Here is a 71,694-nt window from a genome sequence, read left to right on the forward strand (position 1 = left end):
TCCCTTAAAAAAAACAGAAGCAGAACTGAAACAAGGGTTCCCATGCTAAGGAAATGTTCCTTTTCCTCTCCTTGTTCTGTTGTGAGCTGCCAAAACCCCGAAATCAAGACAGTGGTGCTACGGTAAACACCCCTTGAAGGAGAAAACACCTAAAGTAAGGATTTCCTCAGTATATAACTGAATAAGGAAAGGGGAAACCTAGTCAGCTGCACAACTGAATGCATTCAACCGAAATGTGTCTTCCGCATTTTCCCCAACAGCTCTGAATCAGAGAGGTGCAAGGAGCTGCCTTATTCAATGTCATCGGCGCAGTTGTTGTTTAACTGCCTTGCTCAAGGGCAGAAGACCAGATTTTTCCATCTTGCCGACTCGGGATTCAAACCAGTGACAGTTCCGTTACTGGCCCCACACTCTTAACTGCTAGGCTACCTGGGCACCCCAGAATAGCATAGTTAGGGTATGTCATATTTAGGCTATTTTTAGGGTGTAGGCAGTGGTGTAAAGTACTTAAGTACAAATTCTTTAAAGTACTACTTAATTAAGTAGGTTTTTGGGGTATCTGTACTTTACTTAACTATTTATATGTTTGACAACTTTCGCTTTTACTTCACTACATTCCTAAAGAAAGTAATTACTTTTTTCTCCATTCATTTTCCCTGACACCCAAAAGTACTCGTTACATTTTGAACGCTTCGCAGAACAGGAAAATTGTCCAATTCACACACTTATCAAGAGAACACGTGGTCATCTGCCTCTGGCTATCTGTACATTTTCAAAACAAGAAAATGGTGCCACCTGTTTTGCGTAATATCATTCATTTGAAATGATTTATACTTATACTTTGACTTTTGATGTTTAAGTATATTTTAGAAATTACATTTACTTTTGACACTTAAGTATATTCAGAACCATACTTTTAGACTTTTACTCATGTAGTATTTTACTGGGTGACTTTCAAGGAACTTTCTACTTTCTATTAAGGTATCTATACTTTTACTTAAGGCTGACAACTGCTACTTTTTCCACCACTGGGTGTAGGGAACCTAAATCTAAAAGGGCAGTTTATTATTGGTAATTGACAGATTCGTTCCACATTCAAGGAGTGAAGGGGGCTTTTGAGAAATGGAAAAGACCACATGCAGATTAAACGGGTTGAATAGTGAAGCCTTGAAGAAAGAGAACAGTCGGCCTGTTTGAAGATGATGTGTTATTGTTGTTGTCTGTATTATTACCTCTAACCAGTGGTGGAAAAGGTATCCAATTGTCATAATTCTGTAAAAGTACAGATACAGTAATAGAAAATTCCTAATTAAAATTACTGGCCTTCTAGGCAGACTGGCCAATAAAAAGAAAAGATTAAGATAGGCAAAAGAACACAGACACTCTTCACTGTTGACGTTGAGACTGGTGTTTTGCGGGTAGTTGAGGACTTGTGAGGTGTCTGTTTCTCAAACTAGGCACTCTAATATACTTGTTCTCTTGCTCAGTTGTGCACCGGGGCCTCCCACCCAGGGATATCCTTGTCTCATCGCGCACCAGCGACTCCTGTGGCGGGCCGGGCGCAGTGCGCGCTAACCAAGGTTGCCAGGTGCAAGGTGTTTCCTCCGACACATTGGTGCGGCTGGCTTCCGGGTTGGATGCGCGCTGTGTTAAGAAGCAGTGCGGCTTGGTTGGGTTGTGTATCGGAGGACGCATGACTTTCGACCTTCATCTCTCCCGAGCCCGTACGGGAGTTGTAGCGATGAGACAAGATAGTAGCTACTAACAATTGGATACCACGAAATTGGGGAGAAAAAGGGGGTAAAATTTAAAAAAAAACAAAAAAAGTATTCTGTGATGTATATAAAGTGTAATATTGGGAAGCAAAATCAAAATGTAATACATCAACTCTATATCTGACATGGTATGGGTGTCTTTTTTTAAGCCCATAACCATGTGTGTGAGGTATATACTTTGTTTCAATGTAGATTTGTTTAAGACTACCAATAATCATGGTGACCCTGATTTAGCCCACTACAGTATTAAAATGATTTCACACAGTGAGTTCATGCAACCTACTGTTTCTGTGACTTAAGCACATTCTTATTCCTGAACTTATTTAGGCTTACCATAACAAAGGGTTTGAATACCTATTGACTCAAGACATTTCAGCTTTTCATATTTAATTGATTTGTAGAAAAAATACAAATATAATTCCCCTTTGACATTATGGGGTTATTTTGTGTAGGTGCTGTAACCACCACAAAGTATCATGAGATGGCTCAAACAGAAACTGTGCTGTTGATGTGTTCTGTGTCATTCTGTGTTCTGAGTCATTTCCTTAAAGTTCCCCCATGTCTCTGATACCAACATAATGAATGTCAGTGTCACGACTCCCACCGAAGGTGGCTCCCCTGCCTGTTCGGGCGGTGCTCGGTGGTCATCGTCGCCGGTCTACTAGCCGCCACCGATCTCTTTTTCCTTTTCTGTTCGTTTGGTCTTATTAGTTGCACCTGTTCCTTATTGTGTTTCTTGATTTTTGTCTATTTAAATCAGTTAGGCCCGCCTAGGTTTGTGCGGGATTGTTTTACTGTTAATTGTGGATGTTCGATTGTATTTTATTTTTCCGGACATTTTGGGTCCTGTGTATTCGAACCCTCTGCTCTCTGAGCCTGACTCCAAACCCACTGTTCTTAAAGGACTCTGACAGAATCACGCACCGTTTAAATGGAGTCAGCAGGAGCAGCTGCACCTCCTCTCCCATCGATGGAGGAGCAGGTACTCCATCATACGTCCATTCTCCACCGGATCGGGCAGCAATGGACCAGATGATGGAGAGGATGGACCGATGGGAGAAGAGTGACCTCCCTACCTCACTCCCAGCTCCGCTTCCGCCAGCACCACCTACCCCTCCTCCGGCGTCTGGATCCGTGCCCTGCGTCTGGCGCTCCCCAGGGAGTATGATGGAACGGCGGCTGGTGCCAGGGGTTCCTACTACAGCTGGAGCTGTACCTGGCTACCATTCATCCAACTCCCTCGGGGGAGGAGAGTGTGAGCGTCCTCGTCTCCTGTCTGACAGGTCGAGCCCTGGAGTGGGCCAACGCAGTGTGGAATGGCCCAGACTCGGAGAGGGATCACTACCCCGAGTTCACCCGCCGGTTCCGGGCCGTGTTCGACAACCCACCAGAGGGCCGAGCGGCGGGTGAACGGCTGTTTCACCTGCGACAGGAGACGAGGAGCACGCAGGACTTTGCACCAGAGTTCCGAGCCTTGGCCGCCGGGGCGGGGTGGAACGACAGGGCCTTGATGGACCACTATCGCTGTAGTCTCTGGGAGGACGTCCGCAGGGAGCTAGCTTGTCGGGACACCACCCTCTCCCTCGACGAACTGATTGACATGTCCATCCGACAACCTGCTGGCTGCCCGCGGGCGTCCAGAACGGGCCCTGTTGATTCCACCTCCAGGCCCTCCCGCTCCAATCCCCATGTAGTTAGGGGGGCCGCATCGAGGGGGACTGGAGGAGGAGGCTCCTCCTGCACCATGTGTGGTCGGAGAGGACACACTGCCGATCGGTGCTGGAGGAGCTCGTCTGGGAGTAGGGAAGTCAGGCAGTGCACTCCTCGTTTACCCCAGGTGAGTCAGCACCAGACTCACCCAGAGCTACCTGTTGGCCATATGTTCTTACTAATTTATTTTTCAGGTTTTTCTTCCTCTCTACAGCATAAGGCGCTAGTCGATTCAGGCGCAGCTGGGAACTTTATGGATCGTGGGCTAGCGTTAAGGCTAGGGATTCCCCTGGTGTCGTTAGACCAACCTTTCCTGTGCACTCCTTAGATAGCCGACCATTAGGGTCAGGGCTGGTCAGGGAGGCCACGGTTCCACTGGACATGGTAACGTAGGGGAATCATAATGAGCGGCTTAGTCTCTTCCTTATTGATTCACCCTCGTTTCCAGTGATGCTGGGAATTCTCTGGCTGGCTAATCACAATCCGGAGATTTCATGGAGAAAGGGAGCTCTCCAAGGGTGGTCAGAGGAGTGTTCAGACAGGTGCATAGGAGTTTCCATCGGTGCGATGACTGTGGTGAGTCCAGACCAGGTTTCCACTGTGCGCATTCCCTCCCTCTATCGCCTTCTGTTTAATTTAAAAAAAATGTTACCTTTATTTTACTAGGCAAGTCAGTTAAGAACAAATTCTTATTTTCAATGACGGCCTAGGAACAGAGGGTTAACTGCCTGTTCAGGGGCAGAACGACAGATTTGTACCTTGTCAGCTCGGGGATTCGAACTTGCAACCTTTCGGTTACTAGTCCAACGCTCTAACCACCAGGCTACCCTGCCGCCACCCTGCCGCCACACTGTAAGAAGAGGGCGACCCAAATACAAATTCATCGACGAGGGGATTGCGCGATAAACCTCCTGGTAAACGCTGCACTTCCCAAAAGGCACTTGTACCCGTTGTCCCAGGAGGAGACAGTGGCTATGGAGACATGCGTCACTGAATCTCTGGGACAGGGGTATATTCGGCCCTCCACGTCACCCGTCTCCTCGAGCTTCTTTTTTGTGAAGAAGGAGGGAGGTCTATGTCCGTGCATTGATTAATCATTTTACGGGGCGCGTTTCTCCACAAAACTGAACCTTAGGAGTGCGTATAATCTGGTGCGTATCCGGGAGGGAGATGAGTGGAAAACCGCGTCTGGCCATTATGAGTACCTCGTCATGACGTATGGGTTGTAGACGAGATTCTCAGAGACCTGCACGGGCAGGGAGTTGTAGTGTACATTGATGACATACAGATCTATTCCGCCACACCCGCCGCGCACGTGTCTCTGGTGTGCAAGGTACTTGGGCGACTGCTGGAGCATGACCTGTACGTCAAGGCTGAGAAATGTGTGTTCTCCAAACAAGCCGATTCCTTCCTGGGTTATCACATTTCCACCTCTGGGGTGGTGATGGAGTGTGACCGTGTTACAGCCGATCGTAATTGGCCGACTCCGACCACGGTAAAGGAGGTGCAGCGTTTTTTTTAGGGTTTGCCCATTACTACCGGAGGTTTATCCGGGGTTTTGGTCAGGTGGCTGCGCCCATTACCTCACTGCTGAAGGGGGGGCCGGCGCGCTTGCGCTGGTCAGCTGAGGCGGGCAACGCTCCCGTGCTGGCTCATCCGGACCCCTCTTTGGTATTCATAGTGGAGGCGGACTCATCCGAGGCTGGGGTGGGAGCCGTGCTATCATAGCGCTCGGGCACGTCACCAAAGCTCCGCCCCTGCACTTTTTTCCCGAAGAAGCTCGGAGCGGTGGAGAGGAACTATGCGTGGGGGACCAGGAGTTGTTAGCTGTAGTCAAGGCTCTGAAGGTGTGGAGACATTGGCTTCAAGGGGCTAAGCACCCTTTCCTCATCTGGACTGACCATTGAAATGTGGGCAGCGAGGAGATTGAATCCGCGTCAGGTGGGCCATGTTCTTTACCCCGTTTTCGTTTTACGATTTCATATCGGCCAGGCTCCCAAAATACGAAGGCCGACGCACTGTCCCGCCTCTATGACACCGAGGAGCGGTCCATCGAGCCGACTCCCATCCTCCCAGCTTCATGTCTGATGGCACCGGTGGTATGGGAGGTGGACGCGGAGATCGAGCGGGTGTTCAGTACGTGCCGCTTGGTGTCCGTGATAAGTTGATTCGATGTGCCCATACACTACCCTCTTCGGGTCATCCTGGGATCGAGAGGACAGTGCGGAGTCATAGGGGGAGGTACTGGTGAAACACGTTGGCACAGGACGTGAGGTTTTATGTCTCCTCCTGCTCGGTGTGCGCTCAGAGCAAGGCTCCTCGACACCTGCCTAGAGGGAAGTTACAGCCCCTGCCCATTCCACAACGGCCGTGGTCGCACTTGTTGGTGGACTTTCTCACCGACCTTCCCCCGTCCCAGGGAAACACCACGATCCTGGTCATTGTGGATTGGTTTTCTAAGTCCTGCCGTCTCAATGCCCGGTCTCCCTACGGCCCTACAGACTGCGGAGGCTCTGTTTACCCATGTCTTCCGGCACTACGGTGTGCCTGAGGACATCATTTCTGATCGGGGTCCCCAGTTCACGTCCAGAGTTTGGAGGGCGGTCATGGAACAGCGGCGGGTCTCGGTCAGCCTGACCTCGGGTTTCCACCCCAAGAGTAATGGGCAGGCGGAAAGAGTAAACCAGGATGTGGGTAGGTTTCTGCGGTCGTATTGCCGGGACGGGCTGGTGAGTGGGCGAGGTATGTCCCATGGGCAGATCTAGCCCAGAACTCCCTCCGCCACTCCTCTACTAACATGTCTCCGTTCCAGTGCGTGTTGGGCTACCAGCCGGTCCTGGCGCCATGGCATCAGAGCCAGACCGAAGCTTCTGTGGTGGAGGAATGGGTGCAGCGCTCGAGGGACACCTGGAGAGCCGTCCAGGAATCATTAAAACAGGCTAGTGGACGGAAGAAGAGGAGCGCTGACCAGCACCGCAGTGAGGCCCCCGTGTTCACACCGGGGAACTGGGTCTGGCTCTCGACCCGAAACCTGCCCCTCTGCCTGCCCTGCCGGAAGCTGGGGCCACAGTGTGTTGGGATGTTTAAAGTCCTGAGGAGGATAAATGAGGTGTGTTATAGGTTACAACTTCCTACTTACTGTCGTATTAACCCCTAGTTTAATGTGTCTCTCCTCAGGCCGGTGGTTGCTGGTCCCCTGCAGGAAGGTGAGGTGCCGGAGGTCCCTCCGCCCCCTCTGGACATCGAGGGGTCCCCGGCGTACACAGTACGTGCTATTCTGGACTCGAGACGCCAGGTGAGGGGCCTACAGTTGATCGTGGACTGGGAGGGGTACGGTCCGGAGGAGAGGTGCTGGGTACCGGTGGGGGACATTTTGGACCCGTCACTACTGAGGGACTTCCACCGCCTCCACCCGGATCGCCCAGCTCCTCGATCCCCGGGTCGCCCTCGAGGCCAGTAGTGGAGCGCTGCGGGGACTGTGCATCAGGGAGGGGGGGTCCTGTCAGAACTCCCACCGAAGGTGGCTCCCCTGCCTGTTCCGGCGGTGCTCAGTGGTCGTCGTCGCTGGTCTATTAGCCGCCACGATCCCTTTTTCCTTTTCTGTTCGTTGTGTTTCTTCATTTTTGTCTATTTAAACCGGTTAGGCCCACCTAGGTTCGTGCGGGATTGTTTTACTGTTAGTTGTATTGTATTGTATTTTATTTTTTGGGATTTTGGGTCCTGTGTATGGGCCGGTCAGTTGATGTGCCTTGTGGTTTTGGCGTGACTGTTTTTTCCAGTACATGTATTCGAACCCTCTGCTCTCTGCGCCTGACTCCAAACCCACTGTTCTTAAAGGACTCTGACAGTCAGCTAGCTGTCAGCTACTGCAAGAAATATATATTTCACAATTTGTTTACTATTACCAAGGCACCTGACCACTGACTGAGGGCCAAATTCATACGGTCTACAAATACTGCACTGTGCATTTGATTGAATTGACTCCAAAAGTATTACGCCAATAGTTTTAAGCCTTGGCAAATCCAGATCAAATGGAATTGATTTGGTCATTTCATATGTGGTGGCAATGGCATAAAATACTTAAGATTTCCTACTTCAAAACGGTAAGGAAAGTGATTAGATGGAGACATGGCCTAGCTTTTTCCAGTGAAATCTCCCTTCCCAAGGCTGTGCTGTGGAAATGCAACGACCTGTCACCTTATTACTGTACAAAAATACTCTCTAGAGGAAATATACCATCTCATCTGACCTCATGTAGGTTTACTGTATCTATCTCCATCTGTCCATATGAACACAATGGTGTGTGTGTAGGCTACTGTGCTAAACAACAGTCATTCTCAGATCCTCCTGGTATCCAGCCTCGTCCAGAAACGTGTTCACAAAATATGTGGTCAATCAGATTTTTCACAGAAGCACATGTTGTTTTATGGCTACATTTCTCCATGGTTCATAAAACGTTTGTTACGAGTCTTGTGTTCAAATCTAACTCCATATGGATAACTTGCTGTATTTTGGGTGTTCAGAATAATTACACATCAATAGTGGCAACGTAACAAGCCTGAGACTGTATGGCTCGGTTCCAATATCCACACTAACATATCTCTTAGCACGAAGCCATATTCGGCATGCATTCAGGTGGTATGCTAGTGTGGATTTACCCAGAGCCACCTCAACACTGCTGTAGACCCCCCGGCTGGTCAGATGCCCTAACATGATAGGTGTGACACTTAGAAATACTTATTGAACCTTCCAGAATACCGTTCAATGCATATAATAATATACTGTCTCTGTTCATGGGGTTGCTGTTTACACTAAAATACATAGAGCAGGGTATTCTTATTCATAGTTTGTGTGTGTGTGATATCTGTTAGCCCTCGTCATGTATTGTACATGTTCCTGGGTCTAATTATACCTGGTTATCACACAAACTGTATGTACATGTAGTATATACTATTGTTCATTATATGTCACTTTATTCCTAGTTATATGTACACTCTTTTCGACTCTTTTCTCTGTATATATCAATGATGTTGCTCTTGCTGCGGGCGATTCCCTGATCCACCTCTACGCAGACGACACCATTCTGTATACATCCGGCCCGTCCTTGGACACTGTGCTATCTAACCTCCAAACGAGCTTCAATGCCATACAACACTCCTTCCGTGGCCTCCAACTGCTCTTAAACGCTAGTAAAACCAAATGCATGCTTTCAACCGTTCGCTGCCTGCACCCGCACGCCCGACTAGCATCACCACCCTGGATGGTTCCGACCTTGAATATGTGCACATCTATAAGTAGCTAGGTGTCTGGCTAGACTGTAAACTCTCCTTCCAGACTCATATCAAACATCTCCAATTGAAAATCAAATCTAGAGTCGGCTTTCTATTCCGCAACAAAGCCTCCTCACTCACGCCGCCAAACTTACCCTAGTAAAACTGACTATCCTACCGATCCTCGACTTCGGCGATGTTATCTACAAAATAGCTTCCAACACTCTACTCAGCAAACTGGATGCAGTTTATCACAGTGCCATCCGTTTTGTCACTAAAACACCTTATACCACCCACCACTGCGACCTGTATGCTCTAGTCGGCTGGCCCTCGCTACATATTCGTCGCCAGACCCACTGGCTCCAGGTCATCTACAAGTCCATGCTAGGTAACGCTCCGCCTTATCTCAGTTCACTGGTCACGATGGCAATACCCACCCGTAGCACGCGCTCCAGCAGGTGTATCTCAATGATCATCCCTAAAGCCAACACCTCATTTGGCCGACCTTTTGTTCCAGTTCTCTGCTGCCTGTGACTGGAACGAATTGCAAAAATCGCTGAAGTTGGAGACTTTTATCTCCCTCACCAACTTCAAACATCTGCTATCTGAGCAGCTAACCGATCGCTGCAGCTGTACATAGTCTATCGGTAAATAGCCCACCCATTTTTACCTACCTCATCCCCATACTGTTTTTATTTATTTACTTTTCTGCTCTTTTGCACACCAATATCTCTACCTGTACATGACCATCTGATCATTTATCACTCCAGTGTTAATATGCAAAATTGTAATTATTCGCCTACCTCCTCATGCCTTTTGCACACAATGTATATAGACTCTCTTTTTTTCTACTGTGTTATTGACTTGTTAATTGTTTACTCCATGTGTAACTCTGTGTTGTGTCTTCACACTGCTATGCTTTATCTTGGCCAGGTCGCAGTTGCAAATGAGAACTTGTTCTCAACTAGCCTACCTGGTTAAATAAAGGTGAAATAAATAAAAAGATTAATATCTACCTCAATTACCTCGTACCCCTGCACATTGACTCGGCATTAGTACCCCGGGTATATCGTTACTCATTGTGTATTTATTATTTGTTTTATTATTATGTGTTTTACTTTCTATTATTCCTCTATTTTCTTCCTTTCTGCATTGCTGCTAACTGAAGAGCCCGTAAGGAAGCGCTTCACTGGTGGTCTACACCTGTTGTTTACAAAGCGTGTGACAATTAACATTTGTTTTGAGTTTATGGGAAACTATTATTAGACTGCATTCATCTAGACTTCCTTTCATTGGAAAGAATGTGATTAATTGGGACGTATATAGGGCCTATGACGCACTCATCCTGTATTCTCTCTTCCAAAGACAAGCATGATGATAGACATGTAGTAGGATACAGTGCTCTCTTGAGGTCAACTTGAAGAACTGCTTGCAATATGTAATCACAATATTTACCCAGCAGAGGGCAATGTTTACTCGATTACAGGTCACAGACCCACGGCTATGATCATGTTATTTTTCCTGCAACGTGTCCTGACAATATTAACCTGTAATTCGAAACCTCCAATGTAAATTGTGTGCGTGGGGAGGATCTGTGACCTGTAATCAAGTAAACAACATTGCCTTCTGCTGGGTAAATATTGTAATTACCTATTGCAAATATATATATATATATATATATATATATATATATATATATATATATATATATATATATATATATATATATACATACATACATACATATATCATACATACATACATACATACATACATACATACATACATACATACATACATACATACATACATACATATATATATACCGGTCAAAAGTTCAAACACCTACTCATTCAAGGGTTTTCCTTAATTTGACTATTTTCTACACTGTAGAATAATAGTAAAGACATCAAAACGATGAAATAACACACAATGAATCATGTACTAACCATAAAAGTGTAAAACAAATCTAAATATATTTTATATTTGAGATTCTTCAAATAGCCACCCTTTGCCTTGACGACAGATTTGCACACTCTTAGCATTCTCTCAACCAGCTTCATGAGGTAGTCACCTGGAATGCATTTCAATTAACAGGTGTGCCTTCTTAAAATTTAATTTATGGAATTAAGTAAAGAGAAATGACAGTCCATCATTACTTTAAGACATAAAAGTCAGTAAATCCAGAAAATCTCAAGAATTTTGAAAGTTTCTTCAAGTGTAATCGCAAAAACCATCAAGGGCTATGATGCAACTGGCTCTCACGAGGAACTACTGCCGATCCTTGTATCGGCGAACACTAGCCTTTATTATGGGGGACAGGTTCGACTATCTTCGTGATCCCCGCCCAGGTCACATGTTTAGAAAGCTTGTCCAGCTGACTGATAACAACATTGCAGGCCGGTCGCTTAGGTAGCAGTAGGCAGGGTGGAGAAGCACGCCTACAACCAACTGTCAACAACCAGAAGCTACCTTTAACCAGTTGATTTGCTACATCACTTTTCAAGTATTTCAACTTCAGGGTAGTCCGAAATCGTAGTCGTCGAGCTTGGAAAGGGGGAGGCTACCAGCGAGAGGCAGCTTTTAGGCTTGGTGGAGAGGGAAACACTCGCTATATCCTCGGACTGAACATGGCAATCTCCCTCATCCAAGCCTGCCGCAGTCTAGCTCTCTCAACATGGCTGCTATCCTTTTGCTTCGTGCATTTGCTGTGCCTGGACTTTACGGTGGCGGAGAAAGAAGAATGGTACACCGCGTTTGTCAACGTTACTTATGTGGATCCCGTGACTTCAGAAATCAAAACAGAGAAGACTGAGTGTGGAAGATATGGCGAGCACTCCCCCAAGAAAGAAGCAAGAGGGCAAGTGTTGATGCCTTTGCTTTTGCAAGAGAGACAAGCTTGCGACCCGAGCGCTAAGTATCCCCTGCCTTATCAAAACAATGCTTGGATGGCGTTGATAGCTGCGGGGAATTGTACATTCAGAGATAAAATTCGCAACGTCGCTGCACTCCACAACGCATCTGCAGTCATAATTTATAACGTGGGCTCCACTAATGTCAACGATACCATAACAATGCCTCATCAAGGTAAACTACACTTTCGGGGGAGCAATTCATCAAGCTTCCATGACTGTATGCAATGCACTGTATTACTTGTATGAGACACTGTACTGTCAAAACTGTCAAACCCACTATTATATATTGAACTAATCAACAAAGAAGCACATTGTCCATTTGCTGCCAGTTGTGCCTACAAGTGAAAATCAGCACAAGATGTAAGCTCAATGCAGTCCTCAAACCCTAAACCATTTCGATGTGTCATTGTCTCTCAAGACAATTGTTTGGTGAACTGGTAATGTATTGCAGCTGTTTATTTTTCAACAGTAAACCAGCATCCTTCTTCCTTCCTCCTCGCTGTGTGATAATGATCAATGAACAACTTTTCTCCATAAAAATAGATTTTGGGTTGCAGGCCTACCTTTTTAAGGGAATGGGCCCATTGTGTAAAATATAAATTTTGATATTATGCTGCATAGCCCATGCATGAACTTACCATGATCCTCTGGGAGTTGTATCCACCCAGCTCGTATAGACTATTGATGCATGTTTCCGACTGCATTGGGATAGATCATCAGTCAAGCTCTGATATCCTACACATTCCCTATACATTTTAGCCTATATCTAATTGTAATTCATATCTAAATCTTGCTGATTCTGAACTGGGCCAAATGTTGAGTCAGGGATTGGCATGGTACTGGCTCAGACCAGGCTGAGGCTGTTGTGTAAGCTAAAGAGTTCTCCTGTAATTTCTCTCTCTGGCTCATTCTTGACCGCATCAAAATCTGACCTCACTTTGCTCCCTGTCCTTCTTCAGCACTGACAACTGACCAGGTGAAAGCCAGCCTTTGAATGAGCTTCCACCATTATTGTTTTCACTTGTCAGGTATGTTCCAATCAGTGCAGATGAAGAGAGAGATTATTATTATTTTTAATACAATTTAGAGCCTGTCTCTCCTGCTCTCACCCTGAGCCATGTAGGAAAGAATCAAGGACAAAGAGGAGTAGAGGGGACAGGAAGTAGGAGGATTTTAGTTTTGGGTGGACATAAATATTAATGGAAGATGGATTTAGCACAGTTATGATTTCAACCCAAAATGATTTACATTTTTGGGTTGTAAAACTGAGTCCTGCTTTGCAAGAGATCCAAATGGCAATCCATATTGGTACAGCTTCTGTCAACTTAGTGTGTGTGCATGTAGAAGAGTGTGTTTGTTTTTGTAAAACCTACCCAATTCAATGGTGACACTGAAGTAACATAAATACACTTTGTGTATTAATGGGGTCGACAGACTAATTCAAACTTACTAATTGAGTCATCTCTGTTTAGCCTTGGCTTGAACATCTACAGAAAGCGGAGGTTACTATGACAACTTTTCTTAGACATCTGATTTCGTGGCGTGCTTTTAATTGAACTATCACAACGTAGTGATGGGTGAACATGTTTAAGACGAGCCCGCTTGGAGAGTCTGTCCATGGGAATATCTGAGTCAGCCGTTTCCACCCAAGCACATTCAATGGACATTTTAATCAGTTGGGTATGTTATCCCTCAGTCGAAGGTGTTTCCATCTGGTCTGGGTTCAATAGTGGAGCCAGCAGTGAAGGCTTTAACAGAGAGAACTGGTGTTAACTGGCTGCCAAGTTTCCACTGTCGACTGCTCTCTTTCATATCTAGGCTGGGTTGGCCCCCATAGCTCTGCAAGTGACAGTTTGGTGGTGGTGGGCTCTCCATCGCTGCAAAGGAAAAGATCTTAGAAGAAACCTAGGGTTCGGGCATCTTATGAGTCCGTCCGACACAACACCCTCCTCACCTCTCTATCCCTGATCATCCATGATCCATACTTTCTCTCCACATTCCTTATCTTTTCACATGCAGTCTAGTCTTCATATACAGTACCTTGGCAAGTATTCAGACCCCTTGACCTTTTTCCACATTTTATTACATATTATTTAAAAATGTTTTAAATATTTTGTTTTCCTAAGCAATCTACACATAATACCCCATAATGACAAAGCGAAATTTGGGTTTTTAGATTTTTTTTGTGCAAATTTATTACAAATAAAAATCAACTTATTTAGATACGTATTCAGACTCTTTGCTATGAGATTCAATTGAGCACAGGTGCATCCTATTTCCATTGATCATCCTTGAGATGTTTCTACAACTTCATTGGAGTCCACCTGTTGTAAATCCAATTGATTGAACATGATTTAGAAAGGCACACATCTGTCAATATATGGTTCCACAGTTGACAGTGCATGTCAGAGCAAAAACCAAGCCATGAGGTCGAAGGAATTTTCCGTAGAGCTCCAAGACAGGATTGTGTTGAGGCACAGATCTCGGGAAGGGTACCAAAAAATGTCTGCAGCATTGAAGGTCCCCAAGAACACAGTGGCCTCCATAATTCTTAAATGGAAGAAGTTTGGAAACACCAAGACTCTTCCTAGTGCTGACCACCTGGCCAAACAGCAATCGGGGGAGAAGGACCTTGACCGGGCTCTGGAGTTCCTCTGTGGAGATGGGAGAACCTTCCAGAAGGACAACCATCTCTGCAGCACTCCACCAATCAAGCCTTTATGGTAGAGTGACCAGATGGAAGCCACTCCTCAATAAAAGGCAAATGACACGGTTCTCTGGTCTGATGAAACCGAGATTGAACTATTTGGCCTGAATGCCAAGCGTCACATCTGGAGGAAACCTGGCACCATCCCTACGGGGAAGCATGGTGGTGGCGGCATCATGCTGTGGGGATGCTTTTCAGCGGCAGGGACAGGGAGACTTGATTGAGGCAAAGACAAACGAAGTAAAGCACAGAGAGATCCTTGATGAAAACCTGCTAAGCACCTCAGCCTGGGGTGAAGGTTCACCTTCCATCAGGACAATGACCCTAAGCACACAGCCAATACAATGCAGGAGTGACTTCGGGACAAGTCTCTAAATGTCCCTGAGTGGCCCAGCCAGGGCCCGGACTTTAACCTGATGGAACATCTCTGGAGATACCTGAAAATAACAGCGACGCTCCCCATCCAACCTGACAGAGCTTGAGAGGATCTTCAGAGAGGAATGGGGGGAAAACTCCCCAAATACAGGTGTGCCGAACATGTAGTGTCAAACCCAAGAACACTTGAGGCTTTAATCGCTGCCAAAGATGCTTCATAAAGTACTGAATAAAGGGTCTGATTACTTATGTAAATGTGATATTAATGTGTTTTTATAAAATATAAATTTGCAAAAATTCTAAAAACCTGTTTTTGCTTTGTCATTTTGGTGTATTGTGTTTAGATTGATGAGGGGGAAAAATGATTTAATCAATTTTAGAATAAGGCTGTAATGTAACAACATTTTGAAAAAGTCAAGGGGTCTGAATACTTTTCGAAAGCACTGTATGACTGACGTTTGTGTGTGTGTGTATATGGTTGCCCACATGCGTTTTGAGCTTGGCTCCACTCCTTTGTCTTTACTGTAGCTCTGTTTACTGAGACAGATCATGTTAATGGATTGAAACTAAACGAACCATGTCTGTGTCTTAACACAACCTGACTGTGCGACTGGTTTGACGATGTGCTGTAAAATGTAGCACCCTCCTTCACAATGGGCTGACAGGTAGTGCATAACCGATCACCCTATTAGCACGCTGCCAAACTGCATTAGCCTGCTGCAAAAGCACTGACACACCTCCTCCAACCAATACAGAGTGGTGTCTGTCTGTAGGGGCTTCCAAGCTGTGCAGGTGATCAGGTTGCATGAGGGTTGGCATTAATGGAATGGTTACCATTGCTGACGATTTGCCTTCTTTTAACTGAGGATTACGCCATGTGGGCTAAAACAGGTCATTACATTCATATAAACCCCTTTGTTCACATTCACTGGCAGTCTCTGACAGATTCCAAGCCCTATCTGCATCATCTCCTGGACTGGACAGTGGCGTGCCTGCATGCTGGCTCCTAATGGGGAAGTGAGGAGAGATGATGGAAGGCACGACCAGATGCCTCAGACACATGGGGCCAGCCGAGGAGAGGGGTTTCGGGGGTGGGTGGCCACCCCTGGCGAGCTCTCTGAGACCCCCATTGGGTCCCTCCCTACTTGGTTGGCACAGCCCAGGAGATGTGTCTGTTAAGGCGTCAGCTAGCGCCGAGCTCGGCAAGGTGAACCGAACAAGTGTGCTTGTATATTACCTTAAAAGACCCTCGTTTGAAAAATTAGAAAAAAGCGGCAATAGTATTGTTTGTCAATTTTGAGACGCCATAGCCAGTATGCACTTCTTCAAAATTAATTAAATTAATCTAAGATAACTCAAGAAATCTGTTATTCATTTTGAAGATTTTGCTGAGGGGATCTTAGTCCTGCAATTTTACATCTAACTAAGATGTTAGATGTTGCCTCTTTTTTTTTTTTTTTTTTGCATGTAAATGAGTCATCTCTCATTGAATGACAACAAAGACTTTATTGAAGAATCCCTATTATTGACCAATCACCGACAAAGGGGCGTACACTTTGGCTACTGACTTCGGCTTGCCTCCAAAGAAATTGTTGTATGCCTGAACAACTGAAGTGAACAAAAACGTCACAAAAGGTCGACATTATATATGCACTAACTCTTCCAAACTATTTTGTCTGGGAAGCATGTGGATACGAGCCACACCACACACACACACACACACACACACTCACACATAACCTTCCTGCTGAGAGGGTACATCGGGCCGGAAGTCCCTGGGTACCTACGGAAAAGAGGAGACTGTGCTATTTCTGGGGCTGCTAAGACTCATACTCCCAGCCCTGAGACGAACAGACAGAGATGGGGGAGAGAGAGAGAGCAATGATGAGGGAAAGGGGGACTAAAAGAAAGCGAGAGAAAGAACAGTCCTCCTCTCGGTGAGCCAACAGAAGTGGACTGTATCGGCCAGGGTAACCGAGAGCCAAGAATCTCGTTCTCTCTCTCTCATCTTAATTAGGTTGGCCCCACCTGTGACAAAGAACGCATACAAAGCCTTTTTGTATGAGAACACTCAGACCTCTGTATGGACAGGACACATATGAATCCTATCAGGGCTGATCTTTATGAAAGACTAGACATTTGCAGTCTGGCTTTTTATATGGAGGGAGAGCGACGTGGAATACATTTTCTGAGAGCTGGAATTAATCACTAGATTTCTGTATGACGTGGCTCCCTTCCTCTGCCAGATCCTTTCAGTTTTTCTTTCCTGACCATGGTTTTTTAGGCAGTTATTTTGTCGGCCATCTTGGCTATGCAAATTTCGGTGGCTACATGTATTAATTATTTGATATTTTTATGCACATTTTCGCTGGACAGACTAACACCGTTGATATTGAATGAGGATTTGTGCTGTTTAATTACAGCTAACCAAATACTATTATCCACTACACAGCAGGTTATGCTGCCCTCAAGGCTGCTAGCAAAAGCTATTCCTCAGCAGCACTAAACAGGTTAGCGCCCTTCCTCTAAAAATCAACTGCTCACTCGCTCTCTATTCCACCTGGCTTGCCTTATTATGCACCATCGTGGCTTATTATGCACCATCGTGGCTGATTATGCACCATCGTGGCTTATTATGCACCATCGTGGCTGATTATGCACCATCGTGGCTGATTATGCACCATCGTGGCTGATTATGCACCATCGTGGCTTATTATACACCATCGTGGCTTATTATGCACCATCGTGGCTGATTATGCACCATCGTGGCTGATTATGCACCATCGTGGCTGATTATGCACCATTCTTGCTAAAGGGTGTCCGCAAAGAGGAGAGATTTTGGACCAGTTCAGCCTCTGTCGGGCCATCGGTTGATATTACACACTGCTTTGATTTTTAGAAGCAGCTATTTTGGTTTTCTTGTTCTTTCTCTCTCTCTAAATGAAATGGATTCGCCAACTACTTGCAGACAGTGGTGATAACATGTGTATGACATATTGCCCCTTGTGGAATATCTTTGTGTCTGTATTCTTGTCTTCTTCATTTGGGTTGTAATTTCTAGCCTGGTCCCAGATCTGTTTGTTGTGTCTTGCCAACTCCTATGGTTATTGATGTGACTATGACCATAGGAGTTGGCAAGACAGGACAAACAGATCAGGGACCAGTCTATGTAATCCAAAATCCCACCTTGATGGTAAAGATGGCTAAAACCTTGAGTCTACTCTGCACTACCTACTTTAGATCTCATACTTAACAGCTGAAGCATGGCCAGTGTGCAAAAGCAGCTTTGCAGACGTAGAACTTTGTCAATGTGTTCCCTTACCATGGCCATATTTTTCTCCAGGCTCATAGAGGTGAAGAAGTTATCTGTTTACCGTGCACACACAGCCTTGTTTTTCAGTCGGTGATTGTGCCGCTGATTGCATTAAGAGTGGCTACCGTTATGTATGAACAAACCACGGTGCTGCTGCAATGCTCTTTGCTAATTCAGCCAACTTGTGTGAGTGTGTGTGCGCTTGTTTGCCTATATGTGACGTCCTTGGACCTAATACATTGTGCCTTGCTGTGTGTAAACCCTATTTGCAGGATAACACAGTAGCCTCCGGCCTACTACCCATTGTGCACCCATTGCGTTACGTCACAATGTGATTTAGGCCCCGTCTATGCCAGGACATTGGCTCCAGAGCTCTTCGTTCCTGGTGCGCTTATTTCGTTAGACTGCTATGTATTATTAGATTTAGTCTACTCGTTGTTTCCAAAAAACTACAATTAGGCAATCTGAAGCCGAAAAAAAGCACACTGCCAGTAGCCCTTTAAGCCTATGAGAAAAAGCTTCAAAACGGAAGCTTTTGGACCCATACGAAGAGTTGGGCTAATAAAGATTATTATTATGTAGATTATCTGTTGATCTGCTCTCTTTTCTCCCCATAAACCTGTGGCTGTATGTCCCTTACGACGAACTAGTTACATATGGAGATTTATGAGCATAATAATGCATTGTGCTTTTCCCATATGAAATGTGTGCTGTCCATGGGGGATCAGTCCCTGCGTCACACACACATACCTCGGGGTTTATTTCCAGGATCGCGGCATGAAACTGGGCGCCATGGCGACCGACCGAGAGTACAGAGAAACGAGTTGTATTCTGTCTCCTCCATCTCTTCCCTCTGTCTTTTGACCACCCTCTTTCACCCACTCTAATTTGACCTATTCTCACTCCAAAAACTAACTTTCAAGTAGCACATACCAAACCATGAAAGAGTGAATATGCGCACTCACCGGGAATATGACAAACTTTCGGCTGGTGCTAATAAGAAAGGCTATACTGTTCACTCAATTAAATTGAGCATTTTGATAACTAAAAGACAGATGAGTCTTTTCATTGTCTTTTCTTTACAGCAATAGACATTTGCATTCCAAATTATGTTTTCCTTCAATTGGCTTTTGAAATATTGCGATATGCCTGGCTGGGATTCTACTATTCACTGACATTCGCAACTCAACAATCATCTATGTGGCTATTTGCCAGGCGCTGCCCAAATTGCGGCGCCTTCTGACTGTAGGCAATGCGTTTTTTACATTTTATTTCACTTTTATTTAACCAGGCAGGCCAGTTGATGCCAAGTTCTCATTTACAACTGCAACCTGGCCAAGATAAAGCAAAGCAGGGTGACACAAGCAACAACACAGAGTTACACATAAACAAACATGCAGTCAATAACACAATAGAAAAGTCTATACAGTGTGTGCAAATTAGGTGAGGTAAGGCAATAAATAGGGCATAGTGGCGAAATAATTACAATTTAGAAATTAAACACTGGAGTGATAGATGTGCAGAAGATGAATGCGCAAGTAGAGATACTGGGGTGCAAAGGAGCAAAAAATAATCATAATAACAATATGGGGATGAGGTAGTTGGATGGGTTATTTACAGATGGGCTATGTTCAGGTGCAATGACCTGTGAGCTAATTTGACCTCTGGTGTTTAAAGTTAGAGAGGGAGATATGAGTCTTCAGCTTCAGTGATTTTTGCAATTTGTTCCAGTCATTGGCAGCAGAAAACTGGAAGGAAAGGTGGCCAAAGGAGGAATTGGTGCCCAGTGAAATATACCTGCTGGAGTGCATGCTACGGGTGGGTGCTGCTATGGTGACCAGTGAGCTGAGATAAAGCAGGGCTTTACTTAGCAAAGACTTATAGATGACCTGGAGCCAGTGAGTTTGGTGACGAATATGAAGCGAGGGCCAGCCATCGAGAGCATACAGGTCGCAGTGGTGGGTAGTATATGGGGCTTTGGTGACAAAACTGATGGCACTGTGATAGACTGCATCCAATTTGCTGAGTAGAGTGTTGGAGGCTATTTGTAAATGACATCGCCGAAGTCGAGGATCGGTAGGATGGTCAATTTTACGAGGATCCACAGCTTATATGTTTTTAAAGATGCTAATTATCCTCTGTGGCCAAATCAGGCTTTCTGGTGTAGCTTATTTTGAATTGTTTTATGAATTTCTGTATCGACAGGAGTAAGATAATTAGGCTCTATAATTTTGCCAATTTACTTTAGGGGAAGCTTAGCTCTTAGCCTTACGGACGCGCCGACTGTCGTATGCCAATTTTTTGGGCGGTTTTAAATCCGCATTTGTTAGTGAATATATTTCAGTCTCTGGAGTAAAGTCCAATGTTCCTTTTCTAATCCGGAATTCATTAGTGAGTGGGTTGACGGAGTCATCCATTTTTGAATGCCTTGCTGCTTACTTTGTGTCTTTCTTGGGCTAAAAGTTTTGCAGCTACTTTTATTTATTCAGTCACAGCTTTTTCCAACCTGTTTTTGTCTGTTCTGCAGTGATAATATGGTGTTGCTAGGTGCCAACTTTCCTCTCTCTCTTTCTTTCTTTCTTTCTTTCTCTCTCTATCCATCCCCAGGGTATGGTGATATAATGGCCTTGGTCACTTTCAGACCTCCGCCGGGTGCCGAGGGTATCCCACAATGCCCTGTGGCTGGCCGGGCTGCCTGGGCGGCGGTGGTGGCCGAGTGAACGAGCATCTCCTTTAGAAATTACTGATAGATGGAGTGAAGAAGTGAAGCACCCTGGGGCTTCTGTGTTCCTGTGGCTCCGCACAGACGCCACGGTAACAAGGCCGCAGAGTACTAGAGGAAATGATGTCACCGAGTTCCAAAGGCTAATGAGTCACTTAGGCCCTTGACGACACAGACATCATCCCACATCAATGTGTGGCTGCAGATGGAGTGTCCATGAAGTGTAATCTCTTGTCTGGGATTTTAAACCACTCAGACACCTCTGATAGGCTATACTTCCTATCTATCACTCTCACCTCACCTCCCAATGCTTCAGTCAGTGGTTAAAGTGTGTCTGTGTCTGATAGACAGGTAGGCAGTACATACTGTAGCTGCAAGTTAAGGCACTCGGAGTCTTGCCTCGCTGAAGCTTTTTGGCCTGCTCCTTATGAACGTGAATGGCGACCATTTTGAAATCTTGAGGGGTGTCGATTGTGTTTATTTAGTGTGTTAGCTTAGGACTTAGCCTACTTGAAGGATATTTCATCACTGTAATTATAATTTTCTGTGTGAAGAAAGGGTATATTGAAGCTCTAGTATCTTTTGGTGTGACGGTTGAGGATTGTGTGAAGTGTCAGGTCATAGGCCATAGGGAGAGGGGCTAGATGAGAGGTGAGGATGAGAATAATGTCTGGTGGGAGGCCCTGTCAGAACTTGCTAGTTTCAACTCTGAAAGGAGTTAAAACACAACGTGTTAAAGTGGCACTTCTGTTGTCCATGACCTTGATAACATTCAACTCAACAACCTTCAACTCAGTTGTGAAAGTGTTAAAATATCCTACAATTGTTCACTCTGTTGACTATCTGGTGGTGTGAACTAATGGCTTTGCTATGAAATTATGTTCCCTTGTAGAGTGTCTGGGGGGTGTGTGTTGTACTCTGTTTGACCCTAAATGAGCTACCGATCAAACCTTTTTAGTGGCAGCTGGGCCTGACCTAATTGTCAATTGGACTGTGTTATTAAAGCGGTCTGGTATTGTGACACCAGTGACGTGAAATGTTCAAAACGTTGCTGATAGAAATGTCAGCTAATATGATTCCTTACTCTGTGACAGACAAATACAGATTTGTTCTAAATCTGTAACGTTTTCTGAACAGGACCACAGGGCTCTGACCCAGACATGGATAGTCAGGGGTTTGTTTTGTTAACTCTGCGTCCTGTCTCTGCCTGAATGAACTCCCAGTAGGCTAGCCTAATGCTAATTACTCACTGTGTTCTACAGACAGTGTTCTGTGAATACAGGTTATTTATAGTTTAGCTCAACCCTGATACACAATAGGGGTCTGATACCTCCACAGAGAGGTTTCAAATCCCATACAAATGAATGGGATCTAATAAAGCCACAAAGGAGCAATTAAAGAGCCACATGCACTCCCACAGCCACATGTTGCAGTTCTCTGTCCTATACACAAAATATTTTTGCACATGAATATGGATGTGTAGGTTGTCTCAACAGATCCTTTATTAAGTTTATTTCCAATGAACTACAACATATTTACAGTAGTTGGTTGGATACATTGTTTTTTTTTTACTATTATTTGTTAATTTTTTTACCCCTTTTTCTCCCCAATTTCATGGTATCCAATTGGTTTAATAGCTACAATCTTGTCTCATCGCTACAACTCCCGTACGGGCACGGGAGAGACAAAGGTTGAAAGTCATGCGTCCTCCGATACACAACCCAACCAAGCCGCACTGCTTCTTAACACAGCGCACATCCAACCCGGAAGCCAGCCGCACCAATGTGTCGGAGGAAACACTGTGCACCTGGCAACCTTGGTTAGCGCGCACTGCGCCCGGCCCGCCACAGGAGTCGCTGGTGCGTGATGAGACAAGGATATCCCTACTGGCAAAACCCTCACTAACCCGGACGACGCTAGGCCAATTGTGCGTTGCCCCACGGACCTCCCGGTCGCGGATGGTTACGACAGAGCCTGGGCACGAACCCAGAGTCTCTGATCGCTGCAGTACAGCGGATACATTTTGTAGCAGCTGACTTCTTGACTTCCTACCAGCCTGGTGTTCACACAACATTTGGTGTTGTGTGATTTAGAAAATACAGTGCCCATCTTCAAGGGGCCCGTTTAGACATTTTCTCTGTCTCCCGTTTGCAACTTTTAACAAACCGGATAAATATTTGATTGACTTTACCAAAGACTGCTCTTCTTTTTGTTCACCTGGAAATTCCAACAGGGACGGGGGATATCGTGGCGATCATGATTCCGGAACCCAAGGGTCGGGAGATCGCTGCTCTACTAGAACGCAACGTCACGGTGACCATGCACATCACCATAGGAACGAGGAACCTTCAGAAGTATGTGAGCAGAACGTCGGTGGTGTTTGTCTCCATCTCCTTCATCGTCCTGATGATCATCTCCCTGGCATGGCTCATCTTCTACTATATACAGCGGTTCAGATACGCCAACGCTCGCGACCGCAATCAGGTACGGTTCACCAGTTCATCAGGTAAGGTACACCACCCCAAATAACAATAACGAGGCTATATACCGGGGGTACTGGGTTAATGTGAGGAACATAGTGAGTGTAGCATTGTAACCAACCGTCTGAAGGGATTATAACATAAAGACATGGTTGGTAATGTCATCCTACTGTATTTCAGTGTGTCTCTGATAACACACAGGTTGTCTGCTACTATATACAGGGGGTACTGGGTTAATGTGGGGTTAATGTGAGGAACATAGTGAGTGTAGCATTGTAACCAACCGTCTGAAGGGATTATAACATAAAGACATGGTTGGTAATGTCATCCTACTGTATTTCAGTGTGTCTCTGATCACACACAGGTTGTCTGCTACTATATACAGGGGTACTGGGTTAATGTGAGGAACATAGTGAGTGTAGCATTGTAACCAACCGTCTGAAGGGATTATAACATAAAGACATGGTTGGTAATGTCATCCTACTGTATTTCAGTGTGTCTCTGATAACACACAGGTTGTCTGCTACTATATACAGCGGTTCAGATATGCCAACGCTCGTGACCGCAACCAGGTATGGTATGACCGTAATGACAGCGTAAACTAGCAGTTTGACCATAGTATGAACATACTTTTTCTATATCTATATGTAGAGCAGTTGCTTTTCTCTGAGGTGATTCGTCTACTCTAAACCTTTCCCTGCTTTTTCCATCCAGAAATGAAGGCCAAAATTAAAAATAGCGCGACAGCAGGGTTTGCTAGTGGAAACCTGTTGGACCGTCAACCGTGTAGCCCTGTTGGACTGTGTAGATAATGCACACACCGTGGCCCACACTCTCACAAAAAAAGGTGCAATCTAGAACCTTAAAGGGTTCTTTGGCTGTCCCCATAGGAGAACCCTTTGAAGAACCCTTTTTGGTTGCAGGGAGAATTATTTTGGTTCCAGGTAAAACCATTTGGGTTGCATGTGGAACCCTTTCTACAGAGGGTTCTACATGGAACTAAAAAGGGTTCTTCAAAGGGTTTTCCTATGGGGACAGCTGAAGAAACCGTTTTCTAAGATTGTCCGATGTTGACACAAATGTTACAGACAACCACATGGGTTTTCAAGGGGAATGGGCACCATGGTGACAATTTTTTGATTTTTTTTCATACCTGCTGGAGTTGAATTGCGATTCCAAGAACTCGCCAGGCCTGAAACCACAAATCTGTTTTCTGTTGATGTCACAATGACTTTCCTTGATGATTGATTGAGAGCAGCTGTGGGCAGTGGCCTGGTCTGAGGCAGTCCTTTTCCACAGTGAGAGTAGACCTAGATAGCGAAGGTTAACAGCCTACCTTTCTCTCAATGTCTTTTAGTATTTATCAACCACTCAATCTCTCCCTCCCTCATGCATTTAGCTCTCTATCGCTCCCTCCCTCTCTTTTTCTCTCTATTTCCCTTTTTTCGTACCTTGCACAACTCAGTGACCTGACTCGGCCTGTGTTTTCTGCTCCGGTCTGCAACAAGGGGTTAACTGTCAGCTCAGAGCCACTGCTATCTCAACATCACTAAGCGACTGTTCATCCGGCCGTGTTAAAACATTACACAGCCTCTCAGAACGTCTCCTTCAGATCTATTAACCAGTAATATGGTCCACCATGGTTCAGATGGAGACAGGGCCTGAGATGCACTTTCTCTAACCTTGAAAGGTGTCCATTCCTTGCCTTGTCAGCGGTTATTGGATATATATATAGGAATTCCAGACATTCTTTTCTCTCTTTTGGGTTGCCAGGTTGGGTTGCTTATCTTTCCCCCACCTTCTTTGTTGTTCTTTGATCTTCTATGAGCAGAGACGTCTCGGAGACGCAGCCAAGAAGGCCATCAGTAAGCTCCAAGTACGATCCATCAGGAAAGGAGACAAGGTACACCTGGCTGCGTACTTTACGAACCTCTTCTATGATGTTGGATAAATGTGTTACGAAGGTTGTTATGAATGATACTGCCACACTCATAAAGGTTTCATGACTGGTTTCATGGAGGGGTTATGAATGCCTTATGTATAGACCCTCTTCAAGTAAAGTGTTTCCAAAACCACCTATTTAAGTAGCAGTGATATGGTTCTAAACCGAAGCGAACCGTTTCCCTACGCTCCTGCTAAGCGCAGCATTTGGTAATGAACTTCCATCAGCCCAATGATAATGACTGACTCTTTTTTTATTTTCTGTGTGTGTTTAAATTTGAATGAATTATACAGGCTGCATGGCTAGTGTGTGTGTGTGTGTGTTTAAATTTGAATGAATTATACAGGCTGCATGGCTAGTGTGTGTGTGTGTGTGTGTGTGTGTGTGTGTGTGTGTGTGTGTGTGTGTGTGTGTGTGTGTGTGTGTTTAAATTTGAATGAATTATACAGGCTGCATGGCTTTTGATCCGCTCTGCTTTATTCACCTTCCAGGAAATGAAAAGGAGACTAGACAACCAACCAAATGTCTCCTGTGTGTTTGGTGTTCTAGGAAACGGAGTCTGACTTTGACAACTGTGCTGTGTGCATCGAGGGCTATAAAGCGAATGATGTTGTTAGGATATTGCCATGCAGGTACGACAGCCTCTCCCATTTGTCAGTGTAACTATAGAGAGCAGACACCCATTACTATCATTGTCTCCTATAGATCATGTGTTGCAGTAGGTCTATTGGGAATGATTGGTAGTCATTAATATGCCACAATAATTTACTGTTCTGTACCTGAGAGCATATGTAGAGCATGGTGAGTGATGCTATGTTACCAAGGAGACTGTTACTACGGATGACATCCTCAAGGCTGTGCGTGTTCGTGTGTGTGACTCTGTCCTCAGGCACATCTTCCATAAAAGCTGTGTGGACCCCTGGCTTCTGGACCATCGGACCTGTCCCATGTGTAAAATGAACATCCTCAAAGCGCTGGGAATACCAGTAAGGAGGTTCTGTCTTTCAACATCTATCCATTTCTTTCATTCCCAACCCTGATCCTGGAGAGATTTTATTTTTGGAAAGTGTTTTTGTTTATATTTGATTGATTGATTTCAGCCCAACTTTGACTGTGGGGATGACATTCCGCCAGACTATGAGATGTCAGTGGGAGGACCGCCCACCAACGCAATCACAGGGGCCAGAGACGTCACGGTGAACGGGGAGGAGAGCTCGGTGGTGCTGGACACGGTGGACATGGACAGGACGATAGGGCTGCCTCAGGTTTACCACGACGCCCACGAGACACTACCACAGGCTGGGGACAGCCGACACATCGCCAGCAGTGAGTATAGACACACACCTATGCACCTACACACGCACGCACACACACATCTGCACCTTTGCACATCAACACACACATAAACAAACATATGCGAATCAACATATACGCATATACAGTGGAGCAAAAAAGTATTTAGTCAGCCACCAATTGTGCAAGTTCTCCCACTTAAAAAGATGAGAGGCCTGTAATTTCCATCATAGGTACACTTCAACTATGACAGACAAAATGAGAAAAAAAATCCAGAAAATCACATTGAAAGCATGAGCTCTTGAGTTGGGAAAATCTTGTGCAATACACCAACGCATGTCTTGTATTCAAGATCCTTAATGGCCTGGCTCCCCCTCCACTCAATATTTTTGTTAAACAGAAAACCCAGACATATGGCAGCAGATCCACAAGGTCTGCCTTGAGAGGTGACTGTATAGTTCCCCTAAGGAAAAGCACCTTTAGTAAATCTGCATTCTCTGTGAGAGCTTCCCATGTCTGGAATACACTGCCATCAGACACACATAACTGCACCACATATCACACTTTCACAAAATGCTTGAAGACATGGCTAAAGGTCAATCAGATTTGTGAACATGGTCCCTAGCTGTGTGTTGCCGCTTTCCATGTTGTCTGTTGTCTGTAGCTTGTGAGGTGTGGAAACACTTTGTTGCTTTTATGAATTTTGTCTTGCTGCTTTTTGCTCTATGTTGCTCTGTCTGTATGCTACGTCTTGCTTGTCCTATGTTGCTATGTCTTGCTTGTTCTATGTTGCTATTGTCTATATTGTAATTGTTTTTAATAACCTGCCCAGGGACTGCGGTTGAAAATTAGCCGGCTGGATAACCGGCACTTTTACTGAAACGTTGATTAATGTGCACTGTCCCTGTAAAAATAAAAATAAACTCAACTCAAACTCAAACTCAATTGTAGGATTTTTTATGAATTTATTTGCAAATTATGGTGGAAAATAAGTATTTGGTCACCTACAAACAAGCAAGATTTCTGGCTCTCACAGACCTGCAACTTCTTTTTTAAGAGGCTCCTCTGTCCTCCACTCGTTACCTGTATTAATGGCACCTGTTTGAACTTGTTATCAGTGTAAAAGACACCTGTCTACAATCTCAAACAGTCACACTCCAAACTCCACAATGGCCAAGATCAAAGAGCTGTCAAAGGACACCAGAAACAAAATTGTAGACCTGCACCAGGCTGGGAAGACTGAATCTGCAATAGGTAAGCAGCATGGTTTGAAGAAATCAACTGTGGGAGCAATTATTAGGAAATGGAAGACTTACAAGACCACTGATAATCTCCCTGGATCTGGGGCTCCACGCAAGTTCTCACCCCGTGGGTTCAAAATGAACACAAGAACGGTGAGCAAAAATCCCAGAACCACACGGGGGGACCTAGTGAATGACCTGCAGAGAGCTGGGACCAAAGTAACAAAGCCTACCATAAGTAACACACTACGCCGCCAGGGACTCAAATCCTGCAGTGCCAGACGTGTCCCCCTGCTTAAGCCAGTACATGTCCAGGCCCGTCTGAAGTTTGCTAGAGAGCATTTGGATGATCCAGAAGAAGATTGGGAGAATGTCATGGTCAGATGAAACCAAAATATAACTTTTTGGTAAAAACTCAACTCGTCGTGTTTGGAGGACAAAGAATGCTGAGTTGCATCCAAAGAACACCATACCTACTGTGAAGTATGGGGGTGGAAACATCATGCTTTGGGGCTGTTTTCCTGCAAAGGGACCAGGACCACTGATCCGTGTAAAGGAAAGGAATGGGGTCATGTATCGTGAGATTTTGAGTGAAAACCTCCTTCCATCAGCAAGGGCATTGAAGATGAAACGTGGCTGGGTCTTTCAGCATGACAATTATCCCAAACACACCGCCCAGGCAACGAAGTAGTGGCTTCGTAAGAAGCATTTCAAGGTCCTGGAGTGGCCTAGCCAGTCTCCAGATCTCAACCCCATAGAAAATCTTTGGAGGGAGTTGAAAGTCTGTGTTGCCCAGCAACAGCCCCAAAACATCACTGCTCTAGAGGAGATCTGCATGGAGGAATGGGACAAAATACCAGCAACAGTGTGTGAAAACCTTGTGAAAACTTACAGAAAACGTTTGACCTTTGACATTGCCAACAAAGGGTATATAACAAAGTATTGAGAAACTTTTGTTATTGACCAAATACTTATTTTCCACCATAATTTGCAAATAAATTCATTAAAGATCCTACAATGTGATTTTATGGATTTTTTTCTCAATTTTGTCTGTCCCAGTTGAAGTGTACCTATGATGAAAATTACAGGCCTCTCTCATATTTTTAAGTGCGAGAACTTGCACAATTGGTAGCTGTCTAAAATACTTTTTTGCCCCACTGTACATGTAACACACTCTCTCACACACACCTATGCTTTGGTTCCATCCCAGCACTAACAGAACTTCTTCAACAAACCTGTACTTCCTCAACACAAACCTGTGAACTCACACCAGAACACTCCCCCATACCTGTCATGTTCAGAGCTGTGCTATGGTGGGATATAAGAGCAGTACTGTATTCTGAAATAGACCACAGTGTCCTCTCTGTCTCCACCAGAACAGAGAGTAGTTGCTCTCTCTAACAGACCACAATGTCCTGGTTCTTCACATGTGCGTCCACAACAACACCCTATTACCTATATAGTGCACTATTTTTGACCAGGGGTCATAGGGCTCTAGTCAAAAGTAGTGCACTATATAGGTAATACAGTACCATTTCAAATGCAGCCTTGTACTGGCGTGGCTTAGCTAGCCCAGGGCTGCTGTACTGGCGTGGCTTAGCTAGCCCAGGGCTGTTGTACTGGCGTGGCTTAGCTAGCCCAGGGCTGTTGTACTGGCGTGGCTTAGCTAGCCCAGGGCTGTTGTACTGGCGTGGCTTAGCTAGCCCAGGGCTGTTGTACTGGCGTGGCTTAGCTAGCCCAGGGCTGCTGTACTGGCGTGGCTTAGCTAGCCCAGGGCTGCTGTACTGGCGTGGCTTAGCTAGCCCAGGGCTGCTGTACTGGCGTGGCTTAGCTAGCCCAGGGCTGCTGTACTGGCGTGGCTTAGCTAGCCCAGGGCCAGAACTCAGCCATCAGCCACCTGCTTTAGTGTTCCCTGAATCCAGTCCCTGGCCAGAGCAGGAGAGAAGGAATAGTGCTCCCTTTTTTCAAAGTCACAAGCTAACCCAAATGCATTGGCATGGTTTACATACGTAGCATCAGAGTATGTTTTAAGGTTGCCGTGCTTGCTATTAGCAACTTATTAGCATAAGGCACTACAGCACTGAGCCATTGATAGGCACATTGTGTTTTTTGAGTTAGCCTGTTTGTTTAACAGCTGGTTAGCACATGGAAGTTATTAGGCGGTGTGTGTGTGTGTCTGCCTGCAGTCGGCCCGGAGAGTGGGGCAGGAGTGTGTTGACGCTGGCGTGGCCCACTTCCTGTCCTGCCCACCGTGCTGAAATTCCACCTGCAGTTGGCGGTGGGCCTCCGACCAAAACGCTCGCCTCTCATGCCAATGGAACAAGTTAATGCTGCCTTTGTGACAGCGTCTTATTAGCTTCCTGAGGCCTCTACTGTACCTTAAAGACCTCTATACCTCTCTGTACCTTAAAGACCTGGTAAACACTACGGGCAGCGTCAACCTGCTAAGCCCCTTCAAAACATTAGAAAACTATGGAGAACCTTGTACTTTTCTTTATCCCTCCCTCATTCCCATAACACAAGCCGACTTCTTGCGCTCCCATGAATGCCAGTCAATGTTCTACCTTCAAGGTAGTTGAACACTTTTTACACTGTGTTTACATGCCTGTATGTCTTTCAACTGTGCACAGCTTGTCCCCTTTTCGAGCCTTGGCATTGCGTGTCACACCTACCTTTGTGTTAAATATGAGCTTTCTCGGTTCAGTCCCGGAGCGTATTCAAAATCCCCCACCTGCCGTTTATTTTAATCCCCAGGATGGATCTGCGATGTCAGGGAGAGTGATTTGTGGGTTGCGCAAAACGCAGAGCCCAATCGGGCTGAGTCATTGCTTATGGAATGGCACGGCGGTACTGCCACTCTAGGCCTTCAGCCTTATTGTAGTCTGGCTGTCACCAGCACGATAGCTTACTGCAGTATAGGCAGTAAAACAAACTTGGCGCGCACTGAGGGGGATGACATTTGGGGGAAGGAGAAAGAAAGCTCCAGGCCCATATTCACAGTGTCTTCGAAATAGGAAGGCTGTACATATGATGGTATTTACTACGATCTAGTCTGCAAAACTGATCCTAGATCAGTACTACCCTCCAAGAGTAACGCAGTATGTCTTAGGGGTACACTACGAGTTAGCCAGCTGACTTTGATAAACAACCAGAAGTAACAGTGTATTTTCTGGTTCAGTAGGAAAGCTATGTTTAGAGATGTGTTTTTGGTTGTTGGCTCAGTTAGACCATGCCCATTTCAGGTTTATCTTTATAAAAAAAACTATAAAGATATTTTAGAATATTCAGGCAAATTAGCTGGCTAACTCCTTGAACCTGCTTTGCATTATACCTCTCTGATTTGAAGTGACAACCAGCAGAGCTGTTCATGTTGAGTCATACAGGACAAATAAGCCTCCACATAGCTGAGTCGTACCAAGTGCTCCTGGTCTTTCCTATCTAATAAAATTGTTTGATCACACTAGTGATGTTATAATAGATAGGTAGCACTGCTAACAGAGGCTCCTGGCAGCCATAGGTCTGTCAGCCTGGCTTCTAAGCGGATTATGATAAGGTGTGTGTGTGTGTGTGTGTGTGTGTGTGTGTGTGTGTGTGTGTGTGTGTGTGTGTGTGTGTGTGTGTGAATAGATGATGAGATGTGTGTTTGCCTGTCTACTAGAGCCAGTCTGCAGTGCTGAGACAGGGTTCTGGCTCCTCCCAGTGATAGCTTACCCCCACTGGACACACATCAACCCAGCTGGAGGGGTTGTCATGGTTACAGGGGCAGGCACACAGTTTCTTCCTTTCTCCCCTCCCTCCACTTTCTTCCTTTCTCCCAATAACATTCAGACTGTTTCTCTCTTTATCAATCTCCCTCTTTCTTTCTCTCTCCCGCTCTCTCTCTCTCTTCCTTAGACGAGAGCTACTGACTCTCCTAACGCAAGCCTTAACCTCTCCTCCTCTCACATCTCTCTCTCTGTTCCTCACCAGTCTCTCTCTCTCTCTCACTGTTCCTCACCAGTCTCTCTCTCTCTCTCTCTGTTCCTCACCAGTCTCTCTCTCTCTGTTCCTCACCGGTCTCTCTCTCTCTGTTCCTCACCGGTCTCTCTCTCTCTGTTCCTCACCGGTCTCTCTCTCTCTGTTCCTCACCGGTCTCTCTCTCTCTGTTCCTCACCGGTCTCTCTCTCTCTGTTCCTCACCGGTCTCTCTCTCTCTCTGTTCCTCACCGGTCTCTCTCTCTCTCTGTTCCTCACCGGTCTCTCTCTCTGTTCCTCACCGGTCTCTCTCTCTCTCTGTTCCTCACCGGTCTCTCTCTCTCTCTGTTCCTCACCAGTCTCTCTCTCTCTCTGTTCCTCACCAGTCTCTCTCTCTCTCTGTTCCTCACCAGTCTCTCTCTCTCTCTGTTCCTCACCAGTCTCTCTCTCTCTCTGTTCCTCACCAGTCTCTCTCTCTCTGTTCCTCACCAGTCTCTCTCTCTCTGTTGCTCACCAGTCTATATCTCTCTCTGTTCCTCACCAGTCTCTCTCTCTCTGTTCCTCACCAGTCTCTCTCTCTCTGTTCCTCACCAGTCTCTCTCTCTCTGTTCCTCACCAGTCTCTCTCTCTCTGTTCCTCACCAGTCTCTCTCTCTCTGTTCCTCACCAGTCTATATCTCTCTCTGTTCCTCACCAGTCTATATCTCTCTCTGTTCTTCACCAGACTCTCTCTCTCTGTTCTTCACCAGACTCTCTCTCTCTGTTCTTCACCAGACTCTATCTCTCTGTTCTTCACCAGACTCTCTTTCTCTCTCTGTTCCTCACCAGACTCTCTCTCTCTCTCTCTCTCTCTGTTCTTCACCAGACTCTCTCTCTCTCTCTCGCTGTTCTTCACCAGACTCTCTCTCTCTCTCTCGCTGTTCTTCACCAGTCTCTCTCTCTCTCGCTGTTCCACAGTCTCTCTCTCTCTCTCGCTGTTCCACAGTCTCTCTCTCTCTCTCGCTGTTCCACAGTCTCTCTCTCTCTCTCGCTGTTCCACACCAGTCTCTCTCTCTCTCTCTTCCTCACCAGTCTCTCTCTCTCTCTGTTCCTCACCAGTCTCTCTCTCTCTCTGTTCCTCACCAGTCTCTCTCTCTCTCTGTTCCTCACCAGTCTCTCTCTCTCTCTGTTCCTCACCAGTCTCTCTCTCTCTGTTCCTCACCAGTCTCTCTCTCTCTGTTCCTCACCAGTCTCTCTCTCTCTGTTCCTCACCAGTCTATATCTCTCTCTGTTCCTCACCAGTCTCTCTCTCTCTGTTCCTCACCAGTCTCTCTCTCTCTGTTCCTCACCAGTCTCTCTCTCTCTGTTCCTCACCAGTCTCTCTCTCTCTCTGTTCCTCACCAGTCTATATCTCTCTCTGTTCCTCACCAGTCTATATCTCTCTCTGTTCCTCACCAGTCTATATCTCTCTCTGTTCTTCACCAGACTCTCTCTCTCTGTTCTTCACCAGACTCTCTCTCTCTGTTCTTCACCAGACTCTCTTTCTCTCTCTGTTCCTCACCAGACTCTCTCTCTCGCTGTTCTTCACCAGACTCTCTCTCTCTCTCTCGCTGTTCTTCACCAGACTCTCTCTCTCTCTCTCTCTCGCTGTTCTTCACCAGTCTCTCTCTCTCTCTCGCTGTTCCACAGTCTCTCTCCCTCTCTCGCTGTTCCACACCAGTCTCTCTCTCTCGCTGTTCCTCGCCAGTCTCTCTCTCTCTCTCTTTCTCGCTGTTCCTCACCAGTATCTCTCTCTCTCGCTGTTCCTCACCAGTCTCTCTCTCTCTCTCTCGCTGTTCCTCACCAGTCTCTCTCTCTCTCTCTCGCTGTTCCTCACCAGTCTCTCTCTCTCTCTCTCTCGCTGTTCCTCACCAGTCTCTCTCTCTCTCTCTCTCTCGCTGTTCCTCACCAGTCTCTCTCTCTCTCTCTCGCTGTTCCTCACCAGTCTCTCTCTCTCTCTCTCGCTGTTCCTCACCAGTCTCTCTCTCTCTCTCTCGCTGTTCCTCACCAGTCTCTCTCTCTCTCTCTCTGTTCCTCACCAGTCTCTCTCTCTCTCTCTCTCGCTGTTCCTCACCAGTCTCTCTCTCTCTCTCTCTCGCTGTTCCTCACCAGTCTCTCTCTCTCTCTCTCTCGCTGTTCCTCACCAGTCTCTCTCTCTCTCTCTCTCGCTGTTCCTCACCAGTCTCTCTCTCTCTCGCTGTTCCTCACCAGTCTCTCTCTCTCTCGCTGTTCCTCACCAGTCTCTCTCTCTCTCTCTCGCTGTTCCTCACCAGTCTCTCTCTCTCTCTCTCTCTCTCTCTCTCTCTCTGTTCCTCACCAGTCTCTCTCTCTCTCGCTGTTCCTCACCAGTCTCTCTCTCTCTCTCTGTTTGTCACCAGTCTCTCTCTCTCGCTCTCTCTCTCTGTTCCTCACCAGTCTCTCTCTCTCTGTTCCTCACCAGTCTCTCTCTCTCTCGCTGTTCCTCACCAGTCTCTCTCTCTCTCTGTTCCTCACCAGTCTCTCTCTCTCTGTTCCTCACCAGTCTCTCTCTCTCTGTTCCTCACCAGTCTCTCTCTCTCTGTTCCTCACCAGTCTCTCTCTCTCTCTGTTCCTCACAGTCTCTCTCTCTCTGTTCCTCACAGTCTCTCTCTCTCTGTTCCTCACCAGTCTCTCTCTCTCTCTCTCTCTGTTCCTCACCAGTCTCTCTCTCTCTCTCTCTCTCTCTCTGTTCCTCACCAGTCTCTCTCTCTCTCACTGTTCCTCACCAGTCTCTCTCTCTCTCTCTCTCTCTCTGTTCCTCACCAGTCTCTCTCTCTCTCACTGTTCCTCACCAGTCTCTCTCTCTCTCTCTCTCTCTGTTCCTCACCAGTCTCTCTCTCTCTCTTTCTCTCTCTCTGTTCTTCACCAGTCTCTCTCTCTCTGTGTTTTTCACCAGTCTCTCTCTCTCTCTGTTCTTCACCAGTCTCTCTCTCTCTCTCTGTTCTTCACCAGTCTCTCTCTCTCTCTCTGTTCTTCACCAGTCTCTCTCTCTCTCTCTCTGTTCTTCACCAGTCTCTCTCTCTCTCTCTGTTCTTCACCAGTCTCTCTCTCGCTGTTCCTCACCAGTCTCTCTCTCTCTGTTCCTCACCAGTCTCTCTCTCTCTCTCTGTTCCTCACCAGTCTCTCTCTCTCTCTCGCTGTTCCTCACCAGTCTCTCTCTCTCTGTTCCTCACCAGTCTCTCTCTCGCTGTTCCTCACCAGTCTCTCTCTCTCTCTCTCTCTCGCTGTTCCTCACCAGTCTCTCTCTCTCTCTCTCTGTTCCTCACCAGTCTCTCTCTCTCTGTTCCTCACCAGTCTCTCTCTCTCTGTTCCTCACCAGTCTCTCTCTCTCTCTCTGTTCCTCACCAGTCTCTCTCTCTCTGTTCCTCACCAGTCTCTCTCTCTCTGTTTTTCACCAGTCTCTCTCTGTTTTTCACCAGTCTCTCTCTCTCTCTGTTCTTCACCAGTCTCTCTCTCTCTCTGTTCTTCACCAGTCTCTCTCTCTCTGTTCTTCACCAGTCTCTCTCTCTCTCGCTGTTCCTCACCAGTCTCTCTCTCTCTCTCGCTGTTCCTCACCAGTCTCTCTCTCTCGCTGTTCCTCACCAGTCTCTCTCTCTCTCGCTGTTCCTCACCAGTCTCTCTCTCTCTGTTCCTCACCAGTCTCTCTCTCTCTCTGTTCCTCACCAGTCTCTCTCTCTCTGTTCCTCACCAGTCTCTCTCTCTCTGTTCCTCACCAGTCTCTCTCTCTCTGTTCCTCACCAGTCTCTCTCTCTCTCTGTTCCTCACCAGTCTCTCTCTCTCTCTCTCTGTTCCTCACCAGTCTCTCTCTCTCTCTCTGTTCCTCACCAGTCTCTCTCTCTCTCTGTTCTTCACCAGTCTCTCTCTCTCTCTCTCTGTTCCTCACCAGTCTCTCTCTCTCTGTTCTTCACCAGTCTCTCTCTCTCTCTGTTTTTCACCAGTCTCTCTCTCTCTGTTCTTCACCAGTCTCTCTCTCTCTCTCTCTGTTCTTCACCAGTCTCTCTCTCTCTCTCTCTCTCTCTGTTCTTCACCAGTCTCTCTCTCTCTCTCTCTCTCTCTCTGTTCTTCACCAGTCTCTCTCTCTCTCTCTGTTCTTCACCAGTCTCTCTCTCTCTCTCTGTTCTTCACCAGTCTCTCTCTCTCTCTCTGTTCTTCACCAGTCTCTCTCTCTCTCTCACTGTTCCTCACCAGTCTCTCTCTCTCTCTCTCACTGTTCCTCACCAGTCTCTCTCTCTCTCTCTCTCTGTTCCTCACCAGTCTCTCTCTCTCTCTCTGTTCCTCACCAGTCTCTCTCTCTCTCTCTCTCTCTCTCTCTCTCTCTCTGTTCCTCACCAGTCTCTCTCTCTCTCTCTGTTCCTCACCTGTTTCTCTCTCTCTCTCTCTTTCTCTCTCTCTCTGTTCCTCACCAGTCTCTCTCTCTCTGTTCCTCACCAGTCTCTCTCTCTCTGTTCCTCACCAGTCTCTCTCTCTCTGTTCCTCACCAGTCTCTCTCTCTCTCTGTTCTTCACCAGTCTCTCTTTCTCTCTCTGTTCTTCACCAGTCTCTCTCTCTCTCGCTGTTCTTCACCAGTCTCTCTCTCGCTGTTCCTCACCAGTCTCTCTCTCTCGCTGTTCCTCACCAGTCTCTCTCTCTCTCTCGCTGTTCCTCACCAGTCTCTCTCTCTCTCGCTGTTCCTCACCAGTCTCTCTCTCTCTCGCTGTTCCTCACCAGTCTCTCTCTCTCGCTGTTCTTCACCAGTCTCTCTCTCTCTCTGTTCTTCACCAGTCTCTCTCTCTCTCTCTGTTCTTCACCAGTCTCTCTCTCTCTCGCTGTTCCTCACCAGTGTCTCTCTCTCTCTGTTCCTCACCAGTGTCTCTCTCTCTCTCGCGCTGTTCCTCAACAGTCTCTCTCTCTCGCGCGCGCTCTTCCTCAACAGTCTCTGTGAATAGCAGCTGGCATCACTTAGAGCCTGAACTCCTGCTGCTATGCCAGAGCCTTTCAGGGCACGCCTTCAGACTCCCTGCCCTCTCTCTCCCTCCCTCCTTGCTTTTATATAACCATTACAAAATGGAGCCATGGACAGATAGGATTGAACTGTTTTATATTAGTATTAGGTTGGCATTTACCTCCTTGAAGATGCAGCTCATGTTTGGTGCCTGCTTGCAACTTGTATGGTTGTAAAATTGGTTCCACTTTCACTAAGTAATTCAAATAGCTTATGCCAGTGTATTTGGAAATGGATGATGTGTAATTAACACACACACACTGTTTAGTTCTGTTGTGTTGGATGTCAAGCGAGACTCATTATCAGCCCGTCACACAGTCTGTTGTTCCTGCATCAATTAGCTGGAAGTTAATGGGAGTTCTGTTGTTTGTTTGTCGCGGCGCTAACTAGCTCACGGTGCCGCCTGACAACCACTCCGAGATGAAGGATCTGATCTATCAGTGTTCTGCTGAATTGCCGTGTTGCAGTGACAGATCGCAGTGCACGCCATGCCCAGCAGGGTAGACAACGAGTGCTGTCTGTTAACTTATTACAGTTATCCTTCACTTTGGACCGTGCTACAGCATGTTGCCAAAAAAAGGCCTGATTTTCCGCAGGAAAGTGGGACAGGAGTGTTGTTCGTCCATAGAGAGGATATGTGAACTAGATTGATGGTCCCCTGTACTTCTCTAGTTGTTTTCTATTCATCTGACTGTGTAGCACTGCTATCCTCTCAGGCCCGGTGTTGCGCTGCCATCTCCTAAGACCCGGTGTAGTAGCGCTGCCATCTCCTAAGACCCGGTGTAGTAGCGCTGCCATCTCCTAAGGCCCGGTGTAGCGCTGCCATCTCCTAAGACCCGGTGTAGTAGCGCTGCCATCTCCTAAGACCCGGTGTAGTAGCGCTGCCATCTCCTAAGACCCGGTGTAGTAGCGCTGCCATCTCCTAAGACCCGGTGTAGTAGCGCTGCCATCTCCTAAGACCCGGTGTAGTAGCGCTGCCATCTCCTAAGACCCGGTGTAGTAGCGCTGCCATCTCCTAAGACCCGGTGTAGTAGCGCTGCCATCTCCTAAGACCCGGTGTAGTAGCGCTGCCATCTCCTAAGACCCGGTGTAGTAGCGCTGCCATCTCCTAAGACCCGGTGTAGTAGCGCTGCCATCTCCTAAGGCCCGGTGTAGTAGCGCTGCCATCTCCTAAGGCCCGGTGTAGTAGCGCTGCCATCTCCTAAGGCCCGGTGTAGTAGCTCTGCCATCTCCTAAGGCCCGGTGTAGTAGCGCTGCCATCTCCTAAGACCCGGTGTAGCGCTGTCATCTCCTAAGGCCCGGTGTAGTAGCGCTGCCATCTCCTAAGACCCGGAGTAGTAGCGCTGCCATCTCCTAAGACCCGGTGTAGCGCTGCCATCTCCTAAGGCCCGGTGTAGCGCTGCAATCTCCTAAGACCCGGTGTAGTAGCGCTGCCATCTCCTAAGGCTCGGTGTAGTAGCGCTGCCATCTCCTAAGACCCGGTGTAGTAGCGCTGCCATCTCCTAAGACCCGGTGTAGCGCTGCCATCTCCTAAGACCCAGTGTAGTAGCTCTGCCATCTCCTAAGGCCCGGTGTAGTAGCGCTGCCATCTCCTAAGACCCGGTGTAGTAGCTCTGCCATCTCCTAAGGCCCGGTGTAGTAGCTCTGCCATCTCCTAAGGCCCGGTGTAGTAGCGCTGCCATCTCCTAAGGCCCGGTGTAGTAGCGCTGCCATCTCCTAAGACCCGGTGTAGCGCTGTCATCTCCTAAGGCCCGGTGTAGTAGCGCTGCCATCTCCTAAGGCCCGGTGTAGTAGCGCTGCCATCTCCTAAGACCCGGTGTAGTAGCGCTGCCATCTCCTAAGGCCCGGTGTAGCGCTGCCATCTCCTAAGACCCGGTGTAGCGCTGCCATCTCCTAAGACCCGGTGTAGTAGCTCTGCCATCTCCTAAGGCCCGGTGTAGTAGCGCTGCCATCTCCTAAGACCCGGTGTAGCGCTGTCATCTCCTAAGGCCCGGTGTAGTAGCGCTGCCATCTCCTAAGACCCGGAGTAGTAGCGCTGCCATCTCCTAAGACCCGGTGTAGCGCTGCCATCTCCTAAGGCCCGGTGTAGCGCTGCAATCTCCTAAGACCCGGTGTAGTAGCGCTGCCATCTCCTAAGGCTCGGTGTAGTAGCGCTGCCATCTCCTAAGACCCGGTGTAGTAGCGCTGCCATCTCCTAAGACCCGGTGTAGCGCTGCCATCTCCTAAGACCCAGTGTAGTAGCTCTGCCATCTCCTAAGGCCCGGTGTAGTAGCGCTGCCATCTCCTAAGACCCGGTGTAGTAGCTCTGCCATCTCCTAAGGCCCGGTGTAGTAGCGCTGCCATCTCCTAAGGCCCGGTGTAGTAGCGCTGCCATCTCCTAAGACCCGGTGTAGCGCTGTCATCTCCTAAGGCCCGGTGTAGTAGCGCTGCCATCTCCTAAGGCCCGGTGTAGTAGCGCTGCCATCTCCTAAGGCCCGGTGTAGTAGCGCTGCCATCTCCTAAGGCCCGGTGTAGCGCTGCCATCTCCTAAGGCCCGGTGTAGTAGCGCTGCCATCTCCTAAGGCCCGGTGTAGTGCAGTCTGTCTTTAGTCAAGTGGACATCACAGCACTTACAGAGCAGTTTACATCTCGTCAGGTTCCCTACTATGCCTTCATCAGTCGCCTCATCTTGTCTCTTCTACTGCACATTAACCGTCATTTTGGGTCCACTCAGGTTTACTTGTATCACCCACCATGTTGTGTCTGTGCTGACCGGTCTCTCTCTCCCTGCAGGTGAGCACCAGCCCCCGCTGAGCAGCGACTCGGACACCTCCCTTATCTTGGCTGTGGAGGTGAGTCTGTCCGACATGGAGCTCTCCCTCGGGCACGACCGTGACGAGGTCAAGTCCTGAGCCAATCAGAGCCAAGTAGGAAGGAAGCTCACGGGTTCGACATGGAGATGAGAAACGGGACCGAAGGGGCAGAGCCTGGCCCCCTGATGGGAGGTAGTGGCTCCAAATAAATAAGAGACAAGCAAGCAATAGAACCCATAGCAGTGCAACACACCTGTCTGTCCCCACTGCCTCATCTACAGGTTCCTCCTGTCCTGCCTCCCTTTTCTGACTGCTGTCATGTTCAGTCGCCATGGAAACCAGGCAGCCAATCACAGCTCTTGTCATTAGCCTCTGGACTTGGGGTATAGTTTAGCACCTCTGTTAGTTGTCTCCATGTCACCATCACTTTATTGACTCTTTGGACATGTGACATTTTGATTTCTTTCTACGAGATCATCACTGCCAACTTATTCCAGAATGAAACACGGAACTCTTTACACCTCGTTATAGGAATATCTATGTATACCGTGTATGGTCAATATAAGCCTCCTGCAGCATGGGCTTTGAGTGTCAAAAACAGTTAGTGCGTGTTCTGAGTGACCAGCATTTACATGTGGTAAACTTGAAGCTGATGTTTTTTCACCATCTCTGCTTGAAATAATTTCCATAACATTCAACGCTGTTGGTATTGTAGCATTTATACTATGCACATGTTGTCAAGCATTTCTGAATATCCGATTGTTAAATTGCATCCTTATCCTTCATTTAGGGGTCTTTAGGACTATGGTTTATTTCCACTTCTGAAGTACTGTACACCATGTGTTGTGGGGGCCAACTACGAGTTTGTTTTACCACAGCAGTTGACAATCACAGCCCACGGTAATGGAGATTTGTAGTGATGACATCAGCTACAGCCCTGTTTCAAACTGCTAAAGCTTTATTAGCACCGCCAGTAACACCGCACAGGAGGCAATAGTAGTAGCTCTTTGTTCATGAAGAACAGATGGGAATTTAATTAAATTTTAATGTCATGTCATCTCCCAGTCGAGCCACCCAATAGCATGTGGTGAAATCTTCTATTACCTAACATAACGTGTGTCTGCAGGTCTGTGCATTTGCTCTGTGCAAAGTTCTTGCAGTTTTAGTTTTTTGTATTGATGTTGCTTCTGTTTCTAGAAGCCAAAGCAAGATGGCATTGTGGGTTTTGTTAAGTTCACCCATTGGTTGGATAGTGAAAAGCACATCGAAGTTGTCTGTTGATAAAAGTAAATGACATTTGACTATATCTGAACTCTGTGTATTAGATAGCCCCTAGTCTGAGAAATCCCATACCGAGGGCAACCGCACTAGTATGCTGGAACATTGGTGCATTGTGGGAAGCAACTGGTCCATCTAGAGAGACTAGATAGCCCATGGTGAAGGAATACCATGCATTGGTTGTGGCTTTGGTTGACTGTGAATTCATTATGAAAGAGTTGACTAGACCCTGTTGCAGATAGTTTGTACCTCTTAGTCATTTCTTCTGAGGATAAAACTTTTTTTTCTTCCTATGATGAATTTCAAAATGGTAGTTTTTTCTTTTTGTATATTCGTGTAGGGAAACGAAAGTCTGACGAACAGCATTTATTTTAGTATGAAAATAAGTTTATTTTTGTAAGAAAAAGAAAATGGAGGTAAATGTTTACAGTTCAGGAGAAATGGAGTGAGAGAATAGTTGCCTGGTTTCAAGAGCTCACTGGTAATGCTAATGCATTTTGAATTCATGGTTTATGTCCTTCCTCCCCCGATTTTGACTACTGCTCTGTAATTGTATCAAAGGCCATTTTTTTTATTTGAGTTTGATTCCTCTCTCCTTTGGAGTCCCCTCAAGGTTTACAACACATTCATTTATTTACAAATGTGTACTTTCATCCTTAACATATGATAATCTTATATTACTTTAATATGCAACTTTAGATTAGATTTTCGGGCTAAAAATCTTCATGAAATGGCACAAGGCCACTGTTGTCATCGAGCATCTACTATTTGATACTGCGTTTCTCTTCCTTACTATGCGTTCGTTCATTTAATCATTGGTTCCTTTAGGCCGCCAACCAATCAACTCCCAGTTATGTAAGAAGCTCATATTACCCATAACCCCCACATGTCCATGTCAATCAGAGAAGGATTACAGAATCTATGGGAGAATGTTGAAATCTCCCATGCTTATGCATTAGGTACATCTGTATGCCCTCCTAGTGTGTCAGACTCCTTACATTTAGCTTTGTTTTGCAGTATCAGTTTGTGAAATACACTACATTTGTGTGATTAATATTGTATAAGCGTCATAAATGTATATTTGATTAATCGACTGAATGGAGACTGAAGAGTGATGCATTGAACATGCCTCAGTTAAAAGCATATTCTTCTCAGTTATGGTCACTTTTTGCGTTCCGATTCTCCACACTTCACGTAATGGATTTTAAAATGGTGGAAACGCCCTCCAGCCAATGTTTACACCAATCAAGTGCTTTTAAATCAGTGATGGGAACTGCACGGTATGGGAGAAGGGAAGAGAATGGGGATTGAGTCATGGAGGTGTTAAGTGCGCCACCATAACTCATGGTATCCTTGGCCAGAATACTAGAGATCCATTAAAATATGGTAGTCTCATCTTGCCTCTCCACACACAGCTCTACAGTTGATACTATGGTCTGAGGGCCCTAGAAACAACTAACCGTATTTGATTTCCCTCTGGGGGTTGGTTTCACACACACACCACACCACACAGTTTCCATGTGCCCGTTTGTTTGTATTGCACAGGGGGACAAGATAAGAGGAAGCAATTAAGCTCGGGGGGCATTTTGTACCAGAGGGTTTTGATAGATCCTGATTGTACTGTGTGTGTGTGTATGTGTCTGACATCTTCACTTGCGTGAAGCCAGAACATTTAAAAGCCTTTAATTGCTTCCTGTTTCATGTAAGGGGTCGTGTTTAATTGACTTCACTTCCTGAAAGGTCATTCTCTCATTCTCAAACTTCTTACGTCCACTTATTCCAACAACTCTTTTTTTTAATGACCATGATGAAGCAATATGGCCTTGATTTGAACGTAATTTGAATGAATATCTGTGATATTCGTAATGAACACTTATAGAAACCGGGGTGTTCTTCCAAATATAAAGTAATGAATGCACATATTATAATCTTATAGTAGTTTATTGTTTACCCCAATGATGGTATAATTACGTCAGGTATACATAAGATTACATAATAGAAACTCATAATTTAAATATAGCTTTTAGTTCTCTGTCTTTAACTGGTTGTGTACCAGTTGTGTACTACCTAGAATGCACCTTTTCACTTGAAGGAGAGTTCTATATACTACAACGAAATGGCACAAAACATCTTTTGAATGCGGTTGACAGTTGACACAACCATGTTTTTAAGAGAGAGGGCTACAATATTGGAAATGGCACATTACATAATTGTCACTGTATATGTGCTGTTTAAGAGTCTGTGTTATTTTATCTAGACTTGTATATCAGCTGTGGGTTTGGGGAATGTTACGAAAATGTTGAATGCTATAGCTAGCAGAACTCTACAGTATTGCTATTTTGTTATATAGAGGAATATGTAAATATTTTTGGCAGTGTTAATGATATACAGTACAGTTCTATAGTACAATGTTGCACGTGTGTGAGTCTGATTGTGAGGTACAATACATTTTATTGCAAGTTTTTCCAACTGTGGTGAAGCTGTCTGGTTTCTATTTCGTTATTGTCAATAATGTTTATGTCAACCCTCTCTGATACCGTTAGGATGAGCCAATGCTATTGAAATGATTTATTCTGACATGATTCATTGGCCAATATGTAAATGACCATCATATGTTCCAACGATATAAGCTGTTCTCTGCTGTTTCGTTACGATATGCACACTAGCATACTACACTACATGGCCAAAAGTATGTGGACATACCTTCAAATTAGTGGTTTCTGTCACACTCATTGCTGACAGGTGTATAACATCGAGCACCCACCCTTGCAATCTCCATAGTCAAACATTGGCAGGAGAATGGCCCTTACTGAAGAGCTCAGTAACTGTCACCGTCATAGGATGGCACCTTTTCAAATTTCTGCCTTGCTTGAGCTGCCCCGGTCAATTGTAAGCACTGCTATTATGAAGTGGAAACGTCTACGAGCAACAGCGGCTCAGCCACGCGCAAGCCTATGATCACTATGCCAAGCGTCGGCTGGAGTGGTGTAAAGCTTGCCGCTATTGGACTCTGGAGCAGTGGAAATGCGTTCTCTGGAGTAATTTCTCTGGAGAAATGCGTTCTCTGGCAGTTGACGGACAAATCTGTGTTTGGCGGATGCCATCACACCCTCTCACATAGCATTGTAATTTGAGCCACCTAATACGGTTAGTTACACTTTTTTATTTAACTAGGCAAGTCAGTTAAGAACAAATTCTTATTACAGTTACGGCCTACCCCGTCCTAACCCAGACGATGCTAGGCCAATTGGGCACCGCCCTATGGTACTCCAAATCACAGCCAGTTGTGATGCAGCCTGGAATCAAACCAGGGTCTGTGGTGAAGCCTCTAGCACTGAGATGTAGTTCCTTAGACCACTGCGCCACTCAGGAGCCCGACACATAAGAATGGCTTTCTGGAAAGGAGAACCAGCTGGGACATTTTAGGGCACTCATGGGAGGACAGGGATACTTCTAGTGGAAAGAATGAGAGATAATTATGTTTTAGTACTACTTAGCCTACATGGGAACACCGCTAAAACTCATACATGTGTAAGTGATTACTGTTAAGATATTTTATCAAGGTTTAACATGAATGATTAAATAATTATACTCAAACTTAACCAGTAGGGATAAGAGGTTCTGTAGCATGGATAAGGGGTAATTGGAAATGATAACCATTGTGGAAGAAGGAATGAATGTGTGTGTTTCTAAAGTAAGCAAAGAGGTCATTAACCTATGTTTGAACCGACTCAGCTATAACTCTGTGGCGATCAAATAAGACAGCAAGAGCCCCTCCAGGTTTTCCTTATCTGGAACTGTCTGCTAAGTGGTAATAAACTATGGTGAGACTTCAGGAGTTAATCCAGAGACAGTGTGTCAGGTATGGGTGCTAGTGAGTTGGAATTAACTTTTGAACCTGCTTTGTCCTGGTCGAGAGGAGGAGATACATTTTATAACCTATGACGTCATATGTGATATATAAGCTGTTGTACATGGTTCTATGAGCAGCGCTCTCGAGAATAAATGCTATTGGCTCATTTTGGTAGACTGGCCTCTGTCTATTTTATGCAAATAAGGATCTTACAAATTCTTAGAAACAGAGTGATTTTAATTGAATTGGTTAATGAACACATGTAGGAATTGCTAAATTCCTTTGACCATTACACTGAACAAAAATATAAACGCAACATGTAAAATGTTGATTCCATGTTTCATGACTTGAAATAAAATATTCCAAATGCTCCATATGCACAAAAAGCTTATTTTATTGATTAAACAGCATGATCATTACACAGGTGCACCTTGTGCTGCAGTCAATGTTACCCATTGAGCGTGTTTGGGATGCTCTGGGTCGAAGTGTCAGCGTCAGATCAGCTTGTTCCAATATTCAGCATCTTCGCACAGCCATTGAAGAGGAGTGGGACAACATTCCACAGGCCAAAATCAACAGCCTGATCAACTCTATGCGAATGAGATGTGTGGCGCTGCATGAGGCAAATGTTGGTCTCACCTGATATGGACTGGTTTTCTGATCCACACCCTTACCTTTTTTTTAAAGTTATCTGTGACCAACAGATTCATATCTGTATTCCAAGTCATGTGATATCCATAGATTAGGGCCTAATGAATTTATTTCAATTGACTGATTTCCTTATGTGAACTGAAATTCAGTAAAATCGTTGAAATTGTTGCATGTTGCGTCTATATTTTTGTCTAGTATACATTTACAGACATGCAGTAGCCTAGTACTGTAGCCTATTTCCTTTGCTGTGAAGGTGTGTTAGGCCTGTGTTCTGCAGACCAGGTGTAGAACCTTCTTCGGGATTGGTGTCCCTTCCATGGGACGGTTGAGCTAACGTAGGCTAATGCGATTAGCATGAGGTTGTAAGTAACAAGAAAATGTCCAAGGACATAGACATATCTGATATTGGCAGAAAGCTTAAATTCTTGTTAATCTAACTGCACTGTCCAATTTACAGTAGCTATTACAGTAAAATAATACCATGCTAATGTTTGAGGAGAGTGCATCATTTTGAACATGAAAAGTTATTAATAAACATATTTTGGCAGTCTTGATGCATTTTTAACAAAAATACAATGGTTCATTCGATCAGTCTAAAATGCTGCCGATACACTGCTGCCATCTAGTGGACAGAATCTAAATTGCACCTGGGCTGGAATAATACATTATGGCCTTTCTCTTCCATTTCAACGATGATGGTACAAAAAAAATACAAAACAACTTTTTATTTTATTATTATCTTTTACCAGATCTATTCTGTTATAATCTCCTACATTCCTTTCACATTTCCACAAAGTTCAAAGTGTTTCCTTTCAAATGGTACCAAGAATATTAATATCCTTGCTTCAGGACCTGAGCTTCAGGCAGTTAGTTTTGGGTATGTCATTTTAGAAGAATTTTTAAAAAGGGGCGTATCCTTAAGAGGTAGACTTAAGTTCCAAGGGCCTTGCTGACTGACCCATTGTGTGATAATGGTGAGATCTTGTTTTGCGCCACTGCAGTTAGCCTATGTTGTTCTGGATACAGTGAAACATTCCCTCATTCCTGGCTGCAGAACAGAGGTTAGTGCCTCGATCACACATTCCCCTGTATAGTTCTTAAGCAGATACTGTTCCACCATCAGCCATCAATGTTTGTCTGCCCCCCTATCAGATAATATTGAGGTACAAAATGGGGCGGGGGGGTACAGAGAACTACTGGTGTGAAACATAGACATCAGAGGAGACTGGTGTGAGGAGCTATAGGAAGATAGGCTCACTGTAATGGCTGGAATGGAATGAGTCAAACATGTGGTTTCCATATGTGTGATGTGTTTGATACCGTCCATTTTATTCCAGCCATTACAATGAGCCTGCTCTCCTGTAGCTCCTCCCACCAGCCTCCACTGATTGATAAGGCTCAGGAACCTCCAAAACCTCAAGCATGTGTGATGAAAAGAATGGTTTACTGCCATCTCCGTGGGCATTGTGAACCCATTTACTGTAGTTTATGTTACAGAAAGAAACATTGCAAAGGCTTCATTGGTAAAAACCCAATTAATTTTAACAACATTCATGGGTCATGGTGGCAGGAGACTGAAGTGACTTTAGAATATAATATAAATACAATAAGTATGTATTTTTCACTAGCGTTGATAATAACAGCCTTAATTGGCCAAACCATGATGTAATATACAATTCATACTTTAATATAACATTTCATTGAGCGCAAGGGAAATTAATGTAGAATAGAAATATAGGAACTCACATAGGAACGATTATGGCGGATTATAATTCTGGCGAGAAGAATTCTCAGTCGGACTAAATATCCGTTCTGTGACTTCCGTTTTCAACTGAGCCAGCCGTGGATTGCAACATTCCTGGTAAATATCTCTTTACATTTTTGGGTTATAATGTGTTAAAACATGTATAAACAGTACACATCGGTTAAGGCTTTTATCTGTTAATTATAAAATGACATGTTGTTGCTGCATCTGGTATTTCCATGAAGTCAAGCTAGTTAGCGCGTGTTTGAACCGTGTTGTTTAGCACACGTACAGTAACGTTTACGTTAGATACCTAAATAGCTGCTTTTTTTCATTTTTCTTTACGTAGATACCTAGTTAACTAGCCAATACAGTTTTAAAACATTTATATTTTCGTAAGGACCTAGACTAATGATGTGTGTCCAGTCTGTCAATGTGTGATGCCATTGACTGAGCTGGCTTGCTTGGTTCGTTAGTTAGTGGTTTGCTAATCCCCCACATGCCTTAAGGTAAAGCCATCTACAGAAACTGAAAGATGCCGAAAAAGAAGACTGGTGCACGCAAGAAGGCAGAGAACCGCAAGGAACGGGAGAAACAGACTCGAGCCAACAAGGGCTTTGTTGACGTTGCAAAGTCCCCTTGCAATTCAGCAATGGTATGGAATAATATACATGTTCTCATCACAGCACAATAGGAAATGGATAGCCAACAATGACTGTAAATCATGATTATTTCCCTAGTACTTACTGTCGTCCTCATACTTACTGTAGTCCTCATCTTGTGTTGCAGGAATGTGACAAATGCCAGAGGTAAGACATCTTCAATCAATATTTTTTTACATTCATCTTAATGGATAACATTGGGGCTCCCGAGTGGCGCAGTGGCCTAAGGCACTGCATCTCAGTGCTAGAGGCGTCACTACAGACCCTGGTTCAATTCCAGGCTGTATCACAACCAGACGTGATTGGGAGAACCATAAGGCGGTGCACAATTTGCCCAGCGTCGTTAGGGTTTGGCCGGGGTAGGCCGTCATTGTAAATAAGAATTTGTTCTTAACTGAGTTGCCCAGTTAAATAAAGGTTAAATTGTGGGAACACAATTCAACGATTTGAACAAGATGCATTATTTCTTTATTAGCAACTATAATCTACAGGTGATGGAGGCTTTGACACTTTGTTCCCCTGTTTCAATGACACCCAAGACGGCAGAAGAACAGAGCTTTCTGCTACTTCTGTGCAAACGTTCAGAAGCTGCCCCAGTGCGGTCAATGTGGTGAGTCTAAGATAAATTGTGACGCATGGCATGTTTCTGATTTTAAAATCCCTTGAGCTCTTTGAGGCCAACTTAATTCGATACAACTTGATTTATCCCCTCATGTGGCAAAGAAATATATTGCACAATGTTACATGTAAGATGTTTGTATAGGAGGGCAAGAACCATGTATTATGTTGTGGTGTGATACTGTCTTCCTGTATTCCAACTAAAGGCAAAACCAAATGCATGAAGTCATCAGACTGTGTCATCAAGCACCCAGGGATCCACGCTACGGGAATGGGCATGGTGGTAAGCGATGAGAGCCGTTTGAAAAGCTTTATTGAGATGGGAGTAATAAATACTCAGGATTAATCATTAATGCGCACCATAGCAAAACATTTCGCAATGGAAAACAAGTGCTTCTTATTGGTCAAATTCAGGTAGTCCCCGATAGTTTGCCTCCTTTGGTTTCTAGTGAATATGACCACGGGATGTATTCATTATGCCGATTCTGTTGCAAAACGTTCTGCAATTGTAACCATTTACTCCAAATGAAAAATGTTTTGTTTCTATTGCACAAATTGAAGGTAAGTCCCTCCCTGTTTTGTTTTGTTTGCTTCCGTTTGGTTCTTAAATGGCAAATGGTTTCCATTGCCAGACGTAATGAATACATCCCTGGTGAAGACCTACATCTATTTAACATTGTGATATGTGCCCAGATTGATCACAGTCATGAGTTTATCATTGGATGTCTTTATGACATTGATATGTGAAGTGCTGTCTCTTTCCACAAGGGGGCAGTGTGTGACTTCTGTGAGGCCTGGGTGTGCCACGGGAGAAAGTGCCTCAGTACCCACGCTTGCACATGTCCTCTCATGGATGCCGACTGTATCGAGTGTGAACGCTGTGTATGGGACCATGGTAACTTATGCCATTTTATAATATTATCCAACCTGCCTGGTCTGCAAAACTAAACAAGGCTTTTTTTATGTCCGTACATGCACCCAAATGCTGGTTGCCATCCAGCTTGTGTCCCCTTTGTAATCATTCCCCCTTTTTTCCTATCTGACACAGGGGGAAGGGTATACCGTTGCTCCTTCTGCCACAACTTCCTGTGTGAGGATGACCAGTTTGAGCACCAAGCCAGTTGCCAAGTCCTGGAGGCGGAGACTTACAAATGTGAGCAATTAGGGTGTCTTTCTCACCTGTCAAACATCCACATTGTGTTGGCTCATGAGAAATCAAGAGGTTTCAAACTCTAACCTGTTGACGTTTAGCCTTAGGGCAGACATGAGGAAGACCATGTTACGTATAGAAAAGTAGGCATTCTACTAGTTGAAAGTTTAGAGAAAGGTTCATCCCTAGTTATAGTGATTTTAAATAAACATTTTCAATGTGTTAATGTATACTGTGTTTTCCCTCATGTTAATTTCAGGTGCTTCCTGCAACAGACTGGGGCAACACTCCTGCCTGCGTTGCAAGGTAATGGAAAATGAAGATAAAAGTATTCATACCCCTTGGATTTCTTCCTGTCGTGAGAATTTTCAATGATAATAACTGACAATCAATAGCTCTGACCAATCCCCGAGATCTGTAAGACCATGGGTTTAATAATTAGTCAAAGACTCAGCTTATGCAAAAAGATATAACGTTCTCGTGAATAAAATGTACTAACATCAAAAATGCAAACCTGGTCTTTATAACACACACAAACAAGTTAAAATCTTAAGCTATGCCTTGCTTAGACAGTCTCTTTAATCTGCAACATGTTTCATAATTTTCTGCAAGCCTAACAGTTTCTCTCCTCCATGGGTGGAGACAATGTCCTGTAAGGAACACAGTAGTCCAGCTTGTCTGTTGATGGCTCCTCTTATCATTTGTTTCACACGTGCACCCTGCTTACGTACTAAAAAGGAACAAACAGTCCTTGTTCTAATTCTGACTAAAACTACACACCATCAGATTATAGTTTTATGATTCTAATACATTTCATACAATTATATGGTTTCAGGGTGGAATATTCTAATCATTACCTTTAAGCATTTAATTTAATTCCCACTTCCACAAAATGTTCTGATTTAGCATGTATTTAATTGTAATTTTTTTTGTCCACAATCTAGTCAATATACTCTGTCAGTGGAATAACAATTCTAATTTAAAAAAAGATTAATACAATTGAGAAGTATCCTAAATTAGCTCAGGAGTAACATTTGGCTTAACAAATCACACAATAAGTTACATGGACTCCCTCTGTGTGAAATAATAGGGGTTGACATGGTTTTTGAATGACTAACCCTTCCTCTGTCCCCCATACATAAAACATCTGTAAGGTCCCGAAGTCAAATTTCAAGCACAGATTCAACTACAAAGACCAAGGATCTTTTCAAAAGCCTCATAAAGGGCAATGATTGGTAGATGGGTAACAATAACAAATCAGACTTTGGATGTCTCTTTAAGAAAGGTCAAGTTAATTATTATACCGATCCAAGGAATTCACTTTTTGGCCTAAATGCAAAGCCTTGTGTTTGGAGCGCTATCCGACACAACACATCTCTGAGTAACTGCCTCCTTATTTTCCAGCATGGTGGTGGCTGCATCATGGTATGGGTATGCTTGACATCGGCAAATACCAGGGAGGTTTTCAGGATGAAAAGAAACGGGATGGATCTAAGCCAGCGGTTCTCAATCCTGATCCTGGGGACCCAAAGTGGCGCACATTTGTTTTTGCCTTGTTTTTGCCTTGTTTTTGCCTTGATGGTGAGTTGATCATTTGAATCAGCTGTTGAGTGCTAAACTAATTGTGCGCCCCCTCAGGGTCCCCAGGACCCGGATTGAGAACCACTGATCTAACAGACAACATCCTAGAGGAATACCTGGTTCAGTCTGCTTTACAACAGACTCTGGGAGACAAATCCACCTTTCAGCAGGACAATAACTTACAACGCGAGGCCAAATCGACGCTGGTGTTGCTTACCAAGAAGACAGTGAATGTTTCTGAGAGACAAGACTTGGAAATTGTCTAGCCATGATCCCCAAAAATATTGACAGCTTGAAGAATTATGAAAAGATTAATGGGCTAACATTGCACAATCCAGGTGTGTAAATCTCTTAGAAATGTACCCAAGAAGACTCCCTGCTGTAATTGCTGCCAAAGGTGATTTTTAACATGTATTGACTTGGGAAGCTGAATACTTACGCAACAACTATCATTTCTATTCATCTTGTTTGGCAAAATATGACTTTTTTTAATCCCACTTTTTAACACAATGAAATGTGAAGCTATGGACACTTAAGGCATTAAATCAACACAGTGTTATGTTGTAAACAATTCTCTCTCCCACTGTTCCTCATGCCAGTGTAGTTGTTTGTTACTGCTGTTGCCTCTATACACATTGACCGAGAGATCTACATGTACATGTGAGTCATTTAGCAGACGTTCTTCTCCAGAGCGACTTGAGCCGTGCGTACACTACACGGCCCTGGTTTTAGCTGTCCCAGACAACGTTTTGAGATCGGAGACAAAATCTCCATCCTACTCGTAGCTGCCACTGACCCACTCACATTAAAATGGGCGTCGGCGTCACAATCTGAGGGCTACCGATCCCGTGTCTGATTTTATCGGCACAAAATCTGCAATGCTCTTGTAATGTGAGATGTACCACGACCAGTTTTGAGAACGGCGATCAGCGATAGCCAAATGAGAGCTAGCCAGGGAAGAAGACCAAGATCTTGATTCGCATCGCCCAGAATGTGCACTCGCAGGAGCGATGGATGACTACTACTAGTATGGGTTTGCACTTGCCTTTCACCAAAGCCCAAATGTAAAATGGTTACAGCTCTGAAGTTCACACCGAATGTTATTTGGTCCAAAATGTATTGGCAAGATATTTCAACACTGTAGGGCAAGTGTGTTTGTCTGACTGAACTTTTATGAGGCTGCTTTGAGCCACAGCTCGTTGTAGCTAGCTACGTTAACAATCTATTCACATTGTTTTGGCGAGGCGGCGTGGTATGGAGAATCCTCCCGACCAAGTGAAGAATCGTGTAGTGTGTCGACACCCGTCTCTGCCAGATGGTTTACTATAGGAAATACGGTTGTTTAATGCTCGAGGCTCAGCATTGCTAGGATTTAAGTCGTGTCGTGTACGCCCGGCATTACAGTGAGTGCATTCGTCTTAAGGTAACTAGATGAGAATCAGTCCTAAAGCAGCTATCAGCAGTCGGTGCTCGTAAGAAAAGACACGTTAGTGCAAGAAAAGCAAGGGTGTTGGTTCAGGGGGAAATGTGTAGATTCCCAGTTGCACTGTTAAATTAGTCGATTTTTCCGGTAAATAAGTACCCGTTTACCAGGCTTCTGAAGTGGAATACAGCTACAACTAGAGGTGACTTTTTTTGCAGCAGCAGGTTTGGAGAATTAGGTTAAGGTTAGGAAAAAGGTTAGGGTTAGCTAAAATAAAAATGTTCTCCTAATCTGCTATGAAAAGTCACTTTCAGTCATGGCTGTATTCCCTCTAGTTACAACCATTTCCCATTTGGACAGGGAATACATTTCCTGGATTTGAAGCATGACTGTAACCTATAGTAACAAGGCCCATTTGGGTTGAACTGTGTCTCTCCCTCCCCAGGCCTGTTTCTGTGACGACCATGTGAAGAGTAAGGTGTTCAAACAGGACAAGGGTAAAAATCCTCCCTGTCCCAAGTGTGGCCATGAGACCCAGGAGACTAAGGACCTCAGCATGTCCAGTGAGTCTGCCATCTAACAGCTTAAGTCAGTCATGGATTAAAACTCTTCAGTCATTAAGTGGAAAACTGAGTACTGTTGGCAGTGCAGTTGTATGTATACTGTAGTATCATAATTTTAGATGTTGATTGAGTAATTTTTGCATCATTACAAATCACTCGTTTTCACCCTGCAGCCCGTACGACAAAGTTTGGCCGACAGAGTGGTGCTGACGAGGATAGCTACGGCTATGGAGGTTATGGAGCCTCTGGCTACGACTCCTACTGGAAGAACGTGTCATCGTCCGGAGCAGGGGAGGGAGATCAGGCAGAAGATGGCGGAGATGATGATGATGATGATGACGAAGAGGATGAGGAGGAAGATGAGGAGGAGGAGGATGATGAGGAGGAGGAAGAAGAGATAGCTGACTCTCTGGCCGGTCTTAAAATTGAAGGGACCCTCGTGATCGAAGCAGTTCCCTAGACGGAGGTTGGTTCCCATCACATCTCTCCACCTCTCCGCTTCCCAAAGAAGAGGACTGGATATATACAAGGAGTGTGTGTGCAATGCATTGCAGTACACTGTAATAAGATGTTTAAAGTGATAGTTCATCACCATATGTGTACTGCTTGATTGTTTCTGTATTTGGACATTAGCACGTTTAAAAAAGACAAACAGTAATCCAGAATTTCTGTATGGCTCTTGCCTAACATTGGTGAAATATCCTTTTTAAGTTTTAGGCTAAAATAATATAACTTATCAGACAGGTTAACAGTAGGTTGTATTCATGGAAGCCAGGCTTCCCCAAATATTTGACCATTAAAACATTTTAAATCATTACATTTACTTTTCGTATCTCAGGGTTTTCAAAATGTTCTGTCAATTCCAAAGGTGCTGGAATCTCACCAGAGAAATCATCAGAGCGAGGGAAACAGTACCCCTCTGTCTCAGTATGTGTAGCCCATGTATCTGATGCCGTCTGGACCAAAAGAGAGTTACATGTTGCAAGCTTTTGGCCTTCCTTGATACATTTAAAATATATATATATAATTAGCCAATCAGAGTTTGCTGATCTCAACGGTTTATTGTCCTGGTGCAGCAAAACGCCCTCCTAAGGAGGCCAGTTTGGATTTGGCTTTATACCAATCAAATCACTTTCTAAGAAAAACATAATTTTCACAAAAACATGCCTGTTTCTGGTCTGCTTGTGTTGATGGCCTGCAGTCACTAGCTTACAAAATCGTCCCTTTCTTAAGCCATGGATTTGGACTTGTGGTTTTGACTTAATTCTCTGTGCAGGCCAGTGATTATGATCTAACAATAAATGAATGTTGTGCCACTGACCTGAGATGTAGGCTCATGTTACTTAGCTGGTTCGTTGTTGCCAATGCGAGGACGTTAGGCTAGCAAGCATTTTAGCCAGGTAGCCTATGACAACAAGAACTAAAAGTGTACTGTATGACAAAGACCAAGCCATAGACCGTTCTGCCAACATGAGAAAGATGACGATGACATTGGTGTTCTACAAGTGGGTGAGTCCATGTTTAGTTTTACTTGCGCGCACGCACACACACAGTCAGAAAACGGGACAGCCACACAATATTTAGCAACATTGGACTAAATTGTTTTTGGTGTCTTTTTAAGTTGGTTTTCAGCGTATTAAAGTATTTTATGTTTAAGCTGAAATGGAACTGGAATAACGGTGGCAGTGCTCCTGTTGTCTTTGTGCCGACTTGCGGTACCTCCACATATGCTGAGCACTTGTTAGCTGCTTTTCCTTCACTCTGCGGTCCAACTCATCCCAAACCATCTCAATTGGGTTGAGGTCAGGTGATTGTGGAGGCCAGGTCATCTGATGCAGCACTCCATCACTCTCCTTCTTGGTAAAATAGCAGAAAGTGTCCTGTTGATTTGTCCTGTTGAAAATCAAAAAAGCCCTAACCAGATGGGATGGCATATTGCTGTGGTGGCCATGCTGGTTAAGTGTGCCTTGAATAGGATATAAAACCAGCGAAGCACCATCACACCTCCTCCATGCTTCACGGTGGGAACCACACATGCGGAGATCATCCGTTCACCTACTCAGTGTCTCACAAAGAAACTGCGGTTGGAACCAAAAATCTCAAATTTGGGCTCATCAGACCAAAGGACAGATTTCCACCGGTCTAATGTCAATTGCGTTTTTCTTGGATCAAGCAAGTCTCGTGTCCTTTAGTAGTGTTTTTTTTTGTTGCAGCAATTCCACCATGAACGCCTGATTCATAGTCTCCTCTGAACAGTTGATGTTGAGATGTGTGTTACTTGAACTCTGACACATTTATTTGGGCTGCAATTTCTGAGGCTGGTAACTCTAATGAACTAATCCTCTGCAGCAGAGGTAACTCTGGGTCTTCCTTTCCTGTTGTCCTCATGAGAGCCAGTTTCATCATAGCCCTTGTTGCGACTGCACTTGAAGAAACTTTCAAAGTTCTTGACATTTTCCGCATTGACTGACCTTCGTGTCTTAAAGTAATGATGGACTGTCGTTTCTCTTTGCTTATTTGAGCTGTTCTTGCTATGAAATGGACTTGGCCTTTTACCAATTAGGGCTATCTTCTGTATACCACCCCTACCTTGTCACAACACAACTGATTGGCTCAAATGCATTAAGGAAAGAAATTCCACAAATTATGTATCAAAGACATCTTAAATCTGTTTTGTTTTTCTGCCATGCATAATATGCAGTAGGCTATGTATTGTATAATGGCACAATCATAATTTTAATTCAGTTTATTGATTCGGCCTTGGGCTCATAAGCCTATCCATAAACTAATATGCATATGGTTGTTTTGAATTATCACCTTAGAAAGTGCTGTCCATTTAGTTTACACTGCTTCAGCCTGCTGTGGAACTTCTTCTTTAAATTGATCATCACAGTGAGGTGAGTTTTAAAAGTATGATAGGATGTTTTGATGTGATTTTTCGATTGCATTCGCACTGTTCTTAATAGTGAGGAGAAATGCGATTAAACTTGAAACTCACACGCATCCTGTGTATGCCAGTTAGGCTCTGCACCGGTTGTAAAGCATATTAAATGTGCTCAAGTATAAGAAGTTATTTGGCCACTTTACAAACCTTATCAAAACATATAGATCTATAGGCTAGGCTACATGAGGTAGGTGTGTGACTATGATTTAAAAAGTAGCCAAAAAAAGGCAAGCTGTTTCTTGGCTTACTGCACACAAGCTGGGCATCATTCACAAGTGATAGGCTAATATTGTCACCCATTAGATTATTTTTAATTGAATGTCTTTACATATACTAAATAATATATGTGTACAATTTGTTTTGATTTAGAATGGACCGTTATCATGCCCTTGTCTTATAATGCTGTTGTAAAGAGAAGCAATGTGCTTAATATTATAGAAGTTGATAGATAAATACAGCAGGCCTAGCCTATAGAAAGCTGATGCCATCCTCTGTTTAGCCTATTGAAATGTTGCGCAACGTGAGCTCATGGGCTCTCATGAAGTGTTTGATTAGATTTTCGATTACATTTGCATTGATGTCTGAGTGATTAGAGGGACAATAGAGTGCTGAGTACAAGACAGTTATCAAGTTTGGTAGGCTACTACTGACCAGCAGCATCAGAGCTTGGAGAAGCCTAATTACAGTGACTAAACGGTCACATGGAATTTGACCGCAGGTGTGGAAGTAATATGGGCACCCTAGTAGAGTTCTATGTAGTTATGGCTCTATTTAATACTTTGTTTCCAAGCCTCTGTTCTGAACCTGGGGGCTGTGAAGAGACCTCTGGTTGCATGTCTTGTGTTGTACCGATGAGTGTCTGAACTGTGTGCCAACTGCTTGAACAGACCGTTCGGTACCTTCAACACATCAATACCTAGCACAAAGACCAATAGTGATGCAGTCAATCTCTCAATGTTGATCCAGGAGAAACTGACATGCATGTTACTGACAAATCCGTGTACATCTAAGTGCGATACGTGCTGCTTTGTTCTGGACAACTGCAATTTACCTATTTCCTTCTTTGCCACACATGACCACACAACAGGGCAGTAGTCTAGGTGCGACAACTAGGGCCTGTAGGAGCTTTCTGGTCGACTGAGATGTCAAGAGGGCGTTACTCTGCCTTATCATGGACAGACTTCTTCCCATTTTTAGCAACCATTGAGTCTATATGATTTTACCATGGAAGCTTGTAATTTAGAGTTACACCTAGCATTTTAGTCTCCTCAGCTAGCTCAATAGCGACATTATTCAATAATAGATCTAAATGAGGTTTAGGGTTAAGCGAGTGATTTGTCCTAAAAATGATGCTTTTAGTTTGAGATATTTAGCACAAGCCTATTGCTAGTTACAGCTCCAGTCAGTTTTAGAATGGGTATGTTACGTGTCTGTTATTTATTTTACTGTTGCAACCGTCATGTATACTGTTGAGTCGTCAGCGTACCTAGGCACATAGGCTTTGTTCAAGGTCAGGGGAAGGTCATTTGTAAAAACTGAAAACAATGTCCTTAGCCAGCTGCCCTGTGGTACACCACACTCAATGGAATTTGCATGAGAGAGGCTTCTGTTAACGAAAACCCTTTGTTTTATTAGAAAGTTCTCTCAATCCATAACTTAAGTTTATTCAGCAATATGTTATGATCAGTTACATTTATCATTGTGTATGGTCATTAGCAAGAGTACAGTGCCTTCAGATCGTATTCATACCCTTTGACTTATTCCACGTTTCGTTACTAGTCTGAATTCAAAATGGATTAAATGTTTTTTTTCCCAACCCATCTACACACACCCCATAATGACATTTTAGCAAAGGTATTGCAATTAAAATACAGATCTCTCATTTACATAAGTATTCACATCCCTGAATCAATACTTTGTAGAAGAACCATTGGCGGCAATTACAGCTTTGAGTCATTTTGGGTATGTCTATCAGCTTTACACTTCTGGATTTGGGGAATGTTTTTCACGTTCTTCCTTTCAGATTTTCTCAAGCTCTGTTAAGTTAGATGAATGGCAAACTTCAAATCTTTCCACAGATTTTCAATGAGACTATTCTGGGCTTTGGCTGGGCCCCTCAATGACTCACATTCTTGTTCTGAAGCCATTCAAGTGTTGCTATGACTGTATGCTTGGGGTTGTCCTGTTGGAACATAAATCTTCACCCAGTCTAAGGTCATTTGCACTCTGAAGAAGATTTACATATATTCATTGTTCCCTCTATCCTCACCAGTGTCTGTCTCATGTGTCTCTAAGCAGGCTGCCATATGATTATTTTCTCAGGAGTGGCTTCTGTCTGGCCACTCCCATAAAGCCCAGATTGGTAAAGTGTTGTCCGTCTGGCAGGTTCTCCCATCTCAGCTAAGGAACTCTGTAGTTATGTCAGTGGTCATTGTGTTCTTGATCAAGTTTCTTCTTTCCCAGTTGCTCAGTTTGGTCAGATGGCCAGCTCTAGGCAGAGTCCAGGTAGTTCCATATTTTTTTCAGTTCCCCAATGATGCTCTTGGAAACTTTCAGTACACTAGAAACGCCTTAGTTTTAAAAAGTATGCGTGGATAGTGCGAAATCAATACCTTAATTCTGCCATCTTTATGCACGTTTACCATTGCTACCTATCTCTAGTTATGGTATTGTTTCATTAAATAAGTTCCAGCTACCTGGCTAGTGGATAATTCCCGCCTAGATTCAACCAGATCAAGCGTTAACTGGCGATAGTGGACTCCCGCATGTAATATTCATGTGTCAACATACTGACTTGTAATTGGATGCATTCTATGTGAGGTCATCTTCAGTTGATCATGGCAGGAGACGTGTGAACATGCCAGTTATAACTAGCTAATAAAGAGCTACGTTTAAAAAGATCCTAGCTGATATTTTTAGGTGATGTTGAAGGTGTAACTTCTCTGAGCTGTCAAATTGGTGAATAGCTGCTCTTGATCATTATCACAAAGCCCCTCTTGGGTTTGAAGTTCAGAATGATAAAGTGTATGCCATATAAATAAAGATGTCCAATTGAAAATTGTTAAAGGGGCAGTGCAGTTAACATTAATTTACAGTTTTTTAAATGATATTTCCACACAGAGGTTGAAAATAAATGCCTGGAATTCCAGCATGTTCAGATATGTGGACCAAAAGTTGTCCTGACATCACATTGATTGAATAGGCCAATGACATGTTTATTTATTTATTTATTTTACCTTTATTTAACCAGGCAAGTCAGTTAAGAACACATTCTTATTTTCAATGACGGCCTGGGAACAGTGGGTTAACTGCCTGTTCAGGGGCAGAACGACAGATTCGTACCTTGTCAGCTCGGGGGTTTGAACTCGCAACCTTCCGGTTACTAGTCCAACACTCTAACCACTAGGCTACCCTGCTGCCCCGTTCTTCTTGGTAAGGGGGTGGGCTCTAGACCATCAGCCAATCAGGGCTGTGTATGTAAATATCTTAAAATTGTGTTTCCTAATGCCCACACAATCAGACTGAGCATTTCAAAGGCCAAAGGAGGCCCAGGGAAATAAATTATAAAAATAAATGTTGGGTTATTTTTCATTTATTAGACGTACAGTGATGATTTTAAAGTACATTTACAAAGACTCCATGGGGCCTTTAAACTAAATGAGGATTTCTATTAAACTAATCCAGGAGTAGATTACATCTCACATTCCAGTGTTCAGGGATTTTTGTATGAGATTGACTGCACGGACTTGCATTAAGAGCAATGTCCACTTTAGGTGTAATGCCAATAGCCGCTTGTGGATTTGACAGCTCCACCTCCGACACCGCCATGCGGATCTGATTGAATAAAAACTCCACTCCTCATAAGGCCTGGCTGCTTTGACCCAAGCTGCAAGTGATGTTCCTGATTGATTCATTGGCAATGTAGCTCCCATTGAACGAGAATAAGAACAAGAGACAGCCTCAAATGGTCGACCATTATTTTCAACGTAATCTACTCCGGGTCGCATACGCTGATTCGTGCGGGCTGGCATCTTGCTAGTTCTGGTTACAGGAGCCCATTAGTACATGCCCACTAGCACTGAGCTCAGCCGACCGCATGTATGCGAGAGCTAAGAGCGGGGTTGTGTATCTGGATAAGTGGAGGAGGGGAAATCTGCAGGCAGGAAGCACCACCACACAACCCTGACATAACCACTGGGGAAAAAACCAAACCCACTGGAAACATGAACATATCAAATTGTATTTGTCACATGTGCCGAATACAACAGGTGTAGACTTTACCGTGAAATTCTCTTACAAGCCCTTAACCAACAATTCAGTTCAAGAAATAGAGTTAAGAAAATATTTACTATTTACTAATAAACTAAAGTAAAAAGTAACAAAATAAACAATACAGAGGCTATATACAGGTTAGTCGAGGTAATTTGTACATGTTGGTAGGAGTAAAGTGACTATGCATAGATAATAAACAGCGAGTAGCAGCAGAGTAAAATCAAATGTTTTTTTTTGTGTATTTGAAAGTAAATTATTCAGGACTAAGAGGACTGCTGCAGGTTGCTCTATATGTGCACCTCATGAGACAGTTGGATGATATTTTCTGTTTTAACATAACAATCATGACTTGTTTCAAAAGGAAGTTATTGAAAACGTTACTAAAAACGTATGCAATTGTGACCTATTAACAAACCAAGCTTATAATTCGAGTTGTGTCCCAATTAATCAGTCTAGCAATCAGTACAGTCACCCTGTATAACAGAATGTGAAGAAATGTAGGCATATAGTATTTGCTAAAAGCTTTTGTGGTATTGGTTTATCATCTCCAACAGAGACGCTCACAACAACATTATGTGTAGCCACCGACACTGTGAGTGACGTCACACCAATATTAGGAGCGATGTCTGATTAAGTTTTCTGTGACTACATGGGGACCTTCCTCTCGAGCCCCCTCCTGTATCTTCAACCTGTCTCTTCAATATGAGTACAGCATGGGGTACTTTATACCCTGCTATTCCAAAACAATCAATTGCTCAATCAGAGTAAGATTGGGTCAAATAATATTTAACTAAGAACAACTTTGCAAGAAATGTAATTAAATTAAATGGAAGGGAAAAATGTCAAAACATCCTGCATCCTTGTATAAAACATATAGTCCTGGTCTATGATGTGCTTCTCTCTATACATTAACTCTTTAAAGCTATGGTGGATGGCATCTAAAACATATCAATATCATTTCCCCTATTGGTGAAACAATGCTGTCACACAGAACTAGGACAGGGCTGTTATGTTTTGTACCCAGTGCCCTACCAAACCCTGAACAAATGTTACAAGCACATAGTTTACACATATCCTTGCTTTGTCTATTTTGGATGACCTGCCAGCCCTCCACCGGCACCCTGGTGTAATGCAGGTGGGGAGCTTCAGTGGGCCCCCTGATGGGCAAGCAGGACATACGGGAAGAGTGGTATGGGGATGAGGGAGGTCTGGGGTACGTGGACGTCGGCCTTGGGATGAAGCTGTCTGAGCCGTTGGCCAGGGATATGGTCACGTTCATGGTGCTGTAAACTATGTGGCTCAGTTGGCAGAGCATGGTGCTTGCAACGCCAGGGTTGTGGGTTCGATTCCCACAGGGGACCAGTATTTAAAATGTATGCTCTCTACTGTAAGTCGCTCTGGATAAGAGCATCTGCTAAATGACTAAAATGTAAATCTGTAAATAATTCATTAAAGTTGCCTGCTTGTAATGGCCACTTACTGGTTTTCTTTCTTGTTCTACACAAATACCATCAAGACCTCCAGTGGTGTCCGGTTACATACTGAGTGCAGCTGGTGGGCCACTATCCATCAGTTCATCTCCAGTGGTGTCAGGTTACATACTGAGAGCTGGTGGGCCACTGTCCATCAGTTCACCTCCAGTGGTGTCAGGTTACATACTGAGTGCAGCTGGGCCACTATCCATCAGTTCACCTCCAGTGGTGTCAGGTTACATACTGAGAGCTGGTGGGCCACTGTCCATCAGTTCACCTCCAGTGGTGTCCGGTTACATACTGAGAGCTGGTGGGCCACTGTCCATCAGTTCACCTCCAGTGGTGTCCGGTTACATACTGAGAGCTGGTGGGCCACTATCCATCAGTTCACCTCCAGTGGTGTCCGGTTACATACTGAGTGCAGCTGGTGGGCCACTATCCATCAGTTCATCTCCAGTGGTGTCAGGTTACATACTGAGAGCTGCTGGGCCACTGTCCATCAGTTCACCTCCAGTGGTGTCAGGTTACATACTGAGAGCTGGTGGGCCACTATCCATCAGTTCACCTCCAGTGGTGTCAGGTTACATACTGAGAGCTGCTGGGCCACTATCCATCAGTTCACCTCCAGTGGTGTCAGGTTACATACTGAGAGCTGCTGGGCCACTATCCATCAGTTCACCTCCAGTGGTGTCAGGTTACATACTGAGAGCTGGTGGGCCACTGTCCATCAGTTCACCTCCAGTGGTGTCAGGTTACATACTGAGAGCTGGTGGGCCACTATCCACCACCTTGGCATATAAGAGAATGGAGTTTGACGTTTAACATTGTAGCCCCGAGGGACACGATTACAGGATATTATTTTTGTCTGAGAGTTACAAAGCAATAATGTAACAACTTGCAAGCTTGTATGAAATTCACACAAAATGTTAAAATACAATAGCTAAAGGATTTATGTATTCGTCCGCTTTGCCTAGGTGGCACATGGGCCTAATCAAGCGTAGATTGAGCAATGTCTGTTGGCCCCTCCAGAGATTGGACAGATTGATGAGCTGAGCTGTTGATCTCTCTTCTCTGCGTCTGGGAGCATAGATTGTGGAAGATATAGTCATAGGGAGAGGTACTGTGCTGAATAATTGGCTGGTGTTTTTAGACATGTTTACAATCCTCGCTCGACTAGCAACACATGCCAGTATTGTAGAAAAACTCAATAATTATGCCCGTTCCTAAAGCACCTAATCCCTCTGTGCTGAGTGACTACCGCCCTGTTGCCTTTATATCATTGTGAAAAGTCCTATTCTCAGCGCCACCCAGAAGCTCCTTGACCCGTTTCAGTTTGCCTATCAGCCCAGCAGAGGAGTTGATGATGCCATTCTTACTCTCATCAGTATGGTCTATAGACATCTAAATGGTGCCAAATCCCATGGCAGGGTACGGTTTGTTGACTTTTCTTCTTCCTTCAACACAATCCAGCCCTAGATTCTGGCACAGAGACTCATTCGGGACCTCTCCTTAGATGGGGGGGCTGGTTTTGCGGCTGTTGGACTTCCTGAGCCAGAGGTCACAGCGGGTGGAACATACGCACCGCCAACACAGGCTCATGTTTTGTCCCCACTCCTGTACATCTTGTACACTAATAGTTGTACTAGTTCCCATCCTGACAGACACCTTGTTAAGTTTGCTGATGACACTGCCTTGATCAGCCTGTTGCATGATGACTAGGAACACCATGACCCGGTCCTAAATGACTTTGTACAGTGGTGTGACAAATCACACTTGGTTCTCAATACCAACAAGACCAAAGAGATGTGCATAGACTTCAGGAAGCGCACAACACCTACCTCTGCAACATCTATCAGAGGTCAGAACATAGAGATTGTAGAGGAATATTAATATATGGGTGTCCTTTTGGACAATAGGCTTCAGTGGAGAAAATGTACAGACCTGATCTACAAAAAGAGTCAACAGAGACCGTACTTTCTCAGAAAGCTGTGATATTTGAATGTTGACTGTACAGTCGTGGCCAAAAGTATTGAATGGCACAAACATACATTTTCACAAAGTTTGCTGCTTCATTGTGTTTAGATATTTTTGTCAGATGTTACTATGGAATACTGAAGTATAATCACAAGCATTTCATAAGTGTCAAAGACTTTTATTGACAATTACATGAAGTTGATGCAAAGATTCTACATTTTCAGTGTTGACCCTTCTTTTTCAAGACCTCTGCAATCTGCCCTGGCATGCTGTCAATTAAATTCTGGGCCACATCCTGACTGATGGCAGCCCATTCTTGCATAATCAATGCTTGGAGTTTGTCAGAATTTGTGGGGTTTTGTTTGTCCACCCGCCTCTTGAGGATTGACCACAAGTTCTCAATGGGATTAAGGTCTGGGGAGTTTCCTGGCAATGGACCCAAAATATCAATGTTTTGTTCCCCGAGCCACTGAGTTGTCACTTTGCGTTATGGAAAGGTGCTCCATCATGCTGGAAAAGGCATTGTTTGTCACCAAACTGTTCCTGGATGGTTGGGAGAAGTTGCTCTCGGAGGATGTGTTCTTTATTCATGGCTATGTTCTTAGGCAAAATTGTGAGTGAGCCCACTCCCTTGGCTGAGAAGCAACCCCACACATGAATGGTCTCAGGATGCTTTACTGTTGGCATGAAACAGGACTGATGGTAGCACTCACCTTGTCTTCTCCGGACAAGCTTTTGTCCGGATGCCCCAAACAATCGGAAAGGGGATTCATCAGAGAAAATGACTTTACCCCAGTCCTCAGCAGTCCAATCCATGTACCTTTTGCAGAATATCAGTCTGTCCCTGATGTTTTTCCTGGAGAGAAGTGGCTTCTTTGCTGCCCTTCTTGACACCAGGCCATCCTCCAAAAGTCTTCGTTTCACTGTGCGTACAGATGCACTCACACCTGCCTGCTGCCATTCCTGAGCAAGCTCTGTACTGGTGGTGCCCCGGCCCCGCAGCTGAATCAACTTTAGGAGACGGTCCTGGCGCTTGCTGGACTTTCTTGGGCGCCCTGAAGCCTTCTTCACAACAATTGAACCACTCTCCTTGAAGTTCTTGATGATCTGATAAATGGTTGATTTAGGTGCAGTCTTACTGGCAGCAATATCCTTGCCTGTGAAGCCCTTTTTTGTGCAAAGCAATGATGACTGCATGTGTTTCCTTGCAGGTAACCATGGCCGACAGAGGAAGAACAATGATTCCAAGCACCACCCTCCTTTTGAAGCTTCCAGTCTGTTATTCAAACTCAATCAGCATGACAGAGTGATCTCCAGCCTTGTCCTCGTCAACACTCACACCTGTGTTAATGAGAGAATAACTGACATGATGTCAACTGGTCCTTTTGTGACAGGGCTAAAATGCAGTGGATTTTTTGTTGTTGGATTCAGTTCATTTGCATGACAAAGAGGGACTTTGCAATTAATCTGATCACTCTTCATACCGTTCTGGAGTATATGCAAATTGCCATCATACAAACTGAGGCAGCAGACATTGTGAAAATGAATACTTGTCATTCTCAAAATTTTTGACCACGACTGTACTATACTGACTCTGTTTTACAAATCTTTTATTGAGAGTATTTTAAGTTGTTGTATTGTTTGTTGGTTTGACAATGCTGGAGTCAAACAGACCTGGATGAGATCTTTAAGATCAGGGCCCTCCGCAAGGCTCACAAAATAATTTTAGACACAAGCCACCCCCTGTACCCGGACTTTAAACTACTCCCCTGTGGGTGCAGGTATAGGGCAGGAAAAACAGAACTAGACAACAATTTGTGCCAGGTGTGAAATCCCTCCTAAATTGCTATCTGGGCTAATGTTGCTATCAACCCAGTAAAACCAGCAGGCTAGTCTCTTTTTATTGGTATCTAACTGTTATGAAATTTGTTTTGTATTTAAAACACCACCTTAAATGTGTACATGACACTGCAACAAAATTTCCCCATCGCAGTGCCACTAGAGATTGTGGGTTCGAATCCAGGCTCTGTTGCAGCCGGCCGTGACTGGGAGACCCGTGGGCGGCGCAAAATTGGCCCAGCGTCGTCCGTACGGGAGTTGCAGCGATGAGACAAGACTGTAACTACCAATTGAACACCATGAAATTGGGGAGAAAAAGGGGTAAAAAAAGAACCTGGCGTGCGCCATCATTCTTAAATGGAAGAAGTTTGAAACCACCAAGACTCTTCCTAGAGCTGGTTGACCGGCCAGACTGAGCAATCGGGGGAGAAGGGCCTTAGTCAGGGAGGTGATCAAGAACCTGATGGTCACTCAGACAGAGCTACAGAGTTCCTCTGTGGAGATGGGAGAACCTTCCAGAAGGGCAACCATCTCTGCAGCACCCTGCCAATCAGGCCTTTATGGTAGATTTGCCAGACAGAAGCCACTACTCAGTAAAATCCAAATGGCAACCTTCTTGGAGTTTTCTAAAAGGCACCTAAAGGACTCTCAGGCCATGAGAAACAACATTCTCTGGTCTCATGAAACCAAGATTGAATTCATTGGCCAAGCGTTACTTCTCAAGAGATCCTTGATGAAAACCTGCTCCAGAGAACTCAGGACCTCAGACTGGGGCAAAGGTTCACCTTCCAACAGGACAACGACCCTAAGCACACAGCCAAGACAACACAGGAGTGGCTTTGGGACAAGTCTCTGAATGTCCTTAAGTGGCCCAGCCAGAGCCCGGACATGAACTCGATGGAACATCTCTGGAGAGACCTGAATAGCTGTGCAGTGATGCTCCCCATCCAACCTGAGAGCTTGAGAGGATCTGAGGATCTGCAGAGAAGAATGAGAGAAACTCCCCAAATACAGGTGTGCCGAGCTTGTAGCGTCATACCCAAGAAGACTCGAGGCTGTAATCGCTACCAAAGGTGCTTCAACAAAGTAAAGGCTCTGAATACTATTATTACTTTAATACCTTTTTATATATATATTTTTTGAATTGTTTAACAGCAGGACAATACAATACAGCAAGTGTAAATACAACAAAAGGTCATTCAACCCTCCCCACCCCCCAAAATAAAAACATATTGAAACAATGACAAATCACAAAAGAAAAAGAAATACAATTAGAATAGTAATAGTGACTAAATAAGACTGTAGATACCAACATTACAATAGAAACAGTACATTACAGAGAGACAATAGCTATATCAATCTATATTGATCTCCAAGCTCACATCCACCAACCCCAAGGGATGTGTTTCCATAAAGTCCAGGAAGGTTTGCCGTATTTTCACAAAGTAGTTACATTTCTTTGTTAAATCATAGGTAATCACCATAGGAATACACTTATTTCAGAGCTCCAAGATCATTGGCAGGAGTCTGTTTTGCCACAGGGTTGTTTTGGGTGACAAGTCTTGTTTCAGACCAAATAACTTACGAATTTCATATCAAGATCTTACTAAATTGATTGGTACAGGGATTGCTCATTTTTGTAGACAATATTACTCCCAACCTCTTCATTAAGAGCTAACATTTCCATCTGAGTCCAAGAAAGGGACTGGTTCAGGTTCAAATCAGAATGAAATTAATCTAATTTGCACTGCCCAGTAATACATCTTGAAATTTGGTAGGCAGAGACCTCCTAGGCTAATAATCCCATGTTAATTTGTCCTGGCTCACCCTTGGAGTTTTACAGTTCCATCCAAATTGTCTTATGGTCTTGTTAAGGGACTTTAAGAAACCTTTGGGTAGGGATATGGGTTAAGATTGAAATAGGTGCATCATTTTAGGCATAACGTTCATCTTTAATACAGCTAATTCTCCCAAATACTGTAAGAGGCAGATCTATCCATCTATTCAAGTTGTCCACCACCTTCTGAACCAAGACAGAGTAGTTAAAGCTTGTACACATTTCTTAAGTCATTGTCAACTGTGATTCCTAGATATTTGAACACCTGTGGCGACCATCTGAAGGGACCTGTTCGTTCACAGACGCTATAGTCCAAGCGAGTCAGTGGAAGTATTTCACATTAGCCCATGTTGACTATGTAACCTGATACCGAGCTGCATGTATCCAAAAGCGTCTGTAGCTTTGAGAGGAACAAAATAATGCTGTCTGCAAACAATGAGATCTTATGCGTTATCTGGCCAACCTGAAAGCCCTTTATGCCAGGATCTGTTCTCATGGCCTCCACCAGGGGTTCTAAGGCTCGCACAAAAAGGAGTAGGGAAAGTAATGTGGGGCAAGTAAACAGCCCTGTCTAATACCTCCTTAAGAGTGGGAATGTGGCTGTCATCATACCATTAGTTGTGATCTTGGCTTGCGGTTTATGGTATAAAATCTTAACCCAGTTGGCAAACAAAGGACCTAAGTTAAATTTAGCAAGGACCTTGAATAGGTACGGCTGCTCCAGCCTATCAAAGGCCTTTTCGGCATCTAGAGATGCTGCTATACTCGGATCGCTCCTCACACTGGCAGGAAGAGGATCGTTATTTTACAACTGTTATAATAGCCGTAGGCTCTGCATCCCAGCAGCTAAATTTAGAACAATGATCAAGAGAGGAATAATCAAATCCTTACAGGGTAGCCTAGTGGTTCGAGTGTTGGACTAGTAACCGGAAGGTTGCAAGTTCAAACCCCCGAGCTGACAAGGTACAAATCTGTCGTTCTGCCCCTGAACAGGCAGTTAACCCACTGTTTCGAGGCCGTCATTGAAAATAAGAATTTGTTCTTAACTGACTTGCCTGGTTAAATAAAGGTAAAAAATAAAAAAAACTCTGAGGGAAAGCCATCATCTCCTGGTGATTTTCCAGGTTTGTAGTGGGGATTGTTTTTTTCTGTTTTTGTAAAGGGGCGATCTAGTTAGTTTTGGGCTTCCTGTATGAGGTGCAGTAGTTCAATAGTAGATAGAAATGTGTCTCATTGCTGGTTCTGTTCCATCAGAAGTGTGTAACTTAGAAAAAGATTGTTTAAATGAATCATTAATCTCTTCCTGGTTGTGAGACACTTGACCGTTCTGTGTCCTCAGCTTTTATCTGCCAGGCCAAGACTTTGTGTGTTTTCTCCCCCAATTCATAATATCTTTGCCTGGATCAAAGTTTTGTATGTACTTAGGGTATTTTATTTAAATGTTTTATTCACCAATGAGCGGTATGTTTCTTTAGAGCCAGATTTGTTATTTTTGTAGTAGGATTTAATTATCTAATTTCTTCAATTCAGCATTGTATTTATTTTTGAGTATAGGAAATTATTTGACCCCTAAGAAAGGCTTTTAATATATCCCAGAGTACAAAATGGGAGAGTACCGACAGTTTGTTTCACAGAAAAACGTAATTTGGTCTCTGATAAATTGACAAAATTCTGCCTGTTTCAAAAGAGTTGGGTTTAGGTGCCATCTATATGTCCCTTGAACTCCATCCGGCATCCAAACAGAAAGTGTGAGAAGAGAATGATCTGTTTCCAAAACTCTATGGGTTACCTGTACTGATGGGAGAAAATATTAAATCCGGGTATGAGAGTAATGAGGGCAGGAGTAGAATGAGTAATCCCAATCTTGGGGGTGGAGCTGTCTCCATGTCTTTCAAATGTAAGTCTTTCATTAAAGATAGAGTGCATTTGGCTGACTTAGTCAACGAGGTTGCTTTTGTTGAGGATCTATCCAGAATAATTTTAAGTCGCCCCAACTTAGTGTTCCCTGAAATTCTGCTACCTTGAGGAATATATTGTGATAAAAAAATATAATTACAGTTGAAGTCGGAAGTTTACATACACCTTAACCAAATACATTTAAACTCAGTTTTTCACAATTCCTGACATTTAATCCTAGTAAAAAGTCCCTGTCTTAGGTCAGTTTGTCACGACTCCAACCGAAGGACACTCCCCTTCCCGTTCAGATGGCGCTCGGTGGTCGTCGTCGCCGGCCTACTAGCTGCCACTGATTATTTCCTCCCCCTCCTTATGTGTTTATTGAGTGCACCTGTTTTGAGTTAGGTAGTTAGTAGTAAGGCTTTATTAGTCAGCCGGCCCGCCTGGTTCCTTGTGCAGGATTAATTATTGTGACCGTCTGTTTGGTGTACTTGTGTGCACGTCTATGGGTTTTGTGTTTTCCCATTTTGTGTTTTTTTTTCTGGACAGTTTAAGTCCCCCTGTTTGGGGCATTTGTTTGTTCATTACGCTCTGTGTTTTCTTGGGGGTTGGCTTATGTTCGCCGTTTCTCTGTGCATTAAAATAGCACTCCCCTGAACTCTCTGCTTCCTGCGCCTGACTCCTCACGCACTACACTCAGACCGTTACACAGTTAGGATTACCACTTTATTTTAAGAATGTGAAATATCAGAATAATAGTAGAGAGAATTATGTATTTCAGCTTTTATTTCTTTCATCCCATTCCCAGTGGGTCAGAAGTTTACATACACTCAATTAGTATTTGGTAGCATTGCCTTTAAATTGTTTAACTAGGGTCAAACATTTTGTGTAGGCTTCCACAAGCTTCCCACAATAAGTTGGGTGAATTTTGGCCCATTCCTCCTGACAGAGTCAGGTTTGTAGGCCTCCTTGCTCGCACCTGCTTTTTCAGTTCTGCCCACACATTTTCCATAGGATTGAGGTCAGGGCTTTGTGATAGCCACTCCATTACCTTGACTTTGTAGTCCTTAAGCCATTTTGCTACAACTTTGTAAGTTTACTTGGGGTCATTGTCCATTTGGAAGACCCATTTGCGACCAAGATTTAACTTCCTGACTGACGTGTTGAAATGTTACTCCAATATATTCACATGATTTTCCTTCCTCATGATGCCATCTATTTTGTGAATGCGCCAGTCCCTCCTGCAGCAAAGCACCCCCACAACATGATGCTGCCACCTCCGTGCTTCACGGTTGGGATGGTGTTCTTCGGCTTGCAAGCCTCCCCCTTTTTCTTCCAAACATAACAATGGTCATTATGGCCAAACATTTTTGTTTCATCAGACCAGAGGACATTTCTCCAAAAAGTAAGTTATTTGTCCCCATGTGCAGTTGCAAACCGTAGTCTGGCTTTTTATGGTGGTTTTGGAGCAGTGGCTTCTTCCTTACTGAGCGGCCTTTCAGGTTATAATAATAATAATAATAATATATCCCATTTAGCAGACGCTTTTGTCCAAAGCGACTTACAAGTCGGCTGGGGCCACTACTTTTACATATGGGTGGTCCCAGCGGGAATCGAACCCACGACGCTTGGCGTTGCAAGCGCCATGCTCTACCGACTGAGCCACACAGTCGGTTATGTCGATATAGGACTCGTTTTACTGTGGATATAGATACTTTTGTACCTGTTTCCTCCACCATCTTCACAAAGTCCTTTGCTGTTATTCTGGGATTGATTTTCACTTTTTGCACCAAAGTACATTAATCTCTAGGAGACAGAACGCGTCTCCTTCCTGAGGGGTATAACGGCTGTGTGTTCAAATGGTGTTTATACTTGCGTACTATTGTTTGTACAGATGAATGTGGTACCTTCAGGCATTTGGAAATTGCTCCCAAGGATGAACCAGACTTGTGGAGGTCTACAATTTTTTTTCTGAGGTCTTGGCTGATTTATTTGGATTTTTCCATGATGTCAAGCAAAGAGGCACTGAGTTTGAAGGTAGGCCTTGAAATACATCCACAGGTACACCTCCATTTGACTCAAATTGTGTCAATTAGCCTATCAGAATCTTCTAAAGCCATGAAATAATTTTCTGGAATTCTCCAAGCTGTTTAAAGGCACAGTCAACTTAGTGTATGTAAACTTCCGACCCACTGGAATTGTTATACAGTGATTATAAGTGAAATAATCTGTCTGTAAACAATTGTTAGAAAAATTGTGTCACGCACAAAGTAGATGTCCTAACCGACTTGCCAAAACTATAGTTTGTGAACAAGACATTTGTGGAGTGGCTCAAAAATGAGTTTTAATGACTCCAACCTCAGTGTATGTAAACGTCCGACTTCAACTGTATACATTAAGCAAGGTCCAAGAACACATTCTGCCATGGACAAC

General features: G+C 44.5%; 2 protein-coding genes across 3 annotated transcripts; both read left to right on the top strand.

Moving 5' to 3' along the window:
- The first annotated feature begins 11,067 nt into the window (after positions 1 to 11,067).
- LOC135507553 (RING finger protein 150-like) lies at positions 11,068 to 45,007 on the top strand. Of its 2 annotated transcripts, XM_064927056.1 has the most exons (7): positions 11,078 to 11,842; positions 23,021 to 23,271; positions 25,099 to 25,170; positions 25,759 to 25,841; positions 26,099 to 26,195; positions 26,310 to 26,535; positions 39,485 to 45,007. In XM_064927056.1, exons 1-7 carry the CDS (start codon positions 11,386 to 11,388, stop codon positions 39,601 to 39,603), a joined length of 1,305 nt encoding a protein of 434 aa, XP_064783128.1. In that variant the 5' UTR covers positions 11,078 to 11,385; the 3' UTR covers positions 39,604 to 45,007. The 2 variants fall into 2 exon arrangements, with proteins under 2 accessions (XP_064783129.1, XP_064783128.1); XM_064927057.1 differs by lacking the exon at positions 39,485 to 45,007 and having other exon boundaries at positions 11,068 to 11,842; positions 26,099 to 26,203; positions 26,310 to 26,509.
- Positions 45,008 to 47,084: 2,077 nt separating this feature from the next.
- LOC135507554 (zinc finger protein 330-like) lies at positions 47,085 to 53,844 on the top strand. Its single transcript, XM_064927058.1, has 10 exons — positions 47,085 to 47,147; positions 47,540 to 47,685; positions 47,820 to 47,839; positions 48,232 to 48,302; positions 48,517 to 48,593; positions 49,079 to 49,205; positions 49,359 to 49,463; positions 49,720 to 49,766; positions 52,910 to 53,027; positions 53,201 to 53,844. Exons 2-10 carry the CDS (start codon positions 47,566 to 47,568, stop codon positions 53,485 to 53,487), a joined length of 972 nt encoding a protein of 323 aa, XP_064783130.1. The 5' UTR covers positions 47,085 to 47,147; positions 47,540 to 47,565; the 3' UTR covers positions 53,488 to 53,844.
- The last annotated feature ends 17,850 nt before the right edge of the window (positions 53,845 to 71,694 follow it).

The sequence above is a fragment of the Oncorhynchus masou genome, chromosome 21, assembly GCF_036934945.1.
Source record: "Oncorhynchus masou masou isolate Uvic2021 chromosome 21, UVic_Omas_1.1, whole genome shotgun sequence".
Classification (NCBI taxonomy): domain Eukaryota; kingdom Metazoa; phylum Chordata; class Actinopteri; order Salmoniformes; family Salmonidae; genus Oncorhynchus; species Oncorhynchus masou.

What these genes read in the sequence shown, in the direction of transcription:
- LOC135507554 (XM_064927058.1), top strand. Translation starts at nt 47,566, where the DNA reads ATGCCGAAAAAGAAGACTGGTGCACGCAAGAAGGCAGAGAACCGCAAG. An exon ending in ACGCTGTGTATGGGACCATG is followed by an intron (nt 49,206 to 49,358) that starts GTAACTTATGCC and finishes TATCTGACACAG; the next exon opens with GGGGAAGGGTATACCGTTGC. An exon ending in GGAGGCGGAGACTTACAAAT is followed by an intron (nt 49,464 to 49,719) that starts GTGAGCAATTAG and finishes TGTTAATTTCAG; the next exon opens with GTGCTTCCTGCAACAGACTG.
- LOC135507553 (XM_064927056.1), top strand. Translation starts at nt 11,386, where the DNA reads ATGGCAATCTCCCTCATCCAAGCCTGCCGCAGTCTAGCTCTCTCAACA. An exon ending in ACGCTCGCGACCGCAATCAG is followed by an intron (nt 23,272 to 25,098) that starts GTACGGTTCACC and finishes TTCTATGAGCAG; the next exon opens with AGACGTCTCGGAGACGCAGC. An exon ending in CCATCAGGAAAGGAGACAAG is followed by an intron (nt 25,171 to 25,758) that starts GTACACCTGGCT and finishes TTGGTGTTCTAG; the next exon opens with GAAACGGAGTCTGACTTTGA.